We start from the raw sequence: 72,089 nt of genomic DNA, 5'->3' as shown, positions 1-72,089 counted from the left end.
TTGATACATATGCCTCTGGGCCATAGCACAACAGACACCCCTGGAAAGCTCGCCATGTCCAATTAACCCACCATCTCCCAAGGAGGTTCAGGCCCCAATGGCGAGCCCCGCACCATTCCCTACTTCTCCCGCACTGCCTGAGAGACTTCTGCCTACCCTGGAACCGTTCACTGGTGAGTTGGACAAATGTGCTGGATTCTTGACGCAATGTTCACTCGTGTTTCGCCAGGAAGGGTGATTGTTTTTGAGGATGATGGGGCCAAAATTGCCTACTTTGTGCAGTTGCTTCACAATCGAGCATTAAAATGGGCTCAGGCAGCATTAAAAGCTAACCCAATCATAACTTACCCTGAGTTTCTTTTCAAGTTCAGAAACGTTTTTGGAGTAGGCACTAAAAGGCACGTTATTGAACAATTTATCTGAAGAACTCAAAGATGAATTATTAATGAGGAAATTGCCTTCTTCCCTCGATGAATGTCTCTGTGTATTTGAATAGACCACAACTCCAGTCCTCGAGAGCTGGTCTCCTGAAACGTTCCCATGTCCCTGCTGCAACAGACCTTCAGTAGGGTTAGTGGTTGCCACCTCACCATTCTCTCAACTTCTATACAGTCTTGCTAATGCCCTACTAATTTTTTCAGGTGTGTTGCAGCAGGGATACATTTAAAAGTTTCAGGACACCAACCCTCAAGGACCGGACTTTGACACCCCTGGAGTAGACAATCAGTTCTGGGTGCGCGGTGCAGCGTCAAATTCAAAACCCCAGGATGCAATCCTTCCTTTCGGCATGGCTTCCGGGGGAAGTGCTGCCAAGCACAGAAGCTCTCAGGAGAGTGGAGAAGACAGCAGAGGTGAGCAGCCTATGCAGCTGGGACGCTCTCGCTTAACATTATATTGCAGTCTGCCAAACTCAGCCAAAAGAACGCGCCCGCCAGTAGAGGAGGGAGTACTGGTGGGCGATCTGTCTAGCAACAATCCGTCTTGTGATTCTTGCTAAAGTCATGAAACAGGGCCATAACTCACTGGCTCACAGCTCTAACTGAGCAGAGCTTTCTTCACACCTTATTCACCCACCGATTGAACATCTCCACTGATGCCCTGCCTCACATGCTCCTTGTCTCTGCTCTTCGTGGTCAGCGCCTCCCCGACATAACTCATGTTACAGAACAGGTTCCTCTCACCCTGTCCAGGAACCATATAGAAGTGGTTAGTTTTTGCATTTTCAAGGCCCCTCTCACTCCTCTCATCTTGGCTTATCCATGGCTAAAACAACATAATTCTAGCATCAATTTGATAAAAGAATGTGAGTCGGGGTGGAGGAGAATAAGAATGAAAAGTATTTCTTTGTGCCCCCCTCTCCCTTTTAATGCCCCACCTGCCCCCCTGGCAACACTTTGCTAGACCCGCCCCTGCACAGTTACCAGCTGTCAGCTACTTAGAAAAGGATCCTGGTGTTATTTGTCTCTCAGAAACAGTTCATAACTTCAACTCATTCATGTCACCTAAAAGGTAAACCTGTTTCTCCATCACAGCTCTGATGATTCAGTAAGGACATCTCCTGGTTTCATCTTCATACAGTGTACTAGAAATTAATATGAAATAAATTCTAACAACAGCTGATCAAACGTGCTGCTGTTGTTTAGCGCGACATCCACTGGTTTCCTCTTTCTGGCGCAAAGTGGGCGATAAACAAACATGAGAGACAATCAGCTGATCATTGATCAGTTTCATGATTGAAGTAGCAACAGGAGAGAGAGGGGAGAGAATGAGAGGAGAAGAGGCAGCTGCAGCGTAACGGCAGAATAAATCCAGCTTTGTGTGTTTTTCATTGTAGCTGAAGTCCGGGACAAACTGTTCCTTTTCACCTCAATACGAAACTCCTAATATTTTCTCTGAATACCAGACGATTCTGTTTTTACAGGACGGTTGGCAACTCTACTAACTAACCTTATGAACAAAATAAAGTTCAACATCAGTAACATAGCACCCACCCAGCTGTATAGAAACTCCATCATGCTAGCTAGTAGCAATACGAGTTATTGTAACTGACTGTAAAAAAAAAGTCTGCCTCCCCTTTCCCTCATCCACCTGTTGCCTCTGTGGAAGCTCCGCAATAGCCACCACCAAACAACTGAGTTATTTTTACACATCTGCCAGCATCTGGCCAATCCACCACCTTTGACTGTTTATACCGTTACTAAAAATAAATAAATAAATAAATCATCGGCCCATAAAAACAAAGAATCACCATCGACCCACTGGACAAATGCCCAGTCCAGCTATGTGTACAGCCTATCGCAACTTGAAGGGGAGGCCATGGAAAAATATATAGTGACTCCTTAGCTGCTGGCAGCATTAGGCCATCCTCCTCTCCTGTAGGAGCAGGTTTCTTATTCATTCAAAAGAAAGACAAGAGTCTAAGACGCTGTGTTGAGTACCGTGGCCTGAATAAAATCACAGTTAAAAATAAGTTTACACTGCCTCTCCTCTGCTTTGAGTTACTCCAGGGAGCCACTGTCTTCAAGCAGACTCATTTGGTAAGATTAAGAGAGAGGGATGAGTGAAAGACGCCTTTCAACACCCACTTGGGCCACTTCAAATACCTGGTGATGCCTTTCCGGTTAACCCATGCTCCAGCAGTATTCCAGGCCTTAGTCAACGACGTTGAGACTATTTCTTTCCTGGGGTATATCATTGTGCAGGGGAGCTGGAAACTGTACCCCATCAAAGTTGAAGTGGTGAACTGGCCTGACCCCAAAGATCGTAAGCAGCTTCAATGTTTCTCTAACGTTTATCAGACATTCATTCGTGACTTTAACAAAATTACTAACCTTCCCTAAGATTCTGTTCCAGTGGGATCAAGCTGCCGTCTCAAGGAGCGTTTTGCCTCAGCTCCCATTTTGGCTCAACTGGATCTGGGTCTCCAATTCATCATAGAAGTAAGATGCTTCCACTCCAGGGTGGGGGACATGGTCTCCCAGCAAAAGGTAAGCTTCACCCATGGGCTGTTTTCTCTCGCCTTTTGTCCCCTGCAGGACCCAAACTATGACGCGGGACATTGGGAGATACTGGCAATAAAACTCGCCCTGGAGGAATGGAGACACTAGCTCAAGGCCATGGTCCAATCCCTCATCGTCTGGACTGATCACAGAAACCTAGCATACCTACAGTACAGTTAAACAACATTAGACCAGTGGAAATCCGTGCTTTGGTCTGATGAGTCCACCTGCCGTGTCTTTGTGTGGTGAACGATGGTCTCTACATTGATTGTTGCCACCGTGAGGCATGGAGGAGGAGGAGGTGTGGTGGTGTGGGGGGGCTTTGCTGATGACACTGTTGGAGATTGACCCAGCATGGCTACCACAGCATCCTGCAGGGACATGCCATCTCATCATGTTAGTTGGACAATCATTTATTGTTCAAAGGGACAATGACCCCAAACACACCTCCAGGCTGTGTGAGGGCTATTTGACCAAGAAGGAGAGTGATGGAGGCCTGGCCTCCAGAGTCACCTGACCTAAACCCAGTGCAGATGGTTTGGGATGAGATGGAGCGCAGAGTGAAGGCAAAAGGACCAAAAAGTGTTCAGCATCTCTGAACTCCTTCAAGACTGTTGGAAAACCAATTCAGGTGACGACCTCATGAAGCTCATGGAGAGAGAGCCAAGCAAAGGGTGGCTATTACAAAGAAACATGTTTTGAATTAGTTCACACTTTTTTGTTCACTACATGTGTTCATTCATAGTTTGATGCCTTCAGTGAGAATCTGCAAATAATCATGAAAATACAGAAAAACCATTAATCAGAATCAGAATACTTTATTAATCTCTAAGGAAATTATGTGGGCTTTCTTAGGCATTAGTAAAGTTTTCAGATTCTGATAAATGAGAAGGTGTGTCCAAACTTTTGACAGGTATATGCACATATATTTAAATAAAGTTTTAATAAACTCATAAGATGGTTAAAACTGTTATATTAATCGAGCAATATTCCTTTTAGTTCTCTGCTCTTGCACATACATATGCACACACTAACACATAGCTCCTGCCTTGGCCACTTATTCACCACATTTCTCTGGGGCGCCATTTCTATTCTGTCTGAGGCGTCGCAGAGATTAGCTCTCTGCTGTGATTTTAAAAAGACCAAGTAAGAGAGAAAAAAAGGCGGCAATCATACTTCCATTCTTAAATCATTTTTGAAAAAAAAAAGAATTTGCTCTAATGCTTTCACATAATAATGGGTTTATAGCTTTTATTTGTAAGTGGATGGGTCAGCCTTAATTACAGTCATTGGAGACCCTACATTTTGCTTTTGTAATCTTCGACATATCAGTGCTTGATGAGATTAATGTTTAATGGGTGCTAATATAATAGGTTTCAAAACATGGGGATCTTTTGTCTGTCTCTTTTCTACAGTGTCATTTTTACAAATGCGAAAATTGAGCTGTGATGAACTCACATTTTATCCAACTATTTATTAGCTGACAATGTTAACTGGAAGAGGAGTTTTTTTTTTTAGAACCATTGTTTTAGAAAAAAGTAACAATAAAAATTATGAAAACTACCATAAAACAAAATTGGCAAATTCTCTATATAAATTTATTTAATTTATTTTCCTTATTCTGCAGAACAATGTTCCTCATCAGTTGATGAATATTATTGCAGCATGTGTTTAAATCATTTAATTAAATAAAGACTTTTGTAGTGTTGGTGGAGCTGAGTGTTTAACTTGACTGTTTTATTGAAGCAGACAGAGATGGAGCTCTTTTCTCCATCTTTACAGCTTTTAACACCAACTGCTAAACGAGTTATTGAAGGAGGTGGTGAGTAAGAGAAAACTACTGCTGATCTATTACTGTGATCAGTGCTTGTTTATTTGCTAATGTTAACTGTATTTGCAGACAGTAACTGATCTCAGAGCAGTGAAAACAGAGCTCGCAGTAGCTTTGTTTCAGTTTGGTGCTTTTGATTTGGCGATCATTTTGGCTGTCTCATAGCTTGTGTTGTGTGTTTTTGCAGGAAATCTCGGATTTGTCTTTTACACTTACATGTCATCCACACTGTTGATGCATTTTTCACTCTTTCAACACCGTTGTGGACAAAAATCTGCACGCAAAAAATCTGTCATAAAATCCAAACAACAAATTTTCTGTCTGCCCTTTTTTTAAAAAATAAAATAAAATAGATCTCTTCCTTGAGCCCTTTTAAATTTAAATTCCAGTGTAAACATTTAAATTAATAATTATTTACTGAACAAACTCACAAAAACCAAATATTTACCATATAATAAATATTATGGGCATGGGGCATTGATGGTGATTAGAGTCTTGGACATGTCAAAGATCAGCAAAAAACTGATTTGATTGCATTATTAGGTTTTGATACTCCCTCTCAACACCCTCGTGGAAAAAAGTGTCCCATTCACTTCCACTGAAGCCACATTTTTTAATGTCTCTGCCACTGCAGCATAAAACGTGTCAGCATTTCATTTTGAGGAGAAAAGTAGTGAGATTTGACATTTTTACTGTATTTCACCACTGTGTCTTATGTGTATTGTGTTCAGCTGAGAGATGATAGCAGTGATTAGTTGATTTAATTTCTAAGCTGCTTGCAGTTTATACTGGGAGCCAAGAAAGACACTGCAGCAATTCAAGTGGAATTTCTGCATCTAATTACAACATGTCATTTTTGAAGAAGGTTACAGTTCCACATTGGCAAGCATTCAATACATAAAAATAAATGTGTGCTGCTTAGTCTTGCACCTCTAAGCCAAGGTAAAGAGGTGATGTCTCCGAAAAGTCTTCCCCCACTTCTCCAAGCATGTTTCATTTTTTTTATTTATTTTGAAATCCGTGTGCTTCTGTCTGCTCTTTTGTTATGCAGTGTGTGTCTAAGATGCAGAATTATTCAAATCCCAGTATCGGCTTTGTGCTTTATTCACCATCCACCACTGCTGTCAGTGAAAGCAGTGTATGACTTTAGGCCCCTGGGAATTAACGTGTGTGCATGTGTGTGTGCATGTGTGTGTGTGTGTGCGCGCGCGTGCAGTGAAAGCAGCATCCATGAATCCTTTGGGTCCATCCTGAAGCTTTCCTCACCGTCTCGTCCCCTTAGAACTGAGACCTGGGGAGGAGGAGGAAGCCTTCATCCTGCTTCTTCCTGAGGCACATTCTATCTGCATATGAAACAGGAAAGCCCCCGGCCCACCCCAGCCAAACAGGTCACTTTGCATCCACTACAAGAATGCAGCTGAACAGGTGAATAATCAGAAGCCTCTTTTCCAAAGACAGAACTTAACTCAAACCAAATCTAGACTTTTCTGCACATTATGGATATTGAATTCATTTTTCTGTAGACTTGAGGACAAATAAAGAAGAAGTGGTTACTTTATTTTAAGAATAAGGAACAAGAGAAAACATTTCATTTAGAGTTCAAAGAGAGAGGACCATATAGAAATTATAAATCTCAAAATCCATCCTTTTAAAATGTTTGTTTTAAGATACACCTCACCTTTAGACTGACATGAAAAAAAAACAAGCTTTTGCTAAGCTGTTTGTGTGGTACTGTACCATTGATCTGATCTTATAAAAGCATGGCTGATAGGTCGAACAGTCAGAAAACCTCAGTAAATAGACCATAGATCAAATTAGTGGTATTACTGATCCCCATCAGAGTCACAACAGATCACAGAGCAGCAGAAGCTGCCATGAGAAGTTGCTGTGCATGTATAATAGTCTTTCTTTTCCATATATATCTGTGTATGTTTGAGATATGTCAGGATATGAAGCAGTTGGTGAGATATGACATGTTGTCAGATGATTGTAGGTCTTTACCGTATAATGTAACTGTTGTGATTTGGAACTATAAAAATAAAACTGAATTGAACTTTGGGTTTGGCAGGGTTGCTGCCATTTTTTTAATTATTGGTAACATAAAAAATAAATGTGATGGCATTTTGGTTTTTCAGAATTATTTGTTTGGTCTAATGTTTGTTTCAATTTAGGTGATGACTGAAGAAAAAAACTTTTTAATTTGCTTCAAAGAATTCAACAGCACCTCGTTTTAGTGAGTACAGGATATGGTTCAAATATATATGAATGAACTTCAGCTTCTTGATGGTGACACAGTTCAGATAGCAACCTTAGTTTTATCTGAATCAGGTTCTTGTTCCCAGTTTTACAAGTTGTGTTCACAGAGAAAAACAAGTGGAGTTATAATAATGAACCCTGCTCTAAACTTAATTAGCAAATAATTATATTTAAGTGTATGGTTTTTTTGCCTCCTCGTCTCAGATTCTTGTTGACCACTGTATCCACCCCTGTGGACCTCTTCCTCTAAATCTTTTTCTTCTTGGCCTTTGACCTCAAGGCTCTGCAACCAAGCCTAATCTCCTCTAGGTCCCATTAAGGGCTCCTTAGCTCCCTGTGTACCAGCCATCTCTGCTATCACTGTAACTGGCTGAATTAGAGGGCAATTAATGTCACTGCTGATGGCGGTTGTTATGTTAAACAGACTGCTGGCAGATTCACTCCATTATTCATAGAGGAATTGCTGTCACACGTAAAAAAAAATCGTATGTTAGGTGGCAGAGGGAAAGACCTGATGTCCAGGAGGGATGAAGAAGAATGAAAACTGTATTAAGGGAAAGATGATTTGGGGAAAACGTAACAGTACATCATTTAAATGCTTTCAACTTTAGGACAGTCCAACAAAGCAGTTACTGTATATGTTAGAAATAAAGTCAGCTTTAAACTGTCTACTTCAATCCTTTTCCCCCACAGTCCAAATGAAACCGTTTGTCTATAATCTACATATTATTTCTAAACTGGTATCCTTGCATCTATACAGCCAATCTCCTTGTTTCTCTTGTTTTTCTTCTCGTTCTCCAACCAGTCAGACAAAATGCTGGTGTCATACAGTATGCTACAGTATGCTACGGTATGCTATAGTATGTTACAGTATGCTACAGTATGCAACAGTATGTGGCAGTATGTTACAGTATGCTACAGTATGTTACAGTATGTCAGAGTATGCAACAGTATGTTACAGTATGCAACAGTATGTGACAGTATGTGACAGTATGCTACGGTATGTTATAGTATGTTACAGTATGCTACAGTATGTTACAGTATGTCAGAGTATGCAACAGTATGCCACAGTATGCAACAGTATGCAACAGTATGCTACAGTACGTTATAGTATGTTACAGTATGCTACAGTACGTTACAGTATGCTACAGTATGCTATAGTATGTTCTAGTATGTTACAGTATGCTACAGTATGTTACAGTATGTTACAGTATGCTACAGTAGCATACAGTATGTTGCAGTATGTTACAGTATGCCACAGTATGTTACAGTATGATCTAGTATGTTACAGTATGTTACAGTATGATACAGTATGCTACAGTATGTTATGGTATGTTACAGTATGCTACAGTATGCTACAGTATGCTACTGTAGGTTACAGTATGTTACAGTATGTTACAGTATGCAACAGTATGTTACAGTATGCTACAGTAGGTTACAGTATGTTTTAGTATGCTACAGTATGTTACAGTATGTTACAATATGCTATAGTATGCTACAGTATGTTACAGTATGTTACAGTATGCAACAGTATGTTACAGTATGCTACAGTATGTTACAGTATGTTTTAGTATGCTACAGTATGTTACAGTATGCTATAGTATGCTACAGTATGTTATAGTATGCTACAGTATGTTACAGTATGTTTTAGTATGCTACAGTATGTTACAGTAGGTTACAGTATGCTACAGTATGTTATAGTATGTTACAGTATTCTACAGTATGCTACAGTATGCTACAGTATGTTATAGTATGTTACAGTATGCTACAGTATGTTACAGTAGGTTACAGAATGCTACAGTATGCTACAGTATGTTACAGTATGTTTTAGTATGTTACAGTATGTTACAGTATGTTACAGTATGCTAGAGTATGTTATAGTATGTTACATTATGCTACAGTATGTTACAGTATGCTGTAGTATGCAACAGTATGTTACAGTATACTACAGTATGCAACAGTATGTTACAGTATGCTATAGTATTTTATAGTATGTTACAGTATGTTACAGTATTCTACAGTATGCTACAGTATGCTACAGTATGTTACAGTATGTTATAGTATGTTACAGTATGCTACAGTATGTTACAGTATTTCAGAGTATGCAACAGTATGTTACAGTATGCTACAGTATGTTACAGTATGCAGTTTTATTTGTTAATTTTGAAAATGATTTAATTTCTTGTGTTTTTTATTATTAGCTTGTTTATACTTTTATTATTTTACTGCTCTTACTATATTTACTGTTACTGCTTTTTATTATCACTGTCGCTGCCGTCGTTCCTGCTGCTATCACTACTATTACTGATATGTTACTGTTGTTATTGTTGAGGAAGTTCCCAGATATGGGATCATAAAGTGTGTCTGTGCAATTTATGCAATAACTTCTTTACTTGAACAGCTTAAATATTCTTCATGTGATAAACCTCTACAGCCAGCATGGGTTCAGAGTATCTGTAACAATCAGCAGTTTTCATTTTATAACCATGAAGGCTTTCACTCATATTCAACAAAGCCTTACAGTAAATATCAGAAACATCTGGAAGTCAAATGTTACCTGTTGGGATTTTAAGATTAAAATGATGTAAACAGAGTCACGATTTAAAGTTTTACATCTATTACACACTGAGACGGCGCTCTAGAACCAGGCAACACTTAAATAGAACATTTTAAGAAAAATGTAACATTTAAAAACACACGACCACCAAGTTCCATTGAAAAATATTTATTGTGATTTAACAACTGACAAGACAAGTCCACATTATTCTGAAGAGCTATATTCATCACTGGGGAAAAAGAAGTCACGAGACTTCCTGCATACCTGGGCTCAGTGGTTTGGAGAAACATCCTACACTTCTTTGATCACAGGAGGACTGTGCCCGATGTTCTTTAACCCAGTGAGGCAGGCATCGTGTCAGGGGAGTGGACATGGATCAAGCAGGAGAAGTGTTCATACTGTGGGAAAATAATTATTGAATCCTCTGCTGAATTTGTAAGTTTACTCACGAAGAAATGAACAAATTTTAAGGCAGTTTTATTTTAATGGAGAGAGAAGAAATATCAACCAAAAATATAGAAAAAAACAACTAAATAAATAATTGATCTCCTGCAACCCAGACACAATTTTGGCCTACGTAAATATTTTGGCTTTTCTAACAAGAAGGTAGAGGCAGACATTGGCCAACATATGTGTTTAGACTGGGATGATGCTGTACTACCTGCAGGAGACCCATTCAGGAACCAGTAGAACCAGCAAACTCAACACAAAAAGTCTTCTGCCCACTAGGGATGGGTATCGTTTAGGTTTTATCCGATACCAGTACCAAACCGGTACTTTTGAAACGCTGCCGGTGCTTAAACGGTGCTCGAACTGGTGATTAAAGAATGGAGAACACAAACTTTGTCCAAAAACCTCTCATGTTCAGCTGTTTCCCACTTTTTCTTTGGCCAGGGTGAAGGGAGTATCTGCCATCAAACAAGAAGACAGCCGCATGTAACTACGACGGTGTTTGCTAGTTCACCTTACATGCATTAATGTAATAACGTGGTTAGCCTACTCAACCTAAATTACTCACGAACAACATTAAACTACTCACACAGAGAAGAACGGCTGCTGCTGCATCATCATCCGTCATCATTTCTGCTACACTGGCAGGGCTAGGGGCCAGGACTCCACTCTTTGGGTTCTTGGAAGATCTTGCTAACTCCGGGTCCGATAACAGGCACCACACCCGCTGTAGATGTGCACGGTGTGAGGTCTCGCAGCAAGCTATGAAATACTGTGCATTTCTCGGCTTTTAACAAAACGCTATACATCGCCAGGTGTTTCATCAGATTCGAGGTGTTACCTCCTTTGCACAGTATCACCTTAAAGCACTTGTTGCAGGCTGCTGAGTTTGCATCTTTTGCTGTGAAGTACAGCCAGACTTTTTAATCTGTAGCTCTGCTCTAAAAGAACGTACATACCTGGGCCCGCCTACTATCCTCGGAAAGGTAAAATGATTGGCTAGAATCCAAAGTGTGTGACATCTCAGGAAAAAAAGCACCGAAATAAAGCATCGAAATGTGCGCTGCTTTTCGGTCTGGTTACTACTGTTTATATCAGAACCGGTGCCATTATGGCACCGGATACGGGTACCCATCCCTACTGCCTACCTGGAGATTTCTGTCCAGGGACCTTGGACAGAGCCACCGCTTTGAGCCGCGGTGCTAACCAACACACAGCCATGCTGCTCACGCTCTTTTGGGGCTCAAAGTCCAGAATCAATGAAATGTTCAAAACATTTATACTGTCAGTGATGATGATTTAAAGAAATGGATCATTTGCATATGAGGGTTTTAACTATTTCATCATGACTGTATCTCAGATTTCACATCATCAGCATTTAGTTTTGGCCACTAAGGTCAACAAATCCTAACAAATAGTTGCCTCCACCTAATCTTAGCAACAGAAGTCAGAAAATGCTGAAGTGAAGTTAAGCTCAGATGGGATGGTTACTCTAGAAGGAACTGACAGATGTTTCAAAACATGAACCGGAAAGATTTGCTTCCTTTAAATAAAATATTTAACTGAAAGCAGCTTTAAACATGAACGCGTCATATATGACAGACTGTACACGCAGCATCATTTAATTGCAGAACAACATGTGACATATTTGTGCCAATTACAGGCTGAACAGGTTTTCTAGCCAAGCCAACCTCAGCGTAATGGTCATGTAGTGGGCTTATGGACAACACCAATTGTCTTTGTGGTCTTTAATGCAGAGAAGCCATTGGTTTCCCTCCTCTTTCATTTAGCAGCTCCTTGAAAGCTGTCAGCCATTTGTGGTTTGGATGGGACAGCCTCGTTTTTGGCTGCATTTGCCTTTCTCTGTGGTCATCTTCCACCAGCTTTGGTTCAGCAGAACACAGACACAGAAAGAGAATGACGAAGAGGGGGAAATTAATGGATTTTAATTAACTGCCCATAGGATCCCGGGATCAGAACTCCTACTGTGGCTCTGTTCTGTGTTTTTTTATACAATTTCTCCTTCTGTCTGTGTTCAGCATGACCTCAGGGAGGCTCCGAGTACTCGGTAGCCAGCCGGCTGGCCAGGGCATAGCAGAAACATACAGCGTATGCCAATCCTGCAATACCCCGCTCAGTAAGATTTCTCTCTCGCTTTGCTCTACCTCTCCATCTTTCTTGACCAGCAGCGTAGGGGGGCTCAAAGCTGCCACTCATTAGGATAAACTGTGCCAAGCCAGGGGTGCTTGCTGCCAAAGCTTTAGTGGCTCAGTGTGCTAGGGAAATCAGTGTATGCATGTGTATATGAGCAGCTTCCAGGGGTTTTCAGAGTAGCGGGAGCTCCGGGAGCTTCAAGGAGTTTTGCAGCCAATCCAGAAAGAAGAGAAGGTGGGTTTCAGTCCATGGCACTTTCCTACTCCTGGGATCCCTCGGTAGCTGCTCCAGTGGGTGTAAATGGATGAAAAGGAGGAGTATGTGTGAGAGAAAGAGACTCTGGGGGGAAAAGGGAATTTTCAGTTCCAGCATTGATCAAAACTTTGCGGACTCCCTGGGCAGACTTGTTGGACAGAAATCCAAGCACTGTTGCTCATCATCTGTAACAGCACTCCTATGTAAAAATTGCTTTGCTTTGTGAATGCTTCTCAGCAGCAGGGACAGGAAGACTGTCTCAGTTCACTTTAGTCTGGAGGTTTTCTTCAACTTCTCAGTGTTAGTTAAACTGAAGCCAAAGGTGAGACAAACAAGGCTGTAATGGTGTGGCTTCAGGAGGGAGGACGAGCAGGTTACAGAGAGCAGGTAGGTGACTGACATGTAAGATCTCAGTCACACTGCAGTAGAGATTTGGCAGTTCCTCTCTCCTGTCCCCAGATGTAAAGGAAAATGTGCATTTCTCAGCTGATGAGTGGATGCTGGAGGTTGCTGGGTAAAATCAGCCACACTGTGGTTCCTGCAATAAAAACCTCCATGTGGTTGCTTTGCCCATGGTTTGCATGGAAGATGCCGAATTGTCTGCAAACACTTTCTAACTGAGCACCATGTGGTAAAATAAATGGACAGTGTTTGCCTTCAAAGTGCAGTGCATTTGTTCTCATAAACTGGTCAAATAATGATACTGACTCAGACAGGGCTGCACAGGAGGGGCCGCTCTTTGCACCAGTGAGCCACACTAAAGCCACTAATAAACAGGCTCTCTCCTCAGGGTGTGGGGCAACCCACAGCTCTGTGGTCCCCGTTCTATAATGCTCCATACCAAAGACAAAAAGGTAAACACAACAAACCGTTCAGTGATGAACCACACAGCCTCCATGCTTGTCCTGGGTGACGTCTCCCAGCAGGGAACCTGTGAGTTTTCTCTCCATCATCACTCCTGTGTACCTGACCTCTTTCATATGTTCTTTGTTTAATAATTGTATTATTATTATTATTATTAAAATTATTATTGTTGCTGTTATTACTGCTGTTATTATTGTTATCAATGAGTTGATAATGTTGATAATGATCTTTTAATTATTATTATTATTATTATTGTTATAGGCCCCCCCAACACACACACACACACACACACACACAAACATGCCATTGCACTAAACTCAGACTATACAAAGTTACAGTTACTCTTATCATATCCTGTCTGTTTCTCATCTATTCTGTTCGATTGTATTTTTCAAAATGATAATAAAAGAATGCGCTTTGTGAGACTGCCCCATCTTGTCAGGTTAATCCATAAAAACTCGTACTGATTACTTCGCTGTTTGAAGTTTTCACAGTTCATGACTGTATCAGTTTTTCATGTTCACCAGAGAGCTGTCGTGTCACATATGATCATATTAGCTAAAATAGTCTTACTGGGCAATAGCTGGATTTCCTTTTCCTGTTGGGATATCGTCAGCTAAAGTAATTCACAGGATTCATCGTGTGACAGGTGAACATCCAAGAGTTCATTTGGCTATTTCTATATTAACAGCATTTTTAGCAGCTGCTGTCACACACCACTTTTTAATATTTAACCTGAGCCATCATGTTTCTCTTAAAACCCACTGTAATAAATTAGAAAACAAAGAAACACAGAACAAACACAACCCCACTAACTGTACCTCAGAAAACAGAGTTTCTTTAACATATTAGGGCATTTTCACATCTACGTCCGAATCAGTTGATGTGTTTGTAAGTTTGTAGTTTTTTCCAGTGGTTTGGTTCATTTCCACACACAGAAAAATCCAAGTGAACTCCAAACCAACCAAAATGTGTCACTGCAAACGTGACAATGTTCAGTCCACCTACTGGCAATATGTGTTCTGGACTACTGGAGAATTTATGTTCATTTCACAGCTAGCTGCTAGCCCGTACAGACCTATGCACAAATATAGAACCTTCCAGTATTCAAAAAACAACTAAAAACACATCTCTTTAGGATTGGCAGCAAGTAGCCACACAACCCTGCCTGACTTTGTGCAACATGTTGTTTCATGCCATCATGATCACTTATGAAAATAGTGAAGACACCACACTTCGCAGCTTTGTGTGTTGTCAGTGTTACATGCATCAGTGTTGGGGAGTAACGGAATACATGTACCGCTGTTACGTATTTAAAATACAAAATATGAGTAACTGTATTCCGTTACAGTTACCATTTAAAAGGTGGTATTCAGAATACAGTTACTTTGTTGAAATAAATGGATTACACTGCGGTACTTTCCTGTTTCATTTTGTCGCGGGTCAGGACTGTTTGGCTTTTGTTTGACAGCTACGTTCTGTTGTTCCAGGCGGCAGCGTTACGGTTGCCATGGTTACAGGGCGACGCTCCCTCTCTCTGTGACTGTGTGTTTCCTGGGTGAGAGAGCGCCTTTTCGTTGTTGTTGTTGTTGTGCTAAGCTAACAGGCAGAATGCTACAGCTCTAAAGAATGTAGCCTCATGGGCAGTGTAGTCCGTGCTGCAGGGAGAATGGACTGCCATACTTGTTATGTGTCTGTGTGCGAGGAGGGAGAAAAAGGCGAGTGGAAAAGTACGAGCTGTCATCGAGCAGAAACGGGAGCTGGAAGCATGTAAATATAATAATAACCACTGCAGCCAAGAAGAGAGCCTGACGAGCCCAGTTGTAAGTAAGCTGTTAAGACTCGACTGTACGCTGTGTTCGTGTTTTCCTCTGAAACAATAAGCTCCGTTGGAGCAGCCTTTCAACGCCTCTCTCTGTCTCTCGCTAGCAAAGTTGACCCAGACAACAAAGTAAAGCTAGTTTTCAGCTACGAGCCCGACACAAACCGACAGATTAGCCAGAGATCCCTTTACTACGGTTCGGAGCCACGGACCTTCAGTAACAGTAATAAATCACATTCACGTAGTTGTAAAAAGCATGATAATATATTAAGTAATCCAAAGTATTCAGAATACGTTACTCTCATTGAGTAACGTAACGGAATATGTTACAGAATACATTTTGGGGCATGTAATCTGTAATCTGTAGTGGAATACATTTGAAAAGTAACCTTCCCAACACTGCATGCATGAATATTTGTACAACTGCAAATGACATACCTACTAGGGGTGCAACGATATTCGTATCGATATTGAACCGTTCGATACAGTGCTTTCGGTTCGGTACGCATATGTATCGAGCAATACAAAATTTGTAATTTATTTTATCAACTTTCCTTCTGACGATGCTGTCTGTGTTGAGCGCTCAGTGAATCTGCGTTCGACTACTCCGCCTAGGGTCGACAGTGCAGCCTAGGCGGAGTAGTCGAGCGCAGATCCACTGAGCGCTCAACACAGACAGCATAGTCAGAAGGAAGATCACAGGGCAAGCTAGCAAGACAGAAGTTAAGCTCTCCTTGCAACATGGACCTCCCCCACCCTCATTCAGATCTGGCGTTTGGAATTATTTTGGTTTTCATGTGACGTATGACCCTGAAGGTAAGCGAGTCATGGACTAAAGTAAAACAGCATGTTGGATGTGCCACGCAATGCTCAATTACATGGGTGGGAGCTAGTGTGTTAGCGCAGTTAGCTCGTTAACGTGTTGGCCGTCTAGCCCCATGCACAGGGCGATCGGCGGTAGCTCGTTAACGGAGATTTGCCGTGTTGTGGCGTTAAGGTCATTTCAACGAGATTAACCTGAAATCACTAGTGGGAACACAACGAATATGACTGCACATTTACACCGACATCATCCTAGTGCAAAGACAAAAACAACAAGCATGCTACTAACTTTAGCCGAGTCATTTAGACAGCTGTTAGCACATGATTCTCCTTATGCTGCTGAGAATATAGCCCAGAAGAAGCGGATAGTATAGCTTTTATTTTGGAAAGAGACATTTCTCTGTAATAAACTCTCTTTTCCAAAGATGAGTGATTCCTCAATCAGATACAGGGCTTGCAATATCGCTAGCCCGAAGTCCTGGGGCTAGCAATTTTTTTCAGTCGGGCTACCAAAATCTATCTCTTCCCTGCCCGTCGGGCTATTGTAGGAAGGAAAAATATATGTCAATGCTTTTGCATTCTTTCAGAAATGTAGCTGGGTAATTATGTCATTGGCATCGGTGAGCCACTGTCAATATGTGACATATTGAAGTCGCGTTTGAATTTGCGCTTGTTTTTTTGCTTTCACTTTGCAATCGTGTGAACTGTGTATAGAGAGCGACAGCACTGATCTGTGAGTGATGATAATTTGTGCACCAATTCCTCTGACATCGTCTTATTAATCGTTAGCTTACTATGCAAACATGACAAGTGAAATCTCCCGCAGCTTAAACATGTGAGAGGTTGATCGCGCAGAGAATCGCTGAGCTTATGTGAGTGCCTGTGTAAAAGCAGCAGGATATATATTTTAGTTCTGCTGAGCCAAATAAGACAGGTCAGGGTGAAGAAGTGACAGCCAAAGAAAAGCTTACCACAAAACGGAGAAGTTATGACAAATCAGACTATAAGGCAAAAAGAAAGTGCAGCTTTATGGTTTCATGGACAAAAGAATTTCTGTGGCTGCAATATGACGAGCTAAATAACCAGGGCTGCACATAAGTGGTCCGCAGGTGCATATTCGCTGTCAAAATAAAAAACGCGCACAAGGGTTAGTTAAAAACTGTACTTTTGAGTTAAAATATATATTTATAATTTTAATAAATGACAAATTAAAAAGGCATGAACATTTTTTTTGTATCGAAAAAATATCGAACCGTGACACCAAAGTATCGAACCGAACCGTGAATTTTGTGTATCGTTGCACCCCTAATACCTACCCCGCAATTGTAATTCTTATATCAATTATTTACTGACGGGGTTTTCTTGTGAGTGTTTGTGAGTATATAATATCTCTCAGGCTCAGGAAGGTACTTTTAGAATGACTAAGATTCTTGAGACGCTTATATAGTTTATCCCTGCAGAGATCTTAAGATGTTCGCTCTTTTTGAGCCCACTGGTGAACACAGTCGAGCAGTGCAATCTGGTTTCAGATGGTTCAAATAAAAGTTCATGCAGCCATGGTGGCCTCTTCAAGGACTTCACTCTGAAACAGGTCTATGTAGTTTGATTTGTTTCAGTTTAATGATCCCAGAGCCATTCTAGAGAATAAACCCAGTGATTACACAGACTGGGAGGTCTGCAACACCCATTCCAAGCCAAGCCAATTATAACCCCATACTATCAGCAATTAAATACCTCTTACTCTAAAAGCTGAATGAGTCTAATCACATATATTGTTGACATAGCATGTCCTATACAAAACCGAAAAGTAAAAAAGACTTGGATATTTACCAAAAAAAAAATCTTTATCAAATGCCATATTGCTAAAGTCTCGGCTGGCATCCAAGTCAAAACCTACTGAGAATGTCAGGGTGTCTCCAAGTCAGGCCAAGCATGTAGTGAAGAGAAAAAGAGGGTTGAGCGGAGAGAGAGGGATAAAAGGATGGATGGGGAAAAGTGGGTGCAGCTGGTGCCCTTTGTCGCTCTAGTGCATGGTCCTCGGAGCTCCAGCACCACTGGGAGGGTAGAGAAAGCCCCAGTAATGACATGCTAATGTGACTGTCAGAAAGAATAGTAGAGGGATCGGAAATTACGCCAATTCTGTGCCATAAATGGGCAACATTGCAAAAAGGAGGGGAAATACTCCCCATCCTTTTATATGAAAAGTGATAAAAGCCTTGATAAATCCCAATAAAAAGGGATTTAGAGATATAAAGCAAGCAGATAAGAGTGATGCAGGTGGAGGAGACTGGATAAAGGTGTAATTTTGGTGGAAGAGTGGAAGTGCTCATTGCCTGCTGGGAAATCTGCTTGCAGAGCTGGTTTTTTGTTTTACATTCTAGTCTGATGTCCTCCCTGTTTGGAACTCTAAAAAATCAAAATGAAAGCAAATAAAGAATCACTTACATAGCTCGCTGAGGTATCGACTCATAAAACGACACATCTGACAGAGTAGCACAGAGAAACAGTCATGCACTGTACAACTTTTACTTTTGCAATTAGTGACCAGTCTGAGACACCTCAACAGTATACGGGGATAATTTCTTCCTCTGTGAGGAATAGAAATGGATGTTTGTGGATGATATGAAGTGAACAATAAAGAATTTGTTCATGAACATTTCTGCAAAAACAGTGTTTTTAGGGTAGCTTGGGGGGGGGATGAGAGTCTGCACAGTTTTGGGGGGTTTCTTTCTGTGAGCAGGTATGCTCAGATGGAGCCATGGCAGCCGAGGTTTGTTTTGCTCAGCTGTGTCTCGTGTCCCTGATTTTAGCAGCTTATTTGAGAACCAGCCAGAGCAGCAGTTCTTCGCCAGATTGTTATTGCAGCCTTCATGGTAATGTTTAGGTCTCTCTAGTGTTTGCCTCTACTTCTGTGCTTCCATGCCGATGCAGCTAGGCCGTGCAAGATTAACACCAGATGGGCGGCAGTGGAGGATTGAATCACGGCTGTGTATTTACTGGTGGCCATTCCCTACTATCCTGTCCCATGCACCCAAAAGCCAGCACTTGCCAGTAGCCACGGGGACACTGGTGGGTGGTGCCACTCATGAGCCTTAAACACCCACATGCTGTTGTCGGCTTCTGTTAGTGGAGACTTTATTTCTCACTCTTTTTCTTCGATTCTGGTGGAGAACAAACAGTCATTAATGATCAGTTACAATCCCCTCTGCCAGCCACGGCGCTTAATGGCCAGTCCCTCACCTCCATTACACACAAAACCAAACTGCTTAAGCTTGTTTTGAAAAGCAGCCAGCACAAATTCATTCTATTCTTTGTTTTACACTCACTTAACACAACCACAGTTCTAGGATTCCCCTGGCTAGCTGCCCCCAAATATTGATTGGGCTGGTCTGGGAATGGTTCAGCAAGAGGGAGGTTTGGGTGTCTCTTCCCCCGTGATAAGAACCCAGATAGGCAGAAAATGGATGGATTCAATTAAATGCCTCCACAAATGGGAACACCACTGTGTGTAAAGCTGTCTGTGTGGCTGTTGGCACAGAAGCTCCAGCCCCAAAAGTAGGAGGAGGCTCGGCAACTGAATCGGGGGAACCTTTGTGAGCAGGACGGCGTCTATTATAAATAGCCTGAATTTTGTCAAGCAGATGCTGCTGCTGGTCCAGAAAGTGGACATCCAACTTGTTCCATGTCTCCCTCCTTTGTTCCTACTGTCTCTCTCTTCTTGTCCAATCACTTATGGGGTCTGGTCCTGTGGTTCTGGGGGAAGGGGTCCTGGCCCAATGGACTCCTACTGGTGTCTCCATAGGGGAGTGGCTTGCTGTGGAGGTGTACGTGCCATGGTGGCTATGAGTGGGCTACGTATTTGCATCTGCTGCATTGTCTCATGGCCCTGGGCAGGGAGGGATCAGATTGCAACAAATGATGTGACCCAAGCATTGTGTGTTGAAGGGGGTGAAAGTGAAGGCGTCTCTCGTGCTCTCTGGGTCAGGATGGGCACCTTACACATGGGATAGTGCATCCAGATTCTTCTGGCTGCGATCCTCCCTGGAGTTTGAGTCTGGTTGTTGTGGTACTATCGGCTCTGCTTCCTGAGTGCCCATGCTGTCTGCCTCTATTGACAGGCAGCAGGTCTCTGGTTCAGCTAAAATGCTAATATTAATAGTGGGTTACTCTTCCCTGTTTATCGCGCCCACCTGGGGTTTCTGAGCTCCTTAAGATACTAATCACAGCTCTATGTTCTGATATTTACACTCTGCTGATTCAGTTGGGAGTGAAGGCATCTTCAAGGCATAAATTATCATTGGTAGTTTGATCCTCGGCTGCTCCAGTCGGCATGCCCAAGAATCCTTGGACACAATACTGAACCCCAAGTTTCTCTCTGATGTATTTGTTGGAATATGAATAAACAGAAAGTGTGTTTTAATACTTTATTAGCTCTACTGAAAAGGAGGATTGGGGAAGGTCACACACACATGTCCACAAATGTAAATAAAACAGAGTACGAGTGGCACAAACTTCACAGCATAAACAAAACCATTTTTGTCTGTTTTTTTCTTGTTTTTCACCAAGCTACGTTTTACCAGCTCAAACAGAAAAAGGACATTAGCTAACTATGGTGTACATCGACCTTTAAAGAATGCTGGTCACACGTACCCCCCCCAAACAAACCAAATCAGAAGAATACAAGGTGAACAGGTGACTCAGCCTGTAGCTGGTGAAACATGTCCTCTAGCTTAATGTTTCATCCACAGTCGCAGGACACCTGGCAGTTTTTTTTAAAGAAGCAAGCTACAGTTTAGGATTACTGCTTTAATATGAGATGATTATCTGCAAATACATCAAAGACAGATCCTGTGGTGGCAAATATGCACCTGATAATGTCTGCAAAAGCATGAAGTAAGCAGCGCTCCAGGGATTAAAAAAAAAAGGTTTAAATGAACTAAACACTCTGGTTGATATATACTGTGTAGCTGAAACACAGCAGGCTCACTGAGGCTGGCTCTAAGGAGGAGGATAAAGGGAGTACACTACAGCACTGAGACTGCTGTAATCAGTGATCTGAAGTGGACAGATATCAGTTGGACAGCTAACATGTATTTAAGAAACAGTCCATAACAGTGCACAGTGCTCAGTTACAACCTCTTGATGTCTTTTTATGAAGAAAATAGCTCACCTGTCTCTCCTCCCCGTGCAGTGAAGACTCACCCACAAACAGCAAGATGAAGTAAAAGTTAGGCAGGAGATTTAAAATTCAGACTAACACACAGAAACACTCTCCTTCTGTTTCCTCTCATTTTGAGATGATGATTAATCAGCGTGCCAGCACCTCACACATGCACATTCATGGAGGCAGAAGCACCGGGACTGTGTGTGTGTGTGTGTGTGTGTGTGTGTGTGTGTGTGTGTGTGTGTGTGTGTGTGTGTGTGTGTGTGCGTGTGCACATGCTCTTCCATGTCATATATGTGTGTCAGTTATGAGTGGAGATACCTTTTTTTGTGTGTGTGTCCTGCCTGGCACTGTAGCAATCAGAATTATTGTCTGAAGGCCAAGAAAAATGCCCAACAGATTTACTTTCCCAAGTGGGCCTTTTGCTATACTGGTCCACTTGATTGTCATAGTTTATTTGATCTTTATTAGTTGTTTTTATTCTAAGTTATTGTAATCAGGCCAGACTGGACTCGGGGACGGGAAAGAAAAACAAGAAGAAAAGTTCAGAATAAAGTTCACAGAAGGAGAGAGAAAGAAAAAGGAGAAAAGAGAGAAAAGACAATGAAAATCTGCTTCATCACCTTTGTCTTTGTGTCCTTTTCTTTTTTCCCCTGGATCACCTGTTGAGAAAGAAAAAAGAAAACAAGCAGAAGAAAACGAGAGCAATAGAATAAACAACATCATGATGATCTATGGGAATATAACAGTAAATACTAAATGTTAAACATTATTGTGCAGCACGTAAGATCGACAGTGTACAGTGTGCTTTAAGGTAGGAGCCAAAAAGGGTGTAGTTATGAGTGGAGATACCAACATATAACTACATCATAGTGGAATAAAATGTAATTTGAAGATAATAACTATGCTATTACTGCTCAATATGTGAACAAGAACATAAGATAAACATTGCTCTGACTGACAAACTCTTGGATCCCTCCTCTCAGCCATTCCTGACAGACCATTTGATGGTCTTGTTGAAAATGTGTTTAAATAAAAGATTCACAACTTTTCCCATTATGTGAAAAACAATGATTAAAATGAACAGTAAGTTTACCACAGTTAGTTAAAACAAGGTCATGAGAAGGAGCCTCGACACTAAAGCTCTCTATACTATGGATCTTGGGTTCGTCAGGTCAGGTCAGCTGTATATTTGAGAACTAACTCCTACTAGAGCGATTTGATTTAAAGTATATACTATAACAAAATCAGTAAATTTTGCTGCACATGAACAGGCTCGTGTATTTCAGCTGAATCATGTCATAGACTATTTTAACTTAAAAAAAACATGAACTAATTTAATAACTCTCAGCCTATCAGAGCTGATGAAACAGAAAATCAAATCAAAGCTTGAAAATTTGTGATTGTTTGAAATACGTTGTATATCCAGATGTGCTATCCGGTTGTTCAGTCTGACGTCACTAGCCGTGTCTGGGCCTAAACTCCGCTGCAGATCCATATATCAAACGATCACTATGGCATTACTGAGAGTTGAAAAACTGTCTAAAGTCTTTCATCTTTAATAAAATGATCAGCGTTCTGCTCTACCAGGTGTAACAATTGAGTTTAACATCCAGGCATCCATGAAAACGGAATTTATGACATTTAACGGAGTTAGAAGTTAGCAGGGAGTTAGCTCGCTAGCTTCTATCTAAATACAATATAGCATGTCCTGACTGCGGGGTTTTGGAAACAAATTAAAACGTACAGCTCTGCTATCACTTCCAACATAAATGAAGACAGAAAACTAAACAGCAGTGACGTTTGTAGGGTTACTGAAGTTGGGCTAGCTGGTATATAATGACGTGCTACGTGACCGCTAGCGACACAGCTATGTTAGCATAATATAAACAAGCTAACTTTTTTTCCACTCGATAAAAGTTAAGGTGAGTGTTCTCGGTGGTCAGGAACAAATGTAATCGCATGGCAGGATGCTGTAAAAGGACCAAACTTCAGCCAGGAGAACAACTGAGATAATCCATCCACAATACGAGGTTAGTCATTCATATACTGCTGCATGGGCTGGGCTGTAGTTACATCCTAAGGTTTTAAAAACTGAGCTTAAATAAATGATTAGCGGTAATAAAAGCCGAGGGAGGTCAACAGGGATCACTGACTGTTTTAGGAGCTTCTTGAGATCAAATAGAAGAAAATACATAACATTAAACATGTTAACAACACAAAAGCCATATTAAACGCAGACTACTTTAGGCCTGGAAGTAGGATTCGTCACGTCATCACTGAACGACCGGATATTATTATTATTCCTATATGATTCTTTGCAAGCAGTTTATTTCTCAGTGTCAATTGGTCAGAAATATCTTTGTACAGCAAAGTCTGAAACACATTAATTAATCGTGTGTGTGTGTGTGTGTGCGTGCGTGCGTGTGCGTGCGTGTGTGTGCGTTTGTGCGTGTGTGTGTGTGTGTGTGTGTGTGTGTGTGTGTGTGTGTGTGCGTGCGTGTGCGTGCGTGTGTGTGTGTGTGTGTGCGTTTGTGCGTGTGTGTGTGTGTGTGTGTGCGTGTGTGTGTGTGTGTGTGTGTGTGTGTGTGAGCATCTTTAATGTTCACGCTGAAACAAAAGAAGAGAACAGAGACTATTGTTGAGCAGAAAAATAAAGATGGTGTTGGAGTCTGAGCGTGTGTGCCCTAAATAAGGCAGATGAGTGTAAGGTGTGGGTGTGTATGAACACCTAATTGGCCCAGATATCACAGAATGAAATATTCATAGGGAAGCCTGGTGTCTTCTGAAAAGGGAATCTGGTGTGTAATGATGAAGTCGGACTGTTTTATCTGCCATGCACCCCACTGACACACTTAAAGCTCACCATGCGACACCACCCACAGACTCACTCGCTCACAGACAGACACACACAGACATGCACATGCGCGTAGTACACAAACATACTCAGAAATCCTTATGAAGTTATGCATACACATAAACCTGTGATAATAGTCTGACTTGAATGTGTGCAAGTGAGGAGTTTACATGACATATAAACATCTCCCCACTGAGCCTTTAGTGAGTGGTGAATGCCAAAGATTTGAAGGTGCTGAAAGTAGACTTTAACATCAGAGTTTAGTCAGTGACTGTTAAATGTAAAGCTGTTTTAGTAAAGGACCACATATAGTTTGCTGACCTGCACTTAACTCAAGATCAAGAGCCTTGCAGCATGTCCTAGATAATGATTAAGATATCACTGCAAACTGAACAAAGACCACATTATATATTTTATGTTGGTATGAAATAAACTTCAAGAAGTATTTGTATACAACTTATGTGTCATTCCACAAAAACGTTTGACACCATCACCTCTCGATAGAGGCACGAAACTATGTCTTACAGTATGCAGAGGGTGCAATCTGAAAGAGATAGTAGACTTCAAGGGAGGGGAGAATGTATCGCAGCAGTATCAGGATGGCTTTGGAAAAAAAAAAGATGTGGAAGAGAGTGAAGGCAAAAGCAGGGTGGAAAAAGACGGAAGTTGAAGAAGGAAGACTTGCACAGACTTCTTGGTGGTAGGGAAGAGTTACCAGATGAGGACTGAAGAAAACTGCTACGAATGTGTTTAGTGCATGCTCTGGAAGGGTTGAAGAAGACAAGAAAAATGGGTGGTGGAAGGAGGAAGTGCTGGAAAGTAAGCAAATAAAAAGTGGGATAGCATCCTAACACAAAGCTAGCGACAAACCCAGAGTGATGTTAAAGCTGAGTGTATGTTGACTGCATCCCAGCAGCCAACAGGTAACAAAAGCTACTGATGAGTCCTCAGGGATATCTCTAAATTCCCCAGAACCTGCATTACATAACACAATAACTGGATACATTCAGGAAGTCATGGAACATAAATATCTGTTTGATTTTATAACTATGGGAAATGTCCAAAAAAAAATATTAATAATGGGAACAGGAGCAAGTGGCACGATCATCGCCATTCACGCTATTCATCATTCCAACAGGACTAATCTCACATTGTTAAAGCCTTCCAGTCCACCATCGGACCAGCTTAAAGCTCAGAGAAAAATCCATCTCTTAACCATTCTGACCAGTCACATACTCACGCATGAATATGTCACATCCAAATCAAATCCTAGCACGGGGGGACCTTTATAATCGACTTTTTAATCCTTAATCCTTAATGTGTTCAATCCCATAACCTGACTGACCTACCATGTTAGAGGAGGTTGATGAGATCAGTGCTGAATTCAGACATTCTTTAAGAAATTCAGTTTGTTCTTCCTTTGTTTGCTATACACGTCAGTACTCTGGTTCTTTCATTGCGCTACTATGAGCCTCGCTGCACATACCTGTGATGTGACGTACTTTGAGGATGTGAGTTTGATGCATCTTACAAAAAAAGATATGTAGCATCCATTTAAATACTGTTAAAGGTTAACTGTTTAGTATAAAGACCGCATCTACTACATAAAATGGAATTTTTATTTACATGTGGAAATGCTATCAGAAGAACTACTTAAAGAGTAGAGTTTCTTTCCCTCTCCTTCATTCCATGGTGTGACTTGCTTGTTTGGGGTAAACCTTAGCTTATATCTAGGGTAGATGCTAAAGGGTCGAGAGGTAATAATCCAGGCTTATGTCTTCAGCTGTAGCCAGCATACTGACCATAGTGTAATTATCCAGTAAAACTACCCAAAGTGCTCATAGTCAACTGTAATATAGTTTTTACAAAGCAGCATCCATTACAAGATTGTATATTTGTATGGGGAATTTTGACAAGACGAAAAAACACATGGTGCTGAATGTACAGGCAGAACATATGTAAACCTATTCAAAAATAATTATTTGTGGGAGCTTTCACAACACACATTCTCAAATGTGTATATCCACACGGGCCAGATTAATGTTTTTTGAGACAGTGTGCCCCACTGCTATCCCTTGAACTTCCACACCCCCTCATGCATGATGGAAAGGAAATTGCTTTAACCGATGAAAGCAATACCCCCACTTCAGCACATTAACTTGTTTATATCTCTACTGGTGACAACAGAAAGAGGAAAAGTTTCAAGCTTGGCTGCTCATTGTGGGCCAGTGAGATCCAGGCAGAGACACGGCAAAACAAAAGGCAGCCAGAGAAATTTGCATGGTGCTCAATTATACATTAGCGAACATCACTTGCCAATCTGTTCATATCAATTTAATTGGATTTTAATACTGCCTGTGATCTTGTTTCCTAATTAACAGCAGCGGCTGGCAATAAAGCAGAAGCATGCACCCAGCGACACCTTTGATCCAGGCCATATGGACTTGCTTGGAGCTCATTGGTAGGGGGAGAGAAAAATATCAGTCACCTAAATATGGGCCTATGACAAGCCAGTGAAAAGGGGACTTCCGTGTGTGTGTGAATGCGATGCTGTGTGTGTCCGTGCATGCGTGAATTTTTTTTTCTCACATCCTGTCAGAATTTTCTACTCCGTGTTCATGTGTGCATGTGCATACTTGGGTGCATCTATTTGTTGGACATGCCCGTGTGTGTGCTTTTCAGGGGGTGGAGGAACCAGTACAACCCCCAGATGGTGGATATCGCTTCTGCCTTGCGCCTTCATTGATTAATTTCTTCTCTGATTGGTTGTGATTACTGATAAATAAAACATGATCTCGAGATCAGATGCAAATCAGCTCAAGGGGTGTTGAGGGGGACTGTTGATTGCTTTTTCAAATCTGTTTATTTCGTGCCCCGCTGCCCTCCACTCTGGATTGGAGGGCAGAAAAAGGGCAGAACTCGTTTGTGCTACAACACATGCTAGCTCAGGATGCTCTCTGATCATATTTGATTTGTGTATGTTATACATATATAAACTAGTCTTAGTGTATGTATTCATATATAGGCCACAAGTCAGTGTACTCCTAGTGCAGGTTCCACGCACAGATAAATGGGGAGGGTCAAGAAGATCAAGCCACAGTCATCTCCACTGAGGATAGAGTGACATGACAGCAGGTGACCCACAGCTTTGAGCTCTAAAGGGTGCAGCTGAAAAAAATAAGATATATTTGTTTTATTTATTAACATACTGTTCTGGCCCCTGTTCTGGCTATCACTACACAACACAAGGCCATGTATATGTAGTATCTGTGCATTGTTTGACTTGGAAGCTTGGTACTTTGATTATTCCAATATTTTACTTAGATATTTGATTTCTTGGGCTTCCTTCCTTCCAGGTTAGCAAATCAAGCAGCTTAAAGATGTCAGTTCAACAATATCAAAGAAAAGGTTCAAGTTTGTTGAACCTTGCAAGACTGACTAAACATTGTATTAAATATTACAAGACATGTTAACTTTTATGACGTTTAAAAGTTTTACTTTGCATGTACTATTGCATCCAATGTAACCCCTGTCCTATATTGAGATTCAGAACCAGTTAAATTCTCTGTTGCATCACTTCCTCCAAGGAACAGGCACGTGTTGTATTTGGACAGGATTTAATGCAAAAAAGTGTCAAACTGAAATGATACAAAATACAGAAATGTCACATAACCATTAGCTTGGATTGGACTTATGTGGACATATAAAACACATCAAACATTTCCAAATCACTTCAATAATATCATATACCCTGTCTGAAAGGTAAACACAATTAAGAAACTTACTCATATTGCCACTCAAAGGGATTTAACGGAGTGCATGGCTTTGGATCGGAAGGAACACACCATGTCTTGCTTCACCCATGAGCAAACACTCCCTATCACACTTCTTCTAGTAACTAATTAGCTCAACGTAGGAAATTGTGCAAACCTACGCCCCCTATAGGCCTGTAGAAATAACATTAAAAACAGCTCCAGTACACTCCCCACCTGGCATTATTTTAAGAATGCCACTAGACCCTATTTACATATTAGAACAATCTCTCAGAAGAAGGATACAGTCCGAAATGGGTCTACAGAATGTCTTTGCAATCTTGTCACCTTCACTTCCGTCTTTCTGACAACTCCATCTCCTCTTGGAAGTGCCTTCACAATGACACCCATAGGCCACTCATTTCTTTTTAGTTGCTTGTCCTTCAGAAGAACATCTCCTTCCTTCAAGTTTGGTTTGCTGCGCTGCCATTTCTGACAACCTTGGACCATGTGGAGGTACTCCTTCTGCCACCTGGCCCAGAATGTGTCGGCCAGAACTTGAACTCTCTTCCATAGGTGTGTATACATGTTGGCCTTGGTGAAATCCCCAGGTGGAGTTGGGATCGGATCGAACTTCTGGATAGGCAGAGCTGAGGGGGTCAGGATTAAGGGAGCATCTGGATCTGTGGAAACAGATACCAAGGACCTTGCACTGATAACAGCTGTGACTTCAGCCATTAACGTTGTCAGGACCTCGTGAGTTAGAGTAGGGTTTCCTGGTTGTAGGAGCATTGAGTCTAGGATGCGTCGCGAGATGCCTATCATACGCTCCCAGGCGCCACCGATGTGAGATGAGTGAGGAGCATTAAACACCCAGGGATACCTCTGCTTGCCTAGGTAGTCACCCACACTTGTCTCACCAGGTTTTGGGGAATGCAACTTTAGGTACTTGGAGGCACCAATGAAATTGGTTCCGCAATCTGACCTCAACTGTTTGGCGGGGCCTCTGATTGCAAAGAACCTGCGAAGGGCATTGATGAAACTGGAAGAGCTGAAAGTTTCAATCACTTCAATATGAACAGCCCGTGTAGACATGCAAGTGAACAAGGCTGCCCATCTCTTACTGTTTGCTTGACCACCTTTGGTGCGGCGTTTTGAAACCTCCCACGGTCCAAATACATCGAGGCCAACGTAAGAAAATGGGGGATCAGTGTGTAGGCATTCGGCAGGTAAGTCAGACATTATTTGCTGCTCTGTTCTACCTCGAAGCCTTCTGCAGGTGACACATTTGTGGATTACACTGCTGATAGACCTCTTAGAACCAACTACCCATAAGCCACTTGCTCTCACAGCCCCATCAGTTAAGTGTCTTCCTTGGTGCTGGGTGGCTTCATGGTGATGCCGAATGAGCAGTGTTGCAATGTGATGCTTCCCTGGTATCAGGAGAGGGTTAGCTTGATGACTCGGCAAGCCAGACTCTTCAAGTCAGCCTCCTACTCACAGTAAGTTTTTGTCATCGATGATGGGATGAAGTTTGTGAAGAGCACTGTTGCATGGTAAGTCTCGTTTTGCCATGATGCATTTTATTTCTTCTGCATAGACTTCATGCTGGACACATCTGATGATTGTGTGCTCTGCTTGAGATAAGGTTTCATCTATAAGACTAGCCTTACAAAGATGCCAGCCGCTACAGGCGCTACCATCTTTAGAGTTAGACTTTGGACTGTGGGAGATGTGGCGAAGGTAGGCCACCGCTTGGACAAGGGAAGTCCATTTTGAGAATCTTTCAAAGCGTGATGAACCCAAGGCACCTGGAGCAGTTGTGGTCACAAACACATTGATGTTATGTCGAATTTCAATGTCAGACTCTGGATCGACAAGTTCAAATGGGCCCTTTCTTGGAGAGTCTTGTGATTGAGAAGAAATGCCGGGCCGTACAACCATGAAGTACCACAGACTTTTTGTGCTGGTACAGACTGAGAGCCATGATCAGCAGGATTGTGCTCTGATGGGACGTATCTCCATTGATCTGGTAGGGAAGACTGCTTGATCCTCTGTACACGATTGTTCACATACAGGGAGTGCAGAATTATTAGGCAAGTTGTATTTTTGAGGAATAATTTTATTATTGAACAACAACCATGTTCTCAACGAACCCAAAAAACTCATTAATATCAAAGCTGAATATTTTTGGAAGTAGTTTTTAGTTTGTTTTTAGTTTTAGCTATTTTAGGGAGATATCTGTGTGTGCAGGTGACTATTACTGTGCATAATTATTAGGCAACCTAACAAAAAACAAATATATACCCATTTCAATTATTTATGTTTACCAGGGACACCAATATAACATCTCCACATTCACAAATATACATTTCTGACATTCAAAAACAAAACAAAAACAAATCAGCGACCAATATAGCCACCTTTCTTTGCAAGGACACTCAAAAGCCTGCCATCCATGGATTCTGTCAGTGTTTTGATCTGTTCACCATCAACATTGCGTGCAGCAGCAACCACAGCCTCCCAGACACTGTTCAGAGAGGTGTACTGTTTTCCCTCCTTGTAAATCTCACATTTGATGATGGACCACAGGTTCTCAATGGGGTTCAGATCAGGTGAACAAGGAGGCCATGTCATTAGTTTTTCTTCTTTTATACCCTTTCTTGCCAGCCACGCTGTGGAGTACTTGGACGCGTGTGATGGAGCATTGTCCTGCATGAAAATCATGTTTTTCTTGAAGGATGCAGACTTCTTCCTGTACCACTGCTTGAAGAAGGTGTCTTCCAGAAACTGGCAGTAGGACTGGGAGTTGAGCTTGACTCCATCCTCAACCCGAAAAGGCCCCACAAGCTCATCTTTGATGATACCAGCCCAAACCAGTACTCCACCTCCACCTTGCTGGCGTCTGAGTCGGACTGGAGCTCTCTGCCCTTTACCAATCCAGCCACGGGCCCATCCATCTGGCCCATCAAGACTCACTCTCATTTCATCAGTCCATAAAACCTTAGAAAAACCAGTCTTGAGATATTTCTTGGCCCAGTCTTGACGTTTCAGCTTGTGTGTCTTGTTCAGTGGTGGTCGTCTTTCAGCCTTTCTTACCTTGGCCATGTCTCTGAGTATTGCACACCTTGTGCTTTTGGGCACTCCAGTGATGTTGCAGCTCTGAAATATGGCCAAACTGGTGGCAAGTGGCATCTTGGCAGCTGCACGCTTGACTTTTCTCAGTTCATGGGCAGTTATTTTGCGCCTTGATTTTTCCACACGCTTCTTGCGACCCTGTTGACTATTTTGAATGAAACGCTTGATTGTTCGATGATCACGTTTCAGAAGCTTTGCAATTTTGAGACTGCTGCATCCCTCTGCAAGATATCTCACTATTTTTGACTTTTCTGAGCCTGTCAAGTCTTTCTTTTGACCCATTTTGCCAAAGGAAAGGACGTTGCCTAATAATTATGCACACCTGATATAGGGTGTTGATGTCATTAGACCACACCCCTTCTCATTACAGAGATGCACATCACCTAATATGCTTAATTGGTAGTAGGCTTTCGAGCCTATACAGCTTGGAGTAAGACAACATGCATGAAGAGGATGATGTGGACAAAATACTCATTTGCCTAATAATTCTGCGCTCCCTGTACACATGGAATCTTCTGCTTTGATTGTTAATGTATCCTAACACCACTTTACTGTCAGTGTAGAATGTTGTCTTGTCAATCTTTACGTTTAGTTCTTCCGTGAGAAGCTCTGACATCTCCACAGCAAGCACTGCAGCGCACAGCTCTAATCGAGGAATGGTCGGTTCTGGTACAGGAGCTAGTTTGGCCTTATCCATAATGAATCCGACCTCTTCATGTGTGACCTTCAGGTAAGCTACCGCAGCGATGGCTTTCATCGAAGTGTCTGAGAACACACAAAGTTCAATGAAGGTAGCTTGTGGGATGGAGAACGTGACGTAGGGGCGAGGAATGTGTAGATTTGTGAGACTTCGTAGCGAGTCAAGCCACCTTCTCCAGCCATTGTACATGTCTTGGGATAAGGAACTGTCCCACTCAAGGGCGCTGCTGGAGAGCTCCCTGAGAAGAAGCCTGCCTTTGATGGTTACGGATGCAAGCAAACCAAGAGGGTCAAACAAGCTGTTCACTGTTGAGAGTACGCCCCGGCGAGTGAAGGGTTTTTGCTCTTGTGAAACATGGAATGTGAACGTGTCCGTTGTGGGGTTCCAACTTACCCCCAAGCTGCATTGGACTGGAAGCTCATCTGTTGTTAAATCGAGATCTTTGATATCTTTGGCCCTATCCTCAGGGGGGAATGCACTCACCACTTCCACTTTATTGGAAGCAATCTTGTGGAGACGTAGATTTGAGAGGGCAAGCATTTTCTGAGTTCTCTGTAGGACATCAACAGCCTCAACTGTTGTTGGGAAAGACTTTAATGTGTCATCGACATAGAAGTTGTGCTCCACGAAGTCTCGGGCATCAGTTCCATACTCACTTTCTGCCTCCCTTGCTGCCAGTCTCAGCCCGTAAATTGCCACTGCCGGGGAGGGACTGTTACCAAAGATATGCACCCTCATTCTGTAGTCTACTACGCCGTTGCCAAGGTCGTTGTCTTTGTACCAAAGAAAGCGAAGGTAGTCTCTGTGATCTTTCTGGACTACAAAGCAGTAGAACATTTGTTCAATGTCAGCTGTGACGGCGACTGGTTCTTTCCTTAAGCTAAGCAGCACACCCAAAAGTATGTTGTTCAGGTCCGGGCCGGAAAGCAACATCTCATTGAAGGACACTCCATCAAACTGCGCGCTTGAATCAAACACCACACGTATCTTTCCCGGCTTTTGTGGATGGTACACGCCAAATATCGGGAGATACCAGTGCTCTATGTCTTTGTTGGGAGGTGGTGCGAGCTCTGCGTGTTGGTTGTCTAGCATTTTCTGCATGAATTCCACAAGGTGTGTTTTCATTTCTGGTTTCTTGTCAAGCATATGTCGTAATGACATGAGCCGTTGGTAGGCGTAGGACCGGTTATCCGGGAGTTTGCGTCCGGGGGTTTGGAACGGGAGTGGTGCAACCCAGCTGTTTGTATTGTCCTTGAAGAAGCCTGCCATCTTTTTCAAAAAGATCACATCTTCAGCTGAATGAGCAAGGTGGTTGTCGTTACTGGTGTGACAAAACACAGAGTCTCCTAAATTCTCAGCTGTGGGCCTTTGGTGTGAGTGAGCGGATGGCAGTTGATTGGAGATGGCTTTGGTTTGGCTCAGACTGAAGTCCTCCTTTACACTAAGGTGACTGTCACAGGGAGTGAGATAGCTTGGGCGTCCATTGTCCAATACATAGGTTTTCAGAACATTCACTTTACTTGACTTGTGGGCATTGCCAAGACACACGTCGCCAATGATAACCCAGGCCAGGTCAAGCTTCTGTGCAAACGGGTCATTATCTCTGCCGTTGATTTCCTCCCTCACTTTGTGAACTCTCAGAAGGTTGCGTCCTATCAGCAACAGAATGCACTTGGGTCTCGAGGTGGTATTTCAGCAGCTATTGCTTTCAGGTGCGGGTGGTGCACTTCAGGAGATGAGAGAGGCTTGGGCATTTGCGGTGCTGGGGCAGGATGAAGAGCTGCCAGGTGTTTCTCACTATTGCACTCTTCACACTTAATCATGACTGTACAGTCTTTGGCTTGGTGGCCGGTTGAAGCAAGGCAGCGATAGCAAATGCTATTGTCTCTGAGGAACCTTTTCCTCTGTTCAAGCAGCATAGCTCTAAAGCCTCTGCATCTTTTAAGTGGGTGGGGTTTGTGATGTATGGGGCACTGTCTTTCAATGTCTTCGTCTGCTTGAGAAATAACATTAAAAACAGCTCCAGTACATTGCAAGTCCAGGTCAATTAAATTACCATATTGGTAATCAGGGATAGAAATATGGATAGGGTGAAGGTTTGGAGTTTGTGTTAGGGCGTTAAACAAGGTCGCTACTTGTATCATAGCTTTATCTTTATTGATTGGCTAGGAGAAATCCATGTGGTTCTATGAGGTCACAGAGAGGTGAAGAAAGCCACTTTGGAGGTCCTGAAGTTACCCATTATGGTTTCTCATCTGATAAATGGTTGAAATGAGATCAAATATTGATGATGCTAAACCAAAACATGAATCTTCTGTGATTAACAACTACTTTGGAACGTAGAGTTCAATTTTACTAGGCTGATTACTGCCGGACCTCTGTAATGACTTAAGAATCTGTCTGACAAAATGAAGCAGGTCAGAACATCTCAATGAGCAACACCTCATGCCACAGTCTAAAGAAAAAGCTGAGAATCAAAGTAACTGACATTTATTATTCTGGAAAAGTTTACAAAGCCCCCGGCCCTGGACACTGAGAACCGCCATTGCACCAGCTGGCGGGGGCACCAGCCGCTGGCAGGAAGTGTCGTGGGGGAAAATAGACCCGACACCTGGGGGAGCCTGAGATGTTCTAAAAGAGAGGTGGAGTCTAAGACCTGACCTGACACACAGACATACAAATAGGCAAAAAACCCACACAAGCCAGTCATGTTCACAAACTGAACAGAACAAAATGTGGAGAGGCTTAATTAAAACGATTCTGGAGAGGAAGAGTGGGCCAAAATTCCTCCACAGTGATGTGAAAGACTCATTGCCAGTTATGGCAACTGTTTGGATTGAAGTTCTTGCAGCCAAGTGTGGCACAACCAGCTATTACATTTAGTGGCCAATTACTTTTTCCACACAGGGCAGTATAGGCTTGGGTACCCTTTGTCCTGTAATAGCTCGCGAATGCGCACACACACACACACACACACACACACACACACACACACACACACACACACACACACACACACACACACACACACACATATATATATTATACTCATCTGCACAGCTGTTTTTAAATGTAATATTTTGGTGGATGGTAAAATACTGCAGTAGGTATTTGCTTCAACTCCAAATCTGTACAGTGGCTCCGCTCCCATCACAAACTCCTTTCCCATCTCATAGTGAGAAAAAACACATCTAGACGATCTGGCAAATTTTAGACACACACGTTTTTCACTAGCCAACAGGGTCTGTACTGACGAGTAAACTTAATGATCAGCCTCGACTGAAGCTCAGCCACTCAGTTAAGCATGGAGGCTGCTGGCGATGACAAACCGCTGCAGCTGGCGAGGGCTGATGAGCAGCAGGTGTGGCTGACTTCAGCGCCGGAACACTTCCCGGTCAGATGATGTTTGAAACCGGACTTCCGCAAACACAAATCACAACACAGAAGCACACAAACAGGGAAATAGGGGACCGGGGGGGGAGTCGAGACAAACAAAAGACGACACACGGACACAACGGGCAGGTCGACCGGCGACGACTGTCGGAGCATCACAGTTTTTAATATTTGTATGTGTTTTGATCTGATCAGCACATTTTTGGTCATTTCTAACTAAGGATGTTTGGTCTGTGTTTTGTTTCAGATGCATGGATTTACTTGTATACAAATAATTTTTCACTCAGGAAGAACAAGTTACAATACAGAAAAGGAGAAAATAACACCACAACTGTTAATTCTGTTAACTCTATGCAGTGTCATTATTTATGGGTTCCAATTTTGAGTTAATTTATCAAGAAGAGTAAAATATTAACACTTAAATTTGTAAATAATACTCTTCACAGAGTCATTTAGCCTGTAGTGTTAATCTCATAGAACACTATCCAGTGTTGGTCAGTGTTAAATCCTGACTCGATTTAGAATCAATTTGACTTCACAACTTCAACTCTTGTGAGTAAATTTAACAGCAATGCCAAATGGGACCAAATACACGCAGCAACAGAATCAGCTGTAACTAGGGATGCACCGATACCGATACCGGTATCGGCCTCGATACCACATTTTCTAAGGTACTTGTACTCGTTAAAAGTCCCCCGATACCGAGGACCGACCGGTCTGAGACCTGTCTTTGTTTGAGCGGCATGTAAGGGGTTAATCACAGGTGCCGAGTGCCCTCCCCCAGGCCCCGAGTGCCCGCCCCCAGGCCCCGGCTGCGGAGGCGGACTGCAAATTGTGCTCAGCGAAATTGTCCAGAGGAGGCTCTAAAGGTAGCGCATTTAACACAAGCAATTTAATCAAGCACCTAAAATCCCAACACAACAACAAGTACAAAGAGTTTACCCACGCTTATTAGCACAGAGGAGCATAGCTGATGCTATTCGCAGTGGGACGGAAAATAGTTGGGCATTTTAAACATTCCGCCTTAGCCTACTCCCGCCTCGAGGACATTCAGGGACAGCTCAACCAGCCAATAAAGAGACTGCAGCAGGACGTACAGACGCGCTGGAACAGCACGTATTACATGCTCCAGTCCCTCATTGAGCAAAAGCGAGTGCTGGGCGTGTTCTTAATTCCAAACTAGTCCCTTGTTTGTTTGTTTTTTGTTAAATTATGGGACTAAGCTGTTACCTGCAAATTTAAATCATGTTTTTATTAAGTACTCGGTATCGGTATCGGCGAGTACTGAAATGCGAGTACTCGTACTCGTTTCCAAAAAAGTGGTATCGGTGCATCCCCAGCTGTAACTCTAAGTGTTGATTTAACACAGCCATATTTAGTGGAGATAAACAATTAAGGCTGTTGGTCTTCTACTGGTCAAAAGAGAGAAATGAAGAAAGCAGGGAGGCTTCTCCAGTCACAGGGACAGGTGGATGACTCCTAGCATTGAATAAGGAATTTCCTTCTTGATGTCAGCGAGACCCCAGACTGATCATTTAGAGCATTTTGAAGCCTGTTTTTAAGGTACGTCGTGCTAATAGCAGGTTGGACCCTCTTTTACCTTTTGCGTTAATCCTTCTTGGCACAGATTCAACCAAACTGGAAACACTCTTCAGAGAGTTTGGTCAAATTATGGCATCAAACAGTTGCTGCAGATTTGCCACCTGCACGTCCATGACTTGAATCTCCTGCTTGACAGCATCACCAAGGTGCTTTTTTGAAGGGGACGCTTTCATGCTGTTTATGTCAAACTCTAACCCCATCTTCTGAATGTCACAGCAGAAATCAAGACTCAGACCAAGCAGCACTTTTCCAGTTTTCTGTCCTTAGCTGACAGGAATGTAGCTCACCTGCTTTAAAGTTTGGTGTGTTGTGTATTCCAGTGTGTGAATGTGTGTGTGAATGGGTGGATGACTGCATGTGTAACGGCCATTTACCATTTACCATATTCACAGATGCTCTTCTACTTGTAACGAGTATTTATTTCAGTTACTGTTGTCTTCCTGTCAGCTTGAAGCAGTCCTGCCTTCTCTTCTGACTTCTGGCATCAAGTTTACAATAAGAGGTTTACAATAATGATAAAAAAAACCAAAATGCACATTTTGGGGTGTTTGTTATCTCGTTAAATAAAACTACAAAAGACATAAAACTGAAAATTACGCAGCTTCAAACCAACTTCCTAAAAAGCACTAAAGCATGGTAAACAAACCGTGTGTCTCACAATACTTCAATAAAAAGAGCAATTAAACCCCAAAAATGAAAAGAAGCATCGAAGAAACAAAAGAGATGCAACATAGACACACAGGAAGTTAAAGAACGAGTGTTCATGAGGGTGTGTGTGTGTGTGTGTGTGTGTGTGTGTGTGTGTGTGTGTGTGTGTGTGTGTGTGTGTGTGTGTGTGTGTGTGTGTGTGTGTGTGGCAGTCTCATTGGATTAAAGGTCCATTGTATTGAGGAAAAAGCTCCAGGGGCTTTCATTTAGGCACGATTTAGAGTCTTTTCTTTGGAAATAAAATTATTCCCTTCCACTGAAATGTGAGATTTTCATAAACACAGTTTTCTCTCTATCGACCATATGCAGCTTCATCTCACTGTTTGCTACATGTAAGCATTGTAATCATCTGCAGTTTGGAGCTTTTCCATTCAAGCTAGTGTCTTCCAAGTAGCATTGAAAATCTCCCTGCTCTTTATCAACATGTAGATTAAAACATGTAGATTTTAGCCTCTATGAGATTACTCATGCCTTAAACATGGAGAAAGTGGTAACAAGAACCAGCATGTCATAAATGCACACTGTAGCGTTTCTGCCTCCAGCTACATAGTTGCAGTCACTTTGAAAAATTAAGTACCACACATAGAAATTGCTGTATTTCTTTTTGGACCTGGAAACATATGATTTAGTCTTTGATAGGTGGTAATAGTCCCATGGCCCTAAAAGGTGCAATCCTATATAACAGATTCACATGCATTCATTTCAAATGAGAGGTTTCGGATTAGAAATCAGTGATAGGATTGAAGAGTGAATGTGCTGTGACTTTGTGAGATCTGAGGTTTTTCTTCTTTACTCACTGTTTTCACTCCCTGTGTGTTTGTGCAGCACTCGGTGCCCCTTTAAGACCTACCATAGAACCAAGTCCGCCAGAGCTGATATTATATTATATTATATTATATTATATTATATTATATTATATTATATTATATTATATTATATTATATTATATTATATTTTACATGCTGTAGTGCCATTTTTGGGAGCATTTCAAGTTGCTATACATCAATACAACCATTATAGCCCAAATTTTAACAATATGTCTGCATTAAGTGCATAGTAATTACATAAACTACAAAAAAATGTAAAATCTTTTTTGTTTTTTTTAACATATATTTCTAGTTAGAGAAATTTAAGAGGCTTATCCCTCAAAACTGTAAATGCAAAAAAGTTGCACAAAATAGTTTCCCACCACAGGAAATTTATTTTGAGTGTCTTCATAGTTTTATTTTTGAAATACACCAATTTTTATATACTGCAGGACAAACGAAAATAAATATTATACTGCAAATTTGCAAAAAAAAAAAAGCAGCATGTGCATCAAAATAAACTATTTCCAGCAGTGCAATATGAGTCCTAAGAATCCCAGAAACGACACAGGAAGTCATAAAGTCAAACATAACTTTTAAAAACACCAGTATAGGCTCATGAGGCCCTGATGGTAAAAAACTACATTTCCGCAAAATGACGTCACTTCCGGTTTCGGGCAGGTCATGCGGTCATGTGATAGTTCACGCTGATGGACGTAGGAAGTGTTACGAACAGCTCATCGGATCGGCAAAGTGTGTTGCTGGAATATTATGTTTTTGTTGCTGCAAGTGCTTTTTATGCAGTTTTTGCAAAGCTTTATGTGGAAGGAAACCGTGACCGAGGACAAGCTGATGGCATCAGATGTAAGTACAACTCCTCCGGTTTCATATGCAGAAAAAATTATTGCGCTAGCTCACGTGGTTGCAGAGCTACCGGGATTTAAAAATAGTTACGCAAAACGGAGCATGCCCGCTCCGACCGGCTCTAAAGGGTTAATTATTGGATATTATTCGTCTCTGACTCTTTTCTACAGTGTGTCTTTTATTCTGTCTTTCTCCCCTCACCCCCAACCGGTCGCAGCAGATGACCCCGCCCCTCCCTGAGCCTGGTTCCACCAGAGGTTTCTTCCTGTTTAAAATCAGGTTTTCCTTCCCACCGTGGCCAAAATCCTTGCTCAGAGGGGGGGTATTTGACTGTTCTCCACCTTACAATTGAGTGCCCGAGGTTGTGATTTGGTGCCATATAAATAAAAGTGAACTAAATTATTCTCCTTGCAGCTGCAGTGTTTTAGGCTACAGAGGTCTTCTCGTTCACTCTGAATGCGGTGACGTCGTGTGTTAGCAAACTGTGTAGTGCAACAGTTGATGCACTTTTCTTTTGCTGAAAACTGACACAACAGAAGGAGACCAGAGGAATGTGGACCCAAGGCGTGCTGTGAACAAACTCCTGTGTTAGAACTGGGAGTGATAAGTTGAGAAAGAGACTGCGAGACAGACAGCTACAGATAGTGCTCTAGATCAGCGGTCCCCAACCTTTTTTGCGCCACGGACCGGTTTATGCCTGACAATATTTTCACGGACCGGCTTGTAAGGTGTCGCGGATAAATACAACAAAATAAAACTAGTACTGGTACAGAAAAAAGAAGATTTATTCATAACACACTTGAAAAGACCCCCAAAAAACGAGTTAACGATAAAAACGATAACAAAATAACGCTAAAAACCAATAAAAACCCTGAAAACTATACATTTCACACCTGAGCCTCAACTCTCGCGGCCCGGTACCAAACGACTCCCGGACTGGTACCAGTCCGAGGCCCGGGGGTTGGGGACCGCTGCTCTAGATTGTATGAGGCGGCGTTGGACTTTGGAAGTATTTGTCCATTTGTGTGTGTTTGCTGGTTTTCAGAGAGGCCTCGTCTTTTTGACAGGGCCTGTCTGCTAATGAGGGATCCTTTTCCTATCAAGTCCCCTCTCCCTAACCCTCCCTCGTGTTTGAAACCCAATCCACACCTCTCCCCCAACATCAGAGGACGCACTGGCTTTCTTCCCAATCTTTCTTTTTCACCTCTCCATCCCCACCATTCCAATCTTTTTATCAATGAATATACTGCTCTCGACACTAAAAACTTAACATCAAATGAGCTTGGAAATCCATTTTCACACTTTTGGCTGCCCAGTCCAAACCTTTGTGTGTGTTTCTCTCTGTGTGTTTCAGAGGAAGCGAACAGAAGTGTGACTCACAGACGCAGAGTTGCCTTTGTTCGTCTGCCCTCTGGCCCTTAGTGCCCGGGCTGCCGGTACCACTGGGAGATTGCTAGAGGAGATCAAATGGCCGGCAGCAAGGAGCGGCGGTACCTGGCCCCTAAAGATGCCCCCTGGCACTCACAATTAAATCAGCCAGCTCGCAAAAAATTCCTAGCACCGTCAATCAAAATAATTTACCTAGGCACAGTTGCTTTCTTAAAGGCACACTGCTGCTTTCCTGACGGGGCCTGTCCACTTAATTTCAAAGCTCTTTATTCAAATCAGGGCTGAGGAAGAAGTGCCGGCAAGCACCACAACCAGGATTCTTATCCTCTAGCCTGCAGTAGTCTTCAAAAATAATGTCTGGGGGGGGGGGGGGGGGGGGCAAGAAGGGAAGGAGATAGAGGAGAGAGAAAAGAGGCACCCGGTGAGGCAGTGTGTCATTTGAATAATACGCTGGACACTTTCAATCTCCCAGAACATAAGAGAGAAAGGTTTTAATGCATGGGGTGTGAGGAAGCACACACAGTGCTCCTGGTTGCCTCGGCAGAGAGCGCTTAAAAAGACGTGTGTCGAAGTCAGATGGAGGTTAAATTCAAGAGTTCTGATGATCAAAGAAGTGGGCTGAGTTTGAAAACAACATCACGCTCCTCTGTGTTTTGTGCATGTCACTTCATGTCAGGGACTTAATCATATAAAATCACATTTCCACAATAAACATGGAAAAACAGCAGATTTTATTTCCACCTGCTGTTTGCTGCATCATACAACAGAAAGTATGTGGAGATTAATAGTTTTATTTTTCTGCTTTCCCTGCATGTGAGGCGTTTGTGGTCCTTAATCAAGGCTGTATGGATTTGCAAGTGATGACCAACAAACATCTCACAAAGGTATTGTACCCAAGAAATCAATTTTGGCCTCTCTCCATTCATATCACCTGCAGTAAATGACAGTGTCTTGTCTTTCACTGGTTCTTATGCAGCGTTCTTTGTCTGTGGAAGGACTCTTGGCATTGTTCTATTATTCTGTGTCCTCATGGCATAAATCACAAAACGTCATCCACCCATACAGATGCTTTTTCGGAGAATCTTAGAAACAGCGGGTTTCTCTTAAAGGCTTTTGTGCTGGCCTGACAGACAGCAAGGTATTGTTACCTGATTTAAACAAAGGTGGGTTTCCATGTTTTCTGTGTATTGTGCTTGTTTTCCCCCCTTTTCTTCTTCCTCTTGCTAAAGAACATGGAAGTTCATTGAGATTGCTGAGTTGGGTGTGCAGTAGAGCTGCATTTGTGTATTATTGTAAAGTGCATGCCTTGTCATCATCACGCTTTGCATATAAACCCCATGAATGCTTGTAGTCTGTAACTGTGTCCACCTAATAAGCGATGGAGAAAGGTGTAGTCAGTGGGAGCATTCACAGCTTTTGGGTAAATACCCAGGAGGAGGAGGATGACCGTATTCAAATCACACTCAGAAATGCACAGAAGACACTTTCAACATAAAGGAATTAGAGGATATAGGGTTGGGGGTTTAGGGTCTTTTCTCTGACTGGGAGTAGCCTCTTTTTTTTTCCAGAGGAAATAACTGTGCAGCCAAGCCTGCATTTTTCTTCTCCCTGTGAGTAACTATCAAAAAAGAGAGATTCATCACTGACACAGAAAACAATGAAATCTGTGACTCAGAGACTATTTTTTATCTAAATATACACTTAAATACATTTAACTGACCATGAGGGGAGTATGCAGGGGCTTCCAATAAACCAAGATAAAGTACTGCAATGGTACTTTGATTTGAGCGTCTTGGAACTGAAAACAAAATGGACTCTTCTATAAATCATGATAACTCTGTGACTGCAGGGAGAAAAAAAGAAGGGGGCAGCTATGCGAATGCAATAAGAGATAAAAAGTAGGACGTTAAAAAAGTAAACTCTGTTGTCGTGGCATGGAGAAAAAAGACAATTCTTAAGGCAAGAACAATTTGTGTACATTGGCAAGAGACTGCTCTGTATTTGGGTGGGAGACAACAGCTCATCAAAGCCGATGAGCTCCAAAGAGGTGAGACACATGAAACCAGGTTGGGCCCCGAGTGAGGACCTTGGGGCACCAAAGACATCAGAGCAAAAAAAGTGGTTAGACAGGAAAACTGTCTGTTGTCAGATAAAAGCTGTCAGTGCCAGGTGCCCTGTGTTATTAGGCACCGAGGTGGTATCAGAATTCTTTAAAGCTATTTAGAAGTTCAATTTTTCCAGTACACTGTGGATCAAACTGAGATGGAGGGACCTCGCTGCCATTGCAGAAGCATTCTGTCACCTGTGTCAGGTTTGTCACTGCCTAATGCTAACACGCCACCACAATGCCTGCTATTCTGGAGATGCTCTGGACCCAACCTTCTAGCCAACTACTGTCATTGTCATTAAACAGTCTTCACCTGTCAGTAATTGTTAATGTTAGTGATTGGTTGTAGATTACTCAGTCACACTGTGAATAGTGTTCACAGAAACATTTCATAATTTGACTAATTAAGAACCAAGACAGAACTCTAAACTCGGCTCTAACCTGCTGAGTGAAACATAAATCCAGCATCAATGTGGCCGTGACGTTGAGTTCAGGTAGAATCCCAGAACAGAGCAGTTGATACCAGTTGGTGCAGACTCAGGTGCTGGCTTAGCCTATAACTTTATATCCAACTGGCAGATCTCATACACTACACGCTGCTTAAGGATGTCCGCTATTCCTTTGCAACCCACCTCCACCCCTGCTTCTCCTTATTTCCTGTATCTGATCAGTCTGTTGTCACTGGTACTTGCTCTGTTCTGTGCTGTGTTGCTACTCATCCCACCTTATGGGGCATTCACACAGGCAGCAACCAGTACAGCAACCAGATACCAAAGAAAGTTGGATGACGATATGAAAACATCTGTTGTTTCATGTAATTCATTAGTTGTTTATTTTGTGCTGTCACAAACATGCTGTTTCCTGCAATCCTTCATTGCTTTAGATGACAGTTTGCAATAGTCACCATGGATAGTCGACCAAAACAAGTCGAAAGCTTGTTCCTAAATGAGGGGCCACCTCTGCAACATGGACACGGTTCAGTTATGAAAGTCTGACACCGAGCAGAAAACTGCACTGTGCAAACCGACATAACAAGCCTGCACTACCAGCTAAGCACAAATCCTGTAAAAGACCCAAATATCAGAACAGGCTTTTCCATGTGGCACGCTAACTTTTATCTGCACTGGTCCAAGCACTCGACTCCACCTACACAGCACCCAATCAAAAACAGTCCACACAAGTCGAAGACCTCGTTTATGTTACAAATGTCAGGCCAAAGTATTGGAGGAAATCGCCAACATAGCAAACCGCACTGCAACAACAGATATGTAGACGAGGCAAACAACGCATCCATCTACAGGGAGTGCAGAATTATTAGGCAAGTTGTATTTTTGAGGAATAATTTTATTATTGAACAACAACCATGTTCTCAACGAACCCAAAAAACTCATTAATATCAAAGCTGAATGTTTTTGGAAGTAGTTTTTAGTTTGTTTTTAGTTTTAGCTATTTTAGGGGGATATCTGTGTGTGCAGGTGACTATTACTGTGCATAATTATTAGGCAACCTAACAAAAAACAAATATATACCCATTTCAATTATTTATGTTTACCAGGGACACCAATATAACATCTCCACATTCACAAATATACATTTCTGACATTCAAAAACAAAACAAAAACAAATCAGCGACCAATATAGCCACCTTTCTTTGCAAGGACACTCAAAAACCTGCCATCCATGGATTCTGTCAGTGTTTTGATCTGTTCACCATCAACATTGCCTGCAGCAGCAACCACAGCCTCCCAGACACTGTTCAGAGAGGTGTACTGTTTTCCCTCCTTGTAAATCTCACATTTGATGATGGACCACAGGTTCTCAATGGGGTTCAGATCAGGTGAACAAGGAGGCCATGTCATTAGTTTTTCTTCTTTTATACCCTTTCTTGCCAGCCACGCTGTGGAGTACTTGGACGCGTGTGATGGAGCATTGTCCTGCATGAAAATCATGTTTTTCTTGAAGGATGCAGACTTCTTCCTGTACCACTGCTTGAAGAAGGTGTCTTCCAGAAACTGGCAGTAGGACTGGGAGTTGAGCTTGACTCCATCCTCAACCCGAAAAGGCCCCACAAGCTCATCTTTGATGATACCAGCCCAAACCAGTACTCCACCTCCACCTTGCTGGCGTCTGAGTGGGACTGGAGCTCTCTGCCCTTTACCAATCCAGCCACGGGCCCATCCATCTGGCCCATCAAGACTCACTCTCATTTCATCAGTCCATAAAACCTTAGAAAAACCAGTCTTGAGATATTTCTTGGCCCAGTCTTGACGTTTCAGCTTGTGTGTCTTGTTCAGTGGTGGTCGTCTTTCAGCCTTTCTTACCTTGGCCATGTCTCTGAGTATTGCACACCTTGTGCTTTTGGGCACTCCAGTGATGTTGCAGCTCTGAAATATGGCCAAACTGGTGGCAAGTGGCATCTTGGCAGCTGCACGCTTGACTTTTCTCAGATCATGGGCAGTTATTTTGCGCCTTGGTTTTTCCACACGCTTCTTGCGACCCTGTTGACTATTTTGAATGAAACGCTTGATTGTTCGATGATCACGCTTCAGAAGCTTTGCAATTTTGAGACTGCTGCATCCCTCTGCAAGATATCTCACTATTTTTGACTTTTCTGAGCCTGTCAAGTCCTTCTTTTGACCCATTTTGCCAAAGGAAAGGACGTTGCCTAATAATTATGCACACCTGATATAGGGTGTTGATGTCATTAGACCACACCCCTTCTCATTACAGAGATGCGCATCACCTAATATGCTTAATTGGTAGTAGGCTTTCGAGCCTATACAGCTTGGAGTAAGACAACATGCATGAAGAGGATGATGTGGACAAAATACTCATTTGCCTAATAATTCTGCACTCCCTGTATGAACTGTTCAGTCGTCATCAGTCAGTGTTTGCAGACAGGCTGGTTTCCTGCCAACCATACAGGAGCAGTAATGATAGCGGGAGGCCTCGGGGAAGCTCTCCTGTGACTGCATCATGTGTGTCACTATGGGATAACACCACGTAATGCCCGTATTCATTTCATTTTTGATTATTTAATTTAAATGTAAAACAATTGTACTATAGTAATATATATATAGTATATAGAATAGAGTAATATATATTGTAATTGGACTAACGAATGACTTACATCGGGAAATGAGATTTAGGTCATATTCCACAGACTACAAGCCTCTGTCCTAAAGGAAAGACAGAAGCCTGTAGCAGGGATAAATAAGGTGACCAATCACCACACTGCAGTTTATCAGGTGTTATTCTCCCTTTAAACTCTGATCTTGACGGTGAGGGCAGTGAAGTGTGCATCTCTTTTACATGGGGTTGGGGCTGCAAGGGGGCACTTGGATTGCATTTGTCTGCGCTGACGCTCACTGTGCCTCGATGCCTCAGAAAGGGCAGACTTGCTGGAGCGTGTTACTAATTAACGCAGAGCCAAAGTACGGGTGTGTGGCTGTTAACACAGAAAGAAATCAGGTCACTTTATTTTATTCATTCTTCCTTACAAGGGTTCAATCAAACACATTTAAGACAGCTTGCTGATCCAGTCACACACCAGTCTGTTGCAGCTGTGCAGATCAATAGCACTAATAACATTTGAGGTTTAATCATGCATACATACGGGGGGAAGCTGGACTTGCTTGAGTAACTGTAATAATTGGAAAATGATTTTGATAGCCTGAAACAATCTAACATATTACAGAATTTTATTAAAATAATATCAAATCAAATTAACTGCTATTCCATAATGAATTAGGTAACAAGTTAGGCAGATATTAATCGCTATCCCCTCCCTTAGGCCAGAGCAGACTGGGAGCGAGGATGAGGGGGTGATGAGCGAGTGGTGTGAGGAGGGATGATGGGAAAGACGGATGGAAAGATAGAAGAGAGAAGGAAAAGGGTTATTAACTTGGCTCTTGCGGCTTGTTAGAACACCAGTGAGTAAAGTGCTAGGAGGAGGTCTGAGATTTTTGTGTCTTTCTCTCTGTTTACTGCTCTTTTATTAATACCTTTCTATTTGCCGTTATTTCATTAAAGATTCTTTGAGAAAATGCTATACCAGTCCCAGAAAGGTAAACAGCTCTAGACATCTCGTTCTTTCTTTGCAGCAGTTGATTGGCTGGTTGAAACAAGCCCAATTAAAGGGACCTGTAATTTGGCCAGCATGCCATGACTTCATCCAGCGCTGCTGTTCCTCACTCTGGCTCACCTTGCTGGCATTTCTGAGGATGCCTATAGGGGCTTCACAGGGGCCTACATCTGGGCTACACAGTTTTTAATCAAGTCCAGTCTGAGTTCTTGAAATCATAATCAGATGCCTGGCTTGCTGAGCTTTGCCAGATTTTTAATAAATCGGGCCTGTGCTCCCTTCCGTTTGGCAAGTCTCCCCTTAATTCCATCACGCCAATCAATTACTGCTCTTATGAGCCAAAGGAATAAGCGGTTGCAACACTTTGTGGACAATGTTACTGCTGTCTGCTCTGATATCATGGCTTGATGCGATGCTTTCAAAGACCCAGCCACACGACTCTGTGAAGAAATTACCTAAAGACTTTGAAGGGAGAGAAATGACAAACTCCTTGCTCCTCTTGCATTGCTGTGTCTGCAGGGATTAAAAGAAGACAACTGAAAGGACGGCAGTGCTGATGACATTCTTAGCAGTGGCACAAGCCTGACGAACCCTTATCCAAAGCTACTGTAGCACTAATGAGATGAGGCTTAACCTAGTCCAGAATATCCAAGGGTTTTGTCAATTTAGGATCACTTTACCAGGATTTTGGTGGTGTGGCAGCATGGATTATCATTTGCGGCCCACAGCACGACGGGAATATGTGCCCCCAAACCCACGATAATGGAGTCTGCTTTCCTAAGGGAGATAAGACTAGCTACTTATCAAAAGCATTGCAGGTGTTCACAAAGTCAATTGGGGGTGAAAGGCGAACAACTAGTGAGGATTTCAGCGCTGTGTGAGAGTCTTCCATTGAACCATCTTCCCAAAGAGGCTTCAGATATAGGAAGGCGCGAAGGAAGTGGGGAAGAGGACCTAGAGTCCTACGCTGACAAGATTAAAGAGATTAAAAAGCTCCAGCAAAGACTTGTGGTATCACAAGTCACAGAGAAGCAGAATTTAGGCATTTCATCAAACTTCCTGAGGAAAGAGGAAAGCCCAGGAAGTTTTCCCTAGGAAACAGAAGGAAATGTGAATGGGAAGCATTTGTTTAACCTGATACGTCTGTGACAAAATCCCTTCTTTAGCCACACTTCAGAAAAAGATCTGACGAGTGGTGAAAGACACGTCACCCTGACACCTTAGAACACTAGCCTCGACTCCTAGGGAAACATGCCAAAGGAACACAAAACAACACACTCTTTTTATTTTTAATTACTAATTATTTCAGAGAGGCTTTAATGGCTTTATTCGAGCTGTCACAGTCATCAGAGAGAGAGAGAGACAGAGCAATGGAAATAGATGAAGCGAGGGAGGCAGGATTAGGTTTCTCCTGGGGAAAGCAAGGAGGAGGGAGGACAGCTCGTTCCTGATCCAGGGGGTTTTCAGGCCAGGGGGGCGACAGCTGCACTGTCTTTAGCCTGGATTTGAATTTGAATTCTATCTAACGATGCAGCGCCGGCAAGGACTTGGCAGGGCAGTCTGCTAATCTCCCAGACACAAATGCCTGGGCTTTTCTTGTGTGCCCTCGCCGAGATTTGAGTAATTAAAGTTAAATTGAAGGGAATAAAAAATATCCTTCTTGTACCCGGGCTGTCTTGCTAATGCCAAGTGTGAATAGTCAGGTTTGTCTTCAGAACTATAATCCCCAACGCTATTTCTCTTCCCTCTGTCTCTCTCTCTTTTCCCCCTCTTTCTCTCTAAAAAGCTGCAGTATAGCCAAGTTTTCACAAGCTCTAAAGACAGTGATAAGGCAAGGGCCGCAGCCTTTCATCTTGCAGGCATCTTTAAGAAAAGGTGAAAGAAAAGAAGTGACGGCAGTTGTGTGTGCATGTGTGTCGAGGGGGTTGGGGGCACAGTGGCTGCAAGAAAAAGTGTGCGTGGCCAATACCTACATCCATCATTTTCTAGGAGCTGGCTTAAACTCTGGACTTGTTGGAGTTAAGAGTTAAACAGTGAGGCAGGCCTTCGTGGCAGATGGTTAACCCTTCTCTTCCCTTTCTAGTGCTTTCCTGATACTGGTGTGCAGACTTTTCCTCATGTGAATTATATCTTATTAAATCTGTTTCTCTCCATCATCTCATACTTGTGCATGCTTATGTTCAAAAATGTAACTCAACTGTAGAAGTTTCTCAATGTCTGCTTCCACATCCAGCCACTCCGTCACATCATTCATATAAACACTGCTGTAATCCTCACTAGATATTTAGTTTTTGGATGTGTGGCACATCATTTGTAATTCAATTCAGTTTTATTTATACAGCACCAAATTACAACAACAGTCGCCTCACGGTGCTTTATACTGTGAGGTAGACCCTACAGTCATACATTCCGAACAAAACCCCAACAATCATATGACCCCTATGAGCAGCACTTTGGCGACAGTGGGAAGGAAAAACTCCCTTTTAACAGGAAGAAACCTCCAGCAGAACCAGGCTCAGGGAGGGGCGGGGCCATCTGCTGTGATTGGTTGGGGTGAGAGAAGGAAGACAGGATAAAGACATGCTGTGGAAGAGAGACATAGATTAATAACAGATATGATTCAATGCAGAGAGGTCTGTTAACACATAGTGAGTGAGAAAGGTGACTGGAAAGGAAAAACTCAATGCATCATGGGAATCCCCGGCAGCCTACGTCTATTGCAGCATAACTAAGGGAGGATTCAGGGTCACCTGCTCCAGCCCTAACTATATGCTTTAGCAAAAAGGAAAGTTTGAAGCCTAATCTTGAAAGTAGAGATAGTGTCTGTCTCCTGAATCCAAACTGGAAGCTGGTTCCACAGAAGAGGGGCCTGAAAACTGAAGGCTCTGCCTCCCATTCTACTTTTAAATACTCTCGGAACAACAAGTAGGCCTGCAGAGCGAGCTATACTAAGCATAAGTGTAAGTATGCTTTTCATGGTTCTGATAGTAACACCAGCAGTCTATGAAATGGGAAAATTGTTTCATTCCAAACTCTTTCTTTCATTAAAAAAATGGTCCTGGTAAATGTGCTGTAAAAACAGGCAGTCACACATTTTTTACATTTTATTTATTTATTTATTCACAACGGTGTGTGGCAGATGTTTGAATTATGTTTTTGATGTAACCCATTATAAATAAATTGAACAGCACCCAGGAAGACTTTCCCATCAGCCTTGACCTTCGGTGTATCTACAAATTACTTTTACATAGTCATGTGAAAGTATGCAAATAGACATATGTGGTTATACATATATAGAGGAGGGCTATAAAAGTCTAAAAACAAAAAGAGGAGGAAAGGAGAAATGAAAGAATGGAATTGATGGGAAGAGAGAAAAAAGCTTAAAGGAAGCAAGAGGAGAGAGAGGATGATGGCAAAGAGAAGAAATGGTTTAAAAGTCTGTTTTTTGTTCCAGTTTCTCCACTTACCAGGGAAAAAACGATCAGAGGAGTGTGGGTGTAAAAGAAAAGCATTCCAGAAGCATCCTTCAGTTTGTCAGGAGAGGCAGCAAGGACCAGGTCACCTAACCTGAAAACACACATACTGCACATTTTGTGTGCACACATAGTACAGCAGTCCACATAGTCCCAGGTTAATACTGGACTTCCTCATCATGATTACACAGATGGCCACGGGAGAACTTAATTATTCCTCTATTGACTGAGTTTGCATCACCATGCCCTGCTGTGATGACTGACCCATCATCAGGTCTACTGAACGAACAAGGTTCACACTCAGTGAGACAGAGAGAGAGAGAGAGGGGAGGATGAAACTGTGGAAATATTGCACCTCTGCAGACACTCCCAGTCTGTATTTCACATTGATGTCACTTTCTACATATTTTTTTTTCATGTGTGTTAATGTCCAACACTGGCTTCACCCTAAACCCACCTGATGATGGTTATTAACCACATTTTTTTCGGTTTTTTTGGTTCATGTGCTGACTCACAGGATCAACGACCCTCAGGACCACCTGGATCTCCACGATCAACTTCCATAGTTTAAGTTTCTTTGTTGGGTGTGCTCAGCACTGACAAATACTATGATAATAAGATGAGTCTGAGAGTCACCTGTTTTAATGTAATGTCACTCTTTATTATGAAGTTCTGAGTACTGAGCTTTTCTATAGCCCACATATGACACGACCAGTGTATTGTATGGCTTTCACCTTACAGCCAGCTGTTGTTGTGTTGTGCTCATAAGTTTAGTTCTCAGGCCTTCACAATATATTGTTATGATTCAGGCTGTCATTTGGGTTTTCTTAATACATTTTGCTCTCAACTACTGTAGCTTGTAAATACTCAAAACAAAGAATTATCCACTCCTGACCTGCTGACAATAGAAACAGTTGTAAGCACATTCCTGGAATACTGGAGAAGGGAACTGGTGAGGAAAGCAAGCAAACAAAAAAGCTTCTTTTCCTACATCCTTGTTTTATGATTATCTATACAGTGCTTCTCCATAGTGCTTCACAAACAACAAAAAGATAAGAAAAAACTAGGATATGAAGTATTATACGAAATAAAAGAACATGGGAAAGTTTTACAATACAGAAATTACGTTTACCTAATTAGAAGCAAAAGAAGAAGAGCTCTTAGTAGAAGAAAGAATCCTAACGAGCTTGACCATGCAATGCTGCATGTGTCTAAGGTGAAATTTAAAAAGCGTTTCATGACTTTGCTAGTTTCAAGTCTTGATACTGCCAAGTTATTAACATGTGTGTGTGCAGTGTCCCTTGGTTTCAAACTCAGAACAGGGTTTTCACAGTGGGACCGTGCTAAACACTGGGTGGGTTCAAGTAGGTAAGTCAATGTTTAATATGCAGTGCCCTTCTACTGCATATAAAGATCGTACTAAAGTACTTGGAAACTAAAAATCTTATCTTGTTAATAATTTTGCCTCCTCACTACATATGACTCTGGATACTGTAGCTCCTGTGAAAAATAGAGCCTCAAATCAGAAGCACTTGACTCCCTGGTATAATTCTCGAACACGTAGGAAAGTGGCAAGGAGAGGTAGTGTGTAGCAACTATTAGCTTAGCCACTTAGCATTAACTCGTCTTAGCAAGCTAACACTAAAGAACATTAGATGGTGGACAATTTGGACTGAAATATTAACATTTATTGAAAGTGTTGGGGAGTAATGGAATTCATGTATACGTTACGTATTTAAAATACAAAATATGAGTAACTGTATTTACCATTTAAAAAGGTGGTATTCAGAATACAGTTACTTTGTTGAAATAAAGGGATTACATGGCGATCATTTCCTGTTTCATATGTTAGGCTATACCCTCTCTGTTTTTGGTAATTCCACGCCAGTGGAAACCCAAACAAAACACGCATCAAGAGGCTCTAATGTCTGTGTCTCAGCCTCGCGTCTCATAATGACGTGAAGAAATATTTTTTAAAAATGATTTAATATGAAGGCAATAGCAGAGTGTTACAGGCATCGCCTTACAGCATGTAGCCTGATGGGCAGTGTAGTCCGTGCTGCAGGGAGAATGGACTGCTGTACCCGTTATGTCTCTGTGAGCGAGGGAGGAAAAGGAAAAGTAGGAGCTGTCACCGAGCAGAAACGGGAGCTGGAAGCATGTAAATATAATAATAACCACTGCAGCCAAGAAGAGAGCCTGACGAGCCCAGCTGTAAGCTGTTAAGACTCGACTGTACGCTGTGTTCGTGTTTTCCTCCGAAACAACAAGTTCAGTTGGAGCAGCCTTTCAATGCCTCTCTCTGTCTCTCGCTAGCAAAGTTGACCCAGACAACAAAGTAAAGCTAGTTTTCAGCTACGAGCCGACACGAACCCGACGTATTAGTCAGAGGTCCCTTTACTACGGTTCAGAGCCGCTGACCTGTTTTATATACACGCGAATAGTTTTCTACACGAGATCGCTGCAAAAAGTGCAGCCTTACCTAATGTCCACCTACTGTTAGTAGCGGTTTTTGATAGGGGCGACACGGGCGGTTGCCCGGGGCGGCATTGTGGTGGGGGGCGGCATCACGGGCATCGGCAAAAAACAAAAAAATGCTCGTACTCATGCTGTCCCGAGGTCAGCCAGCGCGTACTGGGAATGGCACAGGCACCGATCGGTTTTCTATCGCCCATTTGCTGGGAGTAACGCCGCCCTCCGTTTGCGAGGTGCGCCTGCTGCTTGCTGCACAGGGAGGAGAGGGCGGGGCGGCGGGGGATTCTCTGGCTGGCTGGAGCAACATCTAATAACCAACTCCGAAAATAAAACAAAATAAAAACAAACCAACAAACACGAAAACACCAGACATCATGATAGACTTATAATTTGCACCGATGTTTTTTCGAAATTCTGTACGCGAAAAGTGAGCGCGAGAGCCCTCGGTGCGCCTGCTCGCTGCTGAAGTCAAAGTAAACTTTATTGTCATCTCCGCTACAGACAGTCCAGCATATACAGAGAGGAGACGACGAGGCTCCAGTTACAGCAGTGCAAGTAAACAAACAATATATATAAGAAGAGTAAGAAAATAAATATACAGTTTAGGACTCGGGGTAAAGGATCAATAACAATTTAAAATTTACAGTTTGATGATTTAAAGCATAGGTGTCAAACTCTGGCCCGCGGGCCAAATGTAATTAGGCTGCGGACCAAATTTGGCCAAAGACATACCAAATTACTATTAGAGCTGGCCTACTGGTATTATACAGCTAATATATATATTGTTTAGTATTAAGCTTTGCTTGTTCCATATTCAGTTTTTCAGCAAAGCTTGTTTGAGTCCATAAGAAGAGATTCATTCTTATATCTGGAGGAAGTTTTTTTTTCAATAAATATTAATGTTAGCCCGCGACTTCCCATATGGAAAAGAAATAGTAAAAACTTATATGTGATTACTCATGAAAGTGGCCACTTTCTCATTACTTTCATATATTGTTTTAGGAAGTATCCAAAACATACAAGTTTCATTAAATAATTTTTCAAGGGATCTTATATCTGTTTTCACTCTTATATGCTTTTCATATAAGTTTCACACAAGACAGATACAAACTTTATAAGATTTATATATATCTTTTCCGTATGGGTTTGTTCCAGTTTTTTGGCCCACTGTGTATTTGAATTTGACACCCCTGATTTAAAGTCTCACACACAACCCGTCGAAAGGGGAGGGGCCGGCTGCTCCCAAATAGAGCACATTTCATTCATAATGTTGTAAATCCAAGCCCATTATGGATTCACGATCTGAATCCTGGGTTATGTGAAATCCCAGAAATGCACCTTAGACAAAGTGAATCTGTGAACTAAGGTGTAGGTCTGTTAGATCATGTTGTGGTGATCCTCGGGTTGGGGGATTTGTGTTCATACTGGAGCGCAAAATTAAAACCAATGTAAGATGGACAAGAAAAGTTCAAAGCCATCAGGTGCTCAGTTTAGAAAAAAGAGAAAAGAAGAGGAGGAGGAACGAGCAAAAGATGCAGGTAAGCAGATGTGTGATTGGATAATGGCAGCTCATCCTGAAACTATCAGAATCAGAATACTTTATTAATCTCTAAGGAAGTTATGAGAGTTACAGTTGCTCCAAGAAGAAATGGTAAAAATAGCAACAGTAACAGACTAAACTCCAAACAATAAATTATGTTACAGATTTTAATATTAATTAGTCAGTGTCAATTGTTGATTTGTCCTGTTCTCATTGTATGACGAATTATGATGGCTGTTTGGTAGCCATTTGCATACTATGCATACTCTCTCTCTTCATGTGTGTGTGTGTGTGTTTCTCTGGTGAAATTCAGTGTGGTTCCGACAACGGTTTTATGTTAATGTACAATCCTTAATATGTTTTACGTGTGTGTGTGGGGGGGGGGGGGGGGGCAGAGGGAGTGTTCGCCCGGGGCGCCAAACAGGCTAGGACCGCCACTGCCTACTGTTGCTCATTTATATTAAGATTTAAACATCGAGTTGGTGTTGGTATGGCGAGTAGCCTTCAGTAATAGTAATAAATCACACAGCAATAGTACATCCATGTAGTTGTAAAAAGCATGATAATATATTAAGTAATCCAGAGTATTCAGAATAAGTTACTCTCACTGAGTAATGTAATGGAAAACGTTACAAAATACATTTTGGGGCATGTAATCTGTAATCTGTAGTGGAATACATTTTAAAAGTAACCTTCCCAACACTGTTTATTGATAAGACGAAGCAAAACTGCAATGTGAACTTTGGATTTAGCAAAGTTTGTATTTTAAAACATCAGCTGTAACCTTAAAAAGATGCTGAGTGGATGCTGGCTAAGGCTTTGATTCAAGCTAACAGATATGACCACGTCTGCTCACAGATAGAAGCAAACAGCAACAGCAGTACACTAAAGAGGAAAACTTCTAAAATTTACTCCCACAAAATTTATGGCACCATCTCCAAAGCAAAAACCTCCAGTAACTGGAAATACAGCTCCGGTTACAGCTACTGAAAAGCTGTCCTCTAAAATGTACAACTGCTGTAACTAATTGAGTAAGAACTCAGTTATGGAGGCTAACATCACCAGGGTGGTGGAGATGAATGATTCGGAAATTTAAAAAAATTGAAAAAGCAAGATACAAGCACTGAAAGATGATGTAATCTTTTATAAGAAAAAGAGGAGTCGAAAGAAAAAGTGACGAATTAGAACAGAATAAACAACAGATTGAACCTTAACATCTGTAGTCAAAGACAAAGAGCATAAACAGACTCAATATGTTAAAGATGTGCCAGTCAAAACTACATGGACAGCATTTATGTAAACAATGGCTGATAAAGAAGCCACGGTCAAATCATCCTGCAGTCCACCATAAAACAGGACCAGGATTCCAGGAAGCTATCCGAAAACACAAAGACCTGCAGAATATTTACTTTATAGAGGACTTCTTCAAAGCTGACAGGCTTGAGCTGCTGCACGAGCAAAGATGGAGCAAGCCAGAAAGACTGTGTTCTTCGGAGGACGTATGGGTTACATCAGTGATAGCGGGGTTATTCTGCACTAGAAAGGATAATTAGAGCTTGCTGATCATTTTGATGTTCAGTGGTGTTCAAAAGGCAATTTAAGGTTCCTTAAATCATTATTAGTTTTTTTCCCTCCATGAAACTGATTCAAATGACATGGATGAAAAGTTTTGGTAAAATCAATGAAGTGATAAAATACTTTATAGTCATGGTATAAATAGGTTAGCTGGGGTCGCACTTATTTTTACATGTCTGCCTAATCACACAAGCCCGGGTCTGAAAACGGGTGTGGGTCACAATCAGCCAGACAGAGGATCAATAGGGGGTCCATGACCCTCTTGGGGACGCTCCCATAGGAGACGCTCCTATAGGGGACGCTCCTATAGGGGACGCTCGCTCCCATAGGGCGTAGAATCATTACCAGTCGCTCTGAGAACTGAAGACACTTCTCGGATGAAACGTCTTCAAGGAAACTTAAAGAAGTCCAGACGATTGTCTTTCCGAGCTCTGTAGACTACGATGACCTGGATGACTGAGAACCTTCACAGACGTCTTCTTTTTTGTTGTTTGTTATGTTCTGCTCATTCCAACCATCAGCTCTTCACTTTCTTCTCTTACATTAATACCGTTATTCCCATTTGTCCTCCTTCTATCACTTCACCTGACAAAGACGTTCACAAAACAGCTAAATCCTCTCTGTCTCTATCCATCCACACACACTTTCCTTTGGAAAGTGAGCAGACATAAATATATGTCTAGATGCTGTCAGCTGATATGAATTCTTCTGATTCATATTTTAAATTAAGTACTGTTTACAGTTACCAGGAAGTTTTAAGATTTAGTATTTTTAGAGCGATACAATAATAATAAAGCACCTTATTATTTTCCACAGGTGTGCAGTAGTCTGAAGCTACGTGAGATTGGTGTTAGCCTTAACATTTTAGCTGTAAATTGTTTGACAGGCAGACAGTAAAAGCTCAGAGTGTCTGTGTGAAACTCAGGAGCAGATAAATGCACACTCTGTGCCATGGTCATTCTGTAACTTTATGCCCAGCCTTCACTGAAACAGCTCTCCCTAATGGTCTGTAAAAGCACACACAGAGTCAATGGGTGCTTATGAACCATGTGCGCCCTAGATTACAGTTTGGTATTAGAGCCCAGCATACAGTTTTGCTGTATTGATAGGCCCATATATCAAATCTCCTCCAGACAATCGCAGATGGCTAATTGGGACTTTTTACAACCTCCCAGTTTATGCAGGAATTTTGCTATAAATTAAACACACAAGGCACCATTCACTTTCATGAAGCTTTACTTGGACAGAGCCTCATCTGATGAATACCTCATTTTATTGATGCAAAGACCTCCAAGGCCTCAGTGAGATGGAATATTGTTTTTAATACTTACCTGTCTGTGGTAATTAATTATGGCTTGCTGTGTTGCCTGCAGACACAGCTCGTCTCTGCTCGTCTCTTTCCTCTTCTTTCTTTTCCCTCTCCCTCTGTCTGTAAATCTTTGGACACCCAACATTCAAAGGTGGTGTTTGAACTTTCCAAAGCAGAGATTCTTCATTTGTCATTGTAGAAGAAAATGTTGTTTAGTGAGTGTTCATCCCCTGTTAATGCTCATTTCAAAGTTACTACTTATTCCAGGTTAATCCACCATCATTAGTGACCTATCTATGGTCAGGGACCAGTGTAGACTGCTGTATGCAGTGTTCACTCGTTTATCGTGGGAGTTATGTTCTAAAAATAACCCGCAATAGGTGAAATCCACAAAGTAGCCAGCTTTATTGTTTTTACAATTATTATAGACGTTTTAAGGCTGTAAAACCCCTCACTACACACTTTACACACTTTTCTCACACAGGCATGGATATTTTTACACTTTTATCTCTTGTTTAAACACTCGAAGTTCAAACCTTCGTAGAAAGATAAGTCCAGTATTATATTATAATCCGAAAAATACGGTAACTTCTACCTTCCTTTAGCATGTCCAGAAGTCCAACTTTTTGTGTGATGGTTAGCATCTTCCTTTGCCTTTTGGGTTCTCCCACGGGTGCATTTGATGGTGCACAATGATTCATCAACATGTGTTGTGTTTGTTGGGGAGCAAACTTACAAACATACAGTGCAGCACTCCAGAGTCACGCTGCTACCGATCAAAGATTTATTTAAATGTATACACCACCAGTGTTGGGTAAGTTACTTTAAATTAGTAACTTAGTTACATCCATCCATCCATTCGCTTCCGCTTATCCTTTTCAGGGTCGCGGGGGGCGCTGGAACCTATCCCAGCTGTCACAGGGCGAAAGGTGGGGTACACCCTGGACAGGTCGCCAGTCTGTCGCAGGGCCAACACACAGGGACAGACAACCATTCGCTCTCACATTCACTCGCACATTCACACCTAGTGGCAATTTGGATTATCCAATTAACCTATCCCCACAAGCTGCATGTCTTTGGACGGTGGGAGGAAGCCGGAGTACCCGGAGGGAACCCACGCAAACACGGGGAGAACATGCAAACTCCACACAGAAAGACCCCGGCCTGATGGTGGAATTGAACTCAGGACCTTCTTGCTGTGAGGGAACAGTGCTAACCACCGTGCCACTGTGCTGCCGTTTTTTCTATCAAAAGTAACTCAGTTACTTCAAGTTACTCGTTACTTTCAAAGTAACAAGTTACTAGGGAAAGTAACTTTGGTTTTACTCAGAATTCTCTTGTTAATGTGTTGCTTCCATAACTTTGCCAGTCTTCCAGCTTGCTTACTTACCACAGTGCACTGTACCACCTACCAATAGAAAGGAAAAGATAATGTGCATATTTCCACGAGAGAAATCCCACGCCTGGACCGCCGTTGACCGCCGCCATGATTCTAGCCTACGTCACAGCGTCATGTGCGCTTTTTACATCCAACACAAAAACTGCAGTTGTGGTGCTTTGATTGTACTCAGAACTCGGAAATCCTGCCTTCTGAATAGGAAGATGTAGGTAACACCAGACTGCAGATGAGCTGCATACAGGGCTGGACTGGGACAGAAAATTGGCCCGGGCATTTTGACTAGAGACCGGCCGCCATTATAGGAAAAACCATAAAGCCTTTGAATGAAAACAAACACTGTTGTGACAGTGATGTACACTGTTCTGATGGTCTATATGCATCAATCTATCAATCGTTTGTTGTAAGATTCAGATGATTATTTTTTAAAAGTGAGACATTTTAAATGAGAATAAGAAAGTATGTCTTTGTGCCCCCCTCTCCCTGTTAATGCCCTACCTGGCCCCCTGGCAACACTTTCCTAGACCCGCCCCTGCACAGTTACCAGCTGTCAGCTACTTAGAAAAGGATCCTGGTGTTATTTGTCTCTCAGAAACAGTTCATAACTTCAACTCATCCATGTCACCTAAAAGGTAAACCTGTTTCTCCATCACCTGTTCAGCTCTGATGATTCAGTAAGGACATCTGGTTTCATCTTCATGTTTCCCTCTCACCACATATCCAAACCGACATCATGACCAGCAGGTTTACAGCTGTGGCTCCAGCAAACATCAGCTGATACTTGAAATTAATATTAAATAAATTCTAACAACAGCTGATCAAGCTTAAACGTGCTGCTGTTGTTTAACGCGACATCCGCTGGTTTCCTCTTTCTGGTGCAAAGTGGGCGATAAACAAACAAGAGAGAAAAGCCGATCAGCTGATCATTGAATCAGTTTCATGATTGAAGTAGAAACAGGAGGAAGACCAAGATGGCGCCGCGGATGGTCGCCCTGGTGCTTCAGTGCGTTACTTTTGTTTTGTTTTTGTGCATTTTCTCTGTGTCTGGGCACTCCTCTGGATACTCGTACACCAGAGAAGAGCTCCTTAACTACAGGACTACAACGCCTGTGGATTTATTTCCAATATTTGTCGCATCTGCGGCAGATTTACTGCTGACTCTGACCAGGAAAGCGAGACGCCGAAAGAGAGGGAAGCGAGCCGGCTCACTCGTGCGTTTGAGGAGACGCGGACTGCGAACTGCTCTTCCTGGGATCTTCCTTTCTAATGTACGCTCACTCGGCAATAAGATTGACGAACTGGCCCTGATGAGAAGCATGAACAGAGACTTTGCCTCCTCCTGTGTCTTATGTTTTACGGAGTCGTGGCTCAGTGAGAACATCCCAGACTGCGCGCTCAAGCTGGAGGGCTTTCATCTGCTGCGCGCGGACCGGCAGGCCGCTCTCTCCGGTAAGTCCAAAGGTGGAGGTCTCTGCTTCTACATCAATAGTGGCTGGTGCACAGATGTGACAGTGATTGCTCAGCACTGCTCTTCCTCTCTGGAATATCTTTTTATCCACTGCAAACCGTTTTATTCTCCGCGGGAGTTCGCTTCATTCATCCTGGCCGCTGTTTACATCCCGCCAGACGCAGATGCGCAGGCAGCTCAGTGCGCACTCGCGGAGCAGATTCTCCGCGGACATTCCCGGACTCTCTCATCATTGCTCTTGGGGACTTTAACAAAGCCAATCTGAGCCATGAGCTTCCAAAATATAAGCAGTATATTAAATGCCCGACCAGAGAGGAGAGGACATTAGACCACTGTTACAGCACGATCAGCGGGGCCTATTGCGCGGTGCCCCGCGCTTCACTCGGACTTTCTGACCACGTCATGATCCACCTAATCCCCGCGTACAGACAGAGGCTGAAGCTCTCCAAACCTGTCGTGAGGACTAAAAAACTGTGGAGCAACGAGGCTGTGGAGGAGCTTCGCACGTGTTTGGAGACCACAGACTGGGACACATTGAAGGCTGCTTCTAACAGCTTGGACGAGTTTACGGACACTGTCACCTCCTATATCCACTTCTGTGAGGACAGCATTGTGCCATCACGCACCAGGGTGAGTTATAACAATGACAAACCCTGGTTTACTCCTAAACTCAAAAAGCTGTGGCTGGAAAAGAGAAAGGCGTTCAGAAGCGGAGACAGGGACTGCTACAGAGAGGCCAAGTACAGGTTCACTAAAGAAGTGGACATTGCTAAACATCAGCACTCTGAGAAGATGCAGCAGCAGATCTCAGAGAATGACTCGGCCTCTGTGTGGAAAGGTTTTAGGAATATCACCAACTACAAGCCTAAAACCCCCCACTCCACTGATGACTTGCTCTTAGCCAACACCCTTAACGACTTCTACTGCCGTTTTGACGAGCCATCAGGCAGCCTTCACACCTCCAACGGCCCCAACAATAGAGACACTTTGGACACTCATCCCCCCACCTCTCCCCCCTCCATAGAGCCATCACCACCTTCAAACCGTTCACCTACAACACCCCCCTCCTCACCCCACACAAAAGAGGATTTCACACCACCTCCTCCGACCACAACTCTTCATATTCATGAAGCAGATGTGAGGAAGCAGTTTAAGAGTCTGAATGCTCGGAAAGCTCCCGGCCCAGACGGTGTGTCTCCTGCCACCCTCAGACACTGTGCAAACGAGCTGGCCCCAGTGTTTTCTGGCATTTTCAACTCCTCACTGCAGGCATGTCATGTGCCCGCCTGCTTCAAGTCCTCCACCATAATCCCTGTCCCCAAGAAACCTAGGATCACTGGACTAAATGACTACAGACCCGTGGCTCTGACATCTGTGGTCATGAAGTCTTTTGAGCGCCTAGTTCTCTCCCATCTCAGGACCCTCACGGCCCCCCTCCTGGACCCCCTGCAGTTTGCATATAGAGCCAACAGGTCTGTAGACGACGCCATCAACATGGCCCTACACTTCATCCTGCAGCATCTGGACTCCCCAGGAACCTACGCCAGGATCCTGTTTGTGGACTTCAGCTCTGCCTTCAACACCATCCTTCCAGACCATCTCCGAGACAAGCTTTCCCAGATGAATGTGCCTGATCCCATCTGCCGGTGGATCACTGACTTCCTGACGGACAGGAAGCAGCATGTGAGGCTGGGAAAGAATGTCTCGGACTCCCGGACCATCAGCACCGGCTCCCCTCAGGGCTGTGTTCTTTCTCCTCTGCTCTTCTCCCTGTACACCAACTGCTGCACCTCCACCCACCAGTCTGTCAAGCTAATCAAGTTTGCAGATGACACCACCGTTATTGGACTCATCTCGGACGGGGATGAGTCTGCCTACAGGAGGGAGGTCATAACTTCTTACCTGAAGTTCAGTTCACACTCGGACCGGCGGCCGCCTCGGGTCTCTCCTCTTGCCTCCCTTTTCCTTCATCCACCTGCTGCCTCCACCACTTGCTAATGTTACTGAATCTGTGGAAGCTCCGTGATGCCACCACACGAAGTAACGAATAACGAGCCTATCTAAATCCCAGTAACAGTTAACGCGTTTCTGATTTTGGCATAATAACTAGTTACCGTGCTTGTTACCACAATAATAACATAGTTACTGTAACGCGTTACTTAATAACGCGTTAGTCCCAACACTGTACACCACATACAGAACATAACATCATCATAATTTGTTGCTTGTCGTCAGGAGTCCAAAAGAACTTTTCAGTGTATGGTTGAACTTACATGTATTCAGTCACAGACGGGATCAGTTCTGAACTGGCCCCAGCACAGAACCCTGTGGAGCTCTGTGATTAACCTGTGTGCAGAAGAAATCACGCTCGAGTGATGGCTTATTAAGAAATGGTTATCTAAGTGCCACATTAACAGCCAGTAGTATGTAGGCCATTAATAGGGATAGACTGGCTGTATTTAATCAGAATCCAATTCACAGGCAGTGTTCAGCCCACGGCATCTCTCGCAGACAAGCTCAACCACGTCCATGCTCGTTTTGACGCAGACAACAGAGAGCAGATCCTCTACCCTCAGGAGGACAGTGAGGCTGTAACTTTAACTCTGAAAACAGAAGCTGTGAGATGGACATTTAAAAAGGTCAATCCTCACAAAGCTCCATGACCAGACGGCATCCCAGGCTGGCTTCGCAGAGTGTGTGCCGACCAGCTGGCAGAGGTGTTCACCAACATCTTCAACCTCTCCCTGAGGCAGTCAGTGGTCCCCACATCCCTCAAAGCATCCACCATCATTCCTGTTCCCAAAAAATCAGTGGTCTCCTGTCTGAATGACTACCTTCCTGTTGCACTGACATCCGTCATCATGAAGTGCCTGGAGCGGCTGGTCAAAGGTCACATCTGCTCCTCCCTCCCTGACACACTGGACCCTCTTCAGTTTGCCTATCGGACAAACAGAGCCACAGAGGATGCCATCGCCCTGGCAACGCACACCACCCTCACTCACCTGGAGAAAGGGAATACATATGCAAGGATGCTCTTCATCGACTACAGCTCGGCATTTAACACCATCATCCCCTCAAAACTTGCCACGAAGCTCGTCGACCTTGGGCTGGGAACACCGATCTGCAGATGGATTCTAAACTTCCTCACAAACAGGCCCCAGGTGGTGAGAGTTGGTAAGCACACCTCCTCATCACTCATCCTAAACACAGGTACGCCACAGGGTTGTGTGCTTAGCCCCCTCCTATATTCCCTGTTCACACACAACTGTGTTGCTAAACAAGAGTCCAACACCATCATCAAGTTTGCGGATGACACAACCATCATAGGCCTCATAACAGGCAATGATGAGACGGCTTCACTGAGTGAATGGGTTAAATGCAGAGAGGGATTTTCCCCACGGGGACCAATAAAGTACACTTTCTTCTATAGAGAGGAGGTGATGGCGCTGTACGAGTGGTGTCTGGAAAATAACCTGACTCTCAACACCAGCAAAACTAGACAGATGATAGTGGACTACCGGAAACGACCAGTCAGAGAACACCAGCCCATCCACATCAACGGGTCAGCAGTTCAAGTTCCTTGGAGTCAACATCACTGAGGACTTCTCCTGGACCCTCACACAGACACTGCTATCAGGAAAGCTCGCCAGCGGCTTTACTTCCTGAGGAGGCTGAGGAAGTTTGGCATGAACGCCAACATCACCTCAAATTTCTACAGGTGTGCAGTCGAGAGCTTGCTGACGAGCTGCATTACAGTTTGGTACGGAAACTGCTCTGCCAGCAGCCGTAAATCACTACAGAGGGTGAAGGCAGCAGAGCACATCACTGGCATGAGGCTTCCTGCCATTCAGGACATTTATCTCCAGCGATGCCTCCTCAAAGCTCACAGCATCATCAAGGCCCACAGCCACCGCGCACATCAGCTGTTCTCCTTGTTACCATCTGGCAGACGTTACAGGAGCCTGTCTGCTCGGACTACAAGACTTAAAAACAGTCTTTACCACCAAGCCATACGACACCTCAACCACAACACTTAAACACACACAACACAGCACTCAGAAGCTACCCTGCAGCTTCACAAGTACTCTGTTTAATCTGCACTGGTCACTCCACTTTATTGATATTTATATTTTTTAAAAAGTGCAATATTGTAACAACTGCCACAAAACAACAACAACAAAAAAAAACCCAAAAACTTTTGTACTGTTCAGTTTGTACTGCTGCTCATTCCTGTCCCAATATCCCATCTGCCCCCCACCCCCACCCTCCGTTACATTCCTATCTAAAATTTTCTTTATTTAATCACTAGTGTGTGTGTGTATATATATATATATATATATATATATATATATATATATATATATATATATATATATATATATATATATATATATATATGACGCATATATATATATATATGACGCATATATATATATATATGCATATATATATGCGTCAGGTGTTGAGGAACCAGGGCACCCTGACGAAAAGTGGGCTACTGGAACAAGAAGGCATCGGTGGGCAAGAGACGAAAACAGGGCGTTGTTGGAATGCTACTACACAAGTAACCCCGGCGGAAGGGGCTACATGAATAGGATGAGGGACCTATGGATTCTTCGATACCCAACATCCACAATGACGGCGAAACAACTAGTAGCTCAGTGTTCCAACATTCGAAAGAAGGGACTGCTCTCACAGCTAGAGATTGACGAGGTACAACACAAATGCTACGGCAAGGAGGAGTCAGGACGCCAGGTCAGGGGGGCGATATCATCACCCCCACCCGAGATTGGGTACATAGCCCCAAGTGCGATAGGAGAAGGATCGTTGAGTGTGAGAGGAACTGACCTGAAAAATAGGATCATGGCCAAGCTTGAAACCTGGATCCCCCGTAGCCGGTTACCAAGATTACGTGAAGTACCCTCAGAAGGTCTGCTAGATGATGTTAATGCAGCACTACGGACGATACCTACAACCACGATTACCGACACTAACAAGCTGATCTACAATACGGCAGCAGTGATCAGTGAGATGCTTGGCTACAAGTTGAACAGCCACAAGGGGCAGTACCCTCCATGGCGAAGGAGGCTAGAGGGCAAGATCAAAGTAGCACGGAGGGAGGTTAGCCAACTAACGGAGTTGCAGAAAGGTGCGACAAAGAAGGTGCATAAGAAATACAGCAAGCTGTCCATACCTGAGGCCTTGGAAACTGCCAAGCAAAGACTCACAGCCTTGGCCAGCCGCTTGAGGAGGTACACCAGAGAGATAGAAGGCAGGAGAATAAACCAGCTGTTCTCCACAGAACCAGCAAAGGTGTACTCTCAGTGGCAAGGGAACAATAAGAGAACAGCACCACCAAGGCTGGAGACGGAGCAATACTGGAAGAGCATATGGGAGAAGGATGCAACCCATAACGGCAATGCTCAGTGGCTAGAGGATCTGAGGGCAGACCACAGCGACCTCCCTGAACAGGGTCCAGTAACCATCACAGTGGCAGATATCCAAGAAAGGGTCTCCAGTATGAAGAGTTGGACAGCACCAGGGCCCGACATGGTTCACGCCTACTGGCTGAAGAAGCTGACTGCACTCCACGAGCGTCTGGCAGCACAAATGAACCAGCTGCTAGTTAACGAGAGACACCCGGAATGGCTAACCGAAGGTCGGACGGTCCTGATCCCCAAGGACCCCAAGAAGGGACCGGTCCCCTCCAACTACCGACCAATAACCTGCCTCAGTACTACATGGAAGCTCCTGTCAGGCATCATATCGGCTAAGATGAACAGGCACATGGGTCAATACATGAGCAGGACACAGAAAGGAATTGGCAAGAATACCAGAGGCGCAAAACACCAGCTACTGGTAGACAGAACAATCAGCCGAGACTGCAAGACCAGACTGACCAACCTGTGCACTGCCTGGATTGATTACAAGAAGGCCTATGACTCAATGCCCCACAGCTGGATACTGGAATGCCTAGAATTGTACAAGATCAATGGGACCCTAAGAGCCTTCATCAGGAACTCAATGGGGATGTGGCGTACAACACTAGAGGCCAACTCCAAGCCCATAGCACAAGTCACCATCAAGTGCGGGATCTACCAAGGAGATGCTCTGTCCCCACTGCTGTTCTGCATAGGCGTGAACCCCCTCAGTGAGATCATTAACAAGACTGGCTACGGATACCGACTACGGAACGGAGCAGTTGTCAGCCACCTCCTGTACATGGATGACATCAAGCTGTATGCCAAGAGTGAACGAGACATCGATTCACTGATCCACACTACCAGGCTATACAGCAATGACATTGGAATGTCGTTCGGACTGGAGAAGTGTAGCCGGATGGTAACAAAGAGAGGGAAGGTAGTCAGAACTGAGGGGATTGAACTACCAGAAGGCAACATTGCAGACATAGAGGAGAGTTAGAAGTACTTGGGGATCCCGCAGGCGAATGGGAACCATGAAGAGGCCGCTAGAAAAGCTGCAACCACCAAGTACCTGCAGAGGGTCAGGCAAGTCCTGAGGAGTCAGCTGAATGGTAAGAACAAGATCCGGGCCATCAACACGTACGCCCTACCCGTGATCAGGTACCCTGCTGGGGTAATAGGCTGGCCAAAGGAGGAGATAGAAGCCACTGACATAAAGACAAGAAAGCTCCTTACCATGCATGGAGGGTTTCACCCCAAGTCCAGCACCCTGAGGCTGTACGCTAAGCGGAAGGAAGGGGGCCGGGGACTGGGTGAGTGTCAGCACCACAGTCCAGGATGAGACAAGGAACATCCAAGAATACATTGGGAAGATGGCCCCAACTGACTGAGTGCTCAGTGAATACCTCAGGCAGCAGAAACCCAAGAAAGAGGAGGGAGACGAGGAACCATCATGGAAGGACAGGCCCCTGCACGGTATGTACCACCGGCAGATAGAGGAGGTGGCTGATATCCAGAAATCCTACCAGTGGCTGGACAAAGCTGGACTGAAAGACAGCACAGAGGCACTAATCATGGCAGCACAAGAACAAGCTCTGAGCACAAGATCCATAGAGGCTGGGGTCTATCACACCAGGCAAGACCCCAGGTGCAGGCTGTGTAAAGATGCCCCAGAGACAATCCAGCACATAACAGCAGGGTGCAAGATGCTAGCAGGCAAGGCATACATGGAACGCCATAACCAAGTGGCCGGCATAGTGTACAGGAACATCTGTGCCGAGTATAACCTGGAAGTCCCGAGGTCAAAATGGGAGATGCCCCCAAGGGTGGTGGAGAATGACCGAGCTAAGATCCTGTGGGACTTCCAGATACAGACGGACAAAATGGTGGTGGCTAACCAACCGGACATAGTGGTGGTAGACAAACAGAAGAAGACGGCTGTAGTGATCGATGTAGCGGTTCCGAATGACAGCAATATCAGGAAGAAGGAACACGAGAAGCTGGAGAAATACCAAGGGCTCAGAGAAGAGCTCGAGAGGATGTGGAGGGTGAAGGTAACGGTGGTCCCCGTGGTAATCGGAGCACTAGGTGCGGTGACTCCCAAGATAGGCGAGTGGCTCCAGCAGATCCCGGGAATAACATCGGAGATCTCTGTCCAGAAGAGCGCAGTCCTGGGAACAGCTAAGATACTGCGCAGGACCCTCAAGCTCCCAGGCCTCTGGTAGAGGACCCGAGCTTGAAGGATAAACCGCCCGCAGGGGCGTGCTGGGTGTTTTTTTTTTTTTATTCAGTTAACTGAAAATCTCTTTTTTCTTTTACTACATCTTTACTACATTATTATTATTATTATTATTATTATTATTATTATTATTATTATTATTATTATTATTATTATTATTATCTTATTAATATTTTGCTCTTTACTATTTTTCGATTTATTTTTTATTATTTTATTTTATTTATTTATTTCTTCTCCTGTACCATGCTGCTGAGTGACTGTCTTCTGCTCGTCAAATACATTTCATCGCGATGTTGACCCTGTGCTAACTTGCATATGACAAATAAAACTGAAAACTGAGACTGAAAACTCCCTGATTTAGAATCAATAATAGTAAAACCTGTAGGGTCAACCTGAGAGCAACAGGTCCAACAGGTAGGATGCAGGATTGGTTTGAGTCTGTTGTGACTGTGACATAGTGTACTGACCACTCCCTGGAGCCTCGTTCCCTTAGCCTGGATGAAGTGTGTGAAACACACTGTGAGTGGTCCAAGGTCACCAGCTTCTCACAGATGTTGTTTAATAATCCACATCTAACCATTTCCTTTTTTGGCCCAGCTGTATTGTTCTTTCTCTGTGATCCTCTGAGGTCTAGCAGGACAGAGAGGTGCAGCATCTGCTGTCAGGGAGTCGAGAGGAGGAAGACAGGACAAGGACACGCTGTGGAAGAAGCCAGAGATTAATTATAACTAAGGTGATGACAGGAAGCAAATCACCAACAGGAGCTTCTGATAAACATCATTGTTGCCAGACTTGCTGTCATTGTTCTTCAGTCATTTAAAGCCTAAATGATATGGCAATATAATGTCTGCTTCAGCAGTGGCTCAGGAGGTAGACCATATCATCTACTAATCAGAAGGTCAGGTGGTTTGATCTCAGGCTCCTTCACACTACAAGTAAAGAATCCTTGGGAACGGCACTGAAACCAAAACCGCCCCAGACTCATCTATTGGAGTGTGATTAAAAAGAACTAAAGTACATGAAATAAGATACTCCATGAATGTGTGAGTGTGATTTGTGGTATAGATGCATCAGGCTGTCCACTTCTCTTCAACATCAATAATACTCCTCTGAACAAAACTGCACATATTTACAGTAGATACTTCCTGCTTGCTGTGCTTTCTCACCCCAGCGGCCATCAAAGACACACACTCACACATGCACACACACACACACACACACGCACACACACGCACACGCTCTGTTTACACTCACTGGGTATGTTCCAGGTAGTTGCTCTGTTCCATTTTCAAATAATCTCCCGTTCCATTTCTCCTTTCTTCCCTGGGAATAAAAGCCCTTCAGCGTTCCCCAGACCTATACGGGCCACAGTGGACACTTTGGGAGCACAAACATGGTTTTAGTCCAGTAAAGTGTTCAAACTGTGTTTGAAATCAGTTATAATGTGAAGATCTAAATACAAAGTTAAAACAGATATATAAGGATTATTTTGAACTGTTAATCATGCAAAGCTACTCTAGTGGAGTCCAAGAATAGAATGCAGCACTAGAAATGAACATAGAAGATTAACATTAACATTATAAACATGTTTCATTCCTGGCATTCATTTTGTTTTTAGTTTCGTCAGCTTCTGATGCTGCGCCTGGCCCCCTCATTACTTCATCATTTGGTTTGGTACAGGCAGCAGCACTAGCTGATGCCGAGTGCCAGTAAGATGTTAAAAGAGAAGTCTAAATATCAAGAAAGAAAAGAAAGTGGGTGGAAATTAAACTCACAGTGAAGTCCACATGAAAGAAACTGCTTGACTTTTCTAGCTTTAGTTAGCTTACTTCATTTCTAACACAAAGTAATGTGTTTGTGTTATTTTAGCCAACAAGTAATTGATGCGTGCAGTCCCTTTTCACATATGTACATACTATTTTCCATATATATATACAGTGGGGCAAAAAAGTATTTAGTCAGCCACCGATTGTGCAAGTTCCCCCACTTAAAATGATGACAGAGGTCAGTAATTTGCACCAGAGGTACACTTCAACTGTGAGAGACAGAATGTGAAAAAAAATCCATGAATCCACATGGTAGGATTTGTAAAGAATTTATTCGTAAATTAGGGTGGAAAATAAGTATTTGGTCACCTCAAACAAGGAAAATCTCTGGCTCTCACAGACCTGTAACGTCTTCTGTAAGAAGCTTTTCTGTCCCCCACTCGTTACCTGTATGAATGGCACCTGTTTGAACTCATCATCTGTATAAAAGACACCTGTCCACAGCCTCAAACAGTCAGACTCCAAACTCCGCCATGGCCAAGACCAAAGAGCTTTCGAAGGACACCAGGAAAAGTATTGTAGACCTGCACCAGACTGGGAAGAGTGAATCTACAATAGGCAAGCAGCTTGGTGTGAAAAAATCAACTGTGGGAGCAATCATCAGAAAATGGAAGACATACAAGACCACTGATAATCTCCCTCGATCTGGGGCTCCACGCAAGATCTCATCCCGTGGGGTCAAAATGATCATGAGAACGGTGAGCAAAGATCCCAGAACCACACGGGGGGACCTGGTGAATGACCTGCAGAGAGCTGGGACCAAAGTAACAAAGGTCACCATCAGTAACACACTACAACGGCAGGGAATCAAATCCCGCAGTGCCAGACGTGTTCCGCTGCTGAAGCCAGTGCATGTCCAGGCCCGTCTGAAGTTTGCCAGAGAGCACATGGATGATACAGCAGAGGATTGGGAGAATGTCATGTGGTCAGATGAAACCAGAGTAGAACTTTTTGGTATAAACTCAACTCGTCGTGTTTGGAGGAAGAAGAATACTGAGTTGCATCCCAAGAACACCATACCTACTGTGAAGCATGGGGGTGGAAACATCATGCTATGGGGCTGTTTTTCTGCCAAGGGGACAGGACGACTGATCCGTGTTAAGGACAGAATGAATGGGGCCATGTATCGTGAGATTTTGAGCCAAAACCTCCTTCCATCAGTGAGAACTTTGAAGATGAAACCAGGCTGGGTCTTCCAACATGACAATGATCCAAAACACACCGCCCGGGCAACAAAGGAGTGGCTCCGTAAGAAGCATTTGAAAGTCCTGGAGTGGCCTAGCCAGTCTCCAGACCTCAACCCCATAGAAAATCTGTGGCGGGAGTTGAAAGTCCGTGTTGCTCGGCGACAGCCCCAAAACATCACTGCTCTCGAGAAGATCTGCATGGAGGAATGGGCCAAAATACCAGCTACTGTGTGTGCAAACCTGGTAAAGACCTATAGTAAACGTTTGACCTCTGTTATTGCCAACAAAAGTTATGTTACAAAGTATTGAGTTGTATTTTTGTTATTGACCAAATACTTATTTTCCACCCTGATTTACGAATAAATTCTTTACAAATCCTACCATGTGGATTCATGGATTTTTTTTTCACATTCTGTCTCTCAAAGTTGAAGTGTACCTCTGGTGCAAATTACTGACCTCTGTCATCATTTTAGGTGGGGGAACTTGCACAATCGGTGGCTGACTAAATACTTTTTTGCCCCACTGTATATATATATATATATATATATATATATATAAAAAAAACACCCAGCACGCCCCTGCGGGCGGTTTATCCTTCAAGCTCGGGTCCTCTACCAGAGGCCTGGGAGCTTGAGGGTCCTGCGCAGTATCTTAGCTGTTCCCAGGACTGCGCTCTTCTGGACAGAGATCTCCGATGTTGTTCCCGGGATCTGCTGGAGCCACTCGCCTAGCTTGGGAGTCACCGCACCTAGTGCTCCGATTACCACGGGGACCACCGTTACCTTCACCCTCCACATCCTCTCGAGCTCTTCTCTGAGCCCTTGGTATTTCTCCAGCTTCTCGTGTTCCTTCTTCCTGATATTGCTGTCATTGGGAACCGCTACATCGATCACTACGGCCGTCTTCCTCTGTTTGTCTACCACCACTATGTCCGGTTGGTTAGCCACCACCATTTTGTCCGTCTGTATCTGGAAGTCCCACAGGATCTTAGCTCGGTCATTCTCCACCACCCTTGGGGGCATCTCCCATTTTGACCTCGGGACTTCTAGGTTATACTCGGCACAGATGTTCCTGTACACTATGCCGGCCACTTGGTTATGGCGTTCCATGTATGCCTTGCCTGCTAGCATCTTGCACCCTGCTGTTATGTGCTGGATTGTCTCTGGGGCATCTTTACACAGCCTGCACCTGGGGTCTTGCCTGGTGTGATAGACCCCAGCCTCTATGGATCTTGTACTCAGAGCTTGTTCTTGTGCTGCCATGATTAGTGCCTCTGTGCTGTCTTTCAGTCCAGCTTTGTCCAGCCACTGGTAGGATTTCTGGATATCAGCCACCTCCTCTATCTGCCGGTGGTACATACCGTGCAGGGGCCTGTCCTTCCATGATGGTTCCTCGTCTCCCTCCTCTTTCTTGGGTTTCTGCTGCCTGAGGTATTCACTGAGCACTCGGTCAGTTGGGGCCATCTTCCCAATGTATTCTTGGATGTTCCTTGTCTCATCCTGGACTGTGGTGCTGACACTCACCAGTCCCCGGCCCCCTTCCTTCCGCTTAGCGTACAGCCTCAGGGTGCTGGACTTGGGGTGAAACCCTCCATGCATGGTCAG

The sequence above is a fragment of the Rhamphochromis longiceps genome, linkage group LG19, assembly GCF_057381845.1.
Source record: "Rhamphochromis longiceps isolate RC_006_pf linkage group LG19, R_longiceps_female_GT1.1, whole genome shotgun sequence".
NCBI lineage: Eukaryota > Metazoa > Chordata > Actinopteri > Cichliformes > Cichlidae > Rhamphochromis > Rhamphochromis longiceps.
The sequence above is the reverse complement of the archived record's forward strand: the minus strand, read 5'-3'. Positions refer to the sequence as shown.